This window comes from Ixodes scapularis, unplaced genomic scaffold (genome assembly GCF_016920785.2).
Source record: "Ixodes scapularis isolate PalLabHiFi unplaced genomic scaffold, ASM1692078v2 PGA_scaffold2__306_contigs__length_199485367, whole genome shotgun sequence".
NCBI classification, from domain to species: Eukaryota; Metazoa; Arthropoda; class Arachnida; order Ixodida; family Ixodidae; genus Ixodes; species Ixodes scapularis.
In genome coordinates, this window is record NW_024609857.1 from 64,044,752 (window position 1) to 64,116,840 (window position 72,089).

At 44.2% G+C, this 72,089-nt stretch overlaps 1 protein-coding gene across 1 annotated transcript; it reads right to left on the bottom strand.

Moving 5' to 3' along the window:
- Nucleotides 1–7,290: 7,290 nt before the first annotated feature.
- LOC115320319 (ovochymase-2-like) lies at nt 7,291–58,566 on the bottom strand. Its single transcript, XM_042291269.1, has 13 exons — nt 58,528–58,566; nt 54,893–54,920; nt 49,647–49,774; nt 47,988–48,121; nt 44,520–44,745; nt 37,339–37,469; nt 35,441–35,565; nt 28,814–28,864; nt 27,709–27,794; nt 26,915–27,006; nt 24,256–24,500; nt 13,943–14,076; nt 7,291–7,479 (listed from the first exon to the last, which is right to left on the bottom strand). Exons 1-13 carry the CDS (start codon nt 58,564–58,566, stop codon nt 7,291–7,293), a joined length of 1,608 nt encoding a protein of 535 aa, XP_042147203.1.
- Between the last annotated feature and the right edge of the window lie 13,523 nt (nt 58,567–72,089).

Sequence of the window (72,089 nt, forward strand, 5' to 3'; positions counted from 1 at the left end):
AATGAAACATTTTAGAATAATATGCGATAAGTTTTGTGCCATACAAGGACGTAACTTTTTTTAAAAAATGGACTTCTTCCAAAACCGACGCGCCCCATCGCGGCGAAATACCACGCAGTGCACTCTGGGAACTAGTTGGCCACTCAGTTTCGGTTTCGACTGAGCAGCTTCATCTCATGCTATCACGCCGCGACCGAACGCGCTGCTTGCGTTTTCGACTATCTGACTTTTCACGATTGTACAATACACTCATTCTCGAGCGAGATGAAAACGAAGACCGGGGCACTTTCCTTGGTTCCCGAAACACCGGATATTGTGCGTGCTTATGCAAGCGTAGTAAGACGTGGCTTAGTCACCTCACCCCACGAGTGCATCTTTGAGCTCGTGTCAGTAATCCCGTCTAGTACCAGTGAACTACAACTGAAATTTGGTCACCTTCAGCCCTACACGTATTTTGTTTGCCAAACGTCCGCTTCTTGTTACTTCATTGGGCGAAAAGCAAGCCGCATCCTCACAGGAGTATCAAAGTTGAGCCAGCGTTGGCAACGCAATAAATTTGACCTCACTACTGCACAAAAGTTACTATGATGTCTTCCTCGTGTCATCACATATCTCACACTCAAATTTTATGCTGATATAAGATTAAGTTTTCGCAAACGCTGAGATCGGCTTGCTACGACGGAGGCCCTAACAAGCGTCCCCTACTCCTCGCTAAGCCTTTTTGGACGACCTTTTACTGACGCCCAAGATATGTGCCTGAACGGCGTGTCTGAAATTATCTCGGCACACTCAGTGAGGAAGAAAGCAAACACATAACAGATATTATTGCCATCAGCAACCGTCAAATGCGCTTTGAATAATTTCGTTCGTTTGGCGCACCGGGGTTCATGCCCGTCCGACGCACTTCCGCCAAATGGTGCGACATTCTTCACACAAGTGCTCGACTTTTGGTTTCTTAAGATGGTTTGTATGTGCGAATGTGCCTATATGATTGCAGGATAACTTTATGCGTATATGCGATGTTGAATATTAGTGAAATGCAAGCGGGTGGGTACTTCACGAATTCGTGCAGTGCTGCGGGGCAGTACAGATAAGCGATGAGAAGTGTGTTCAAATGGAGCTTTTCAATAGCGCCTCCAAGTTTTACCTCGCGTACTCAGGCATATTAAGAAAAAACAGTAATTGCAAAAAGTTATATTTCGTCTATGGACGCACGAAACAAACAAACTTCCTGATTGCGCAATAACACTAATGTAAAGGCGCGAGCTCGATTTGTGCATACTTACTAGTGTCTTGTCAGTTCGTACACAAGCAAGATCCCCGAGCTTCGCAGCGTCGAGATTCCCAGCACTCGCTAGTCCACATACCTCGAAACGCTAACAGAAAGGCTCGAATAGAAAAATACAACAAGCATATGCGTTAAGACAAGCTATACGTCTCGGGCTTGTGTTAAAGCTTCGAGATCTGGCCATTTAGGTCAGTTTAGAGACCACAAATGACGCTCTCGGGACCAGAAAACATAAAACAACGGCCGTTTACAGTGCACGCTCTCTGTATAACCTCTTGTCGACGTGTCGATCGAATTCGAAACCATGGCACTCTCCTCCCTGGCCAACTAGTTCCCAGAGTGCAACGCGCGCCGTGTTGCATGCAGGGCTTTATGGAAGTAGTCTATTGCCTGAGCGGCATCATGCAGCAGACGACACGGCGACGTCACACCATTCACGTGACCCGCTCCGGCCAACCCGAAAAGCCCATCTCCGCTGCGAGCAAAAATCGTCTGCTTCAAACGCCATTGCCTTGGAAATTGCCTTCTCAAAATTTGCACACGCATCCGATATTATTAAAACTTTGATAAAGTGTTTAGCACTTTACTAACTTCACGACAGGCTAGTTTTGAAAAATGTGAACTCGCCTTTAGTTTTTTAATCAGCCGTGTTATGTCGATCTCCATGTATTCTCCCATAGGGCGGGCCGCCTCCTGGAAGCCTGAGTACCACGTGACTCGCGCCGAGCCGCTCTGTCGGCCATGTTGTCGGCAAAACACGGGGTTCAAAGGATTGCGCTACTCTGCTCCGTAGGAGCTATATAGTGCTCTAGGCGGCCCTGGCGACTTCCGCGGCGCGCGTCGGTGGGCCGCCAGCGCGGCGCATGCGCAGAATCTGGCTACGAGGCAGACGCGTTTCCTGCGAGAGTGCGCCATTTCCGGTTTCTTTTCGTTTCGAATAGCAGACGAGAATGGACCCACTGATCTCTATGACAATTGCTGGATCGCGCTTCCCCGCTTGTTCGCTGCAGCGCAAGTGAAGCCACCGGGCTTCACTCGCTTGGGATACGATTTGCCGTTTTTGCTAGCCTTTGCTGCGGTTTTCCAGCGTGCTGACGACACGTTTTCTACTCGTTCGTCGTCATTCGCCGAAGAAGTTTTTTGAAGACTCTGTGTATTGTTGAGACTTTCCGTTGTGAACACGTGGAAAATTTTACGAAAGTGCAGTGTCGCAGGAAAAAGGCACAACGCGTCGAAAGGAAGGGCTGGCGGCGTGTTCAAAGCATCCTTGGCACGCCGAAGTGCCGTGTCTCTGTGCCTTCGCACGCTTGGATACCGACCGAGAACCGACGCCGTGTGTATGTGTTCAGCGAGTGCAATGTGCGTGAAGCTGTTCGTGCCTCTGGATCAGCGTCTTTTCCCCTCGCGGTTTAGGAACGAGCTTAATCCAGCGTCCACTAGCGACGGAGGATGGGGAGAAGGTACGTCTTTTTTTCGTCCTTAGACGATTTACACTATACCGTGCACAACAGCTCCTCATCACTGATCAGTGCTGGCTTATTATCAACCTACGCGACTCGCCTAATTGTAATTGGTCAACAGATTGCACACGACCATATCGGCCGCGTTTCAAAGATTTTCATTCTCGCAGTCTTGTACTTTTGCTTTCGAAAACCCCCCTGGCTCCACGTACAACGTTGCCCTATTCGTGCTCCCACGGAATCTATTAGAGTAGATTTGGGACATAGCCATGGTTAATATAGAACATAAGAATACGTACAGATCTCCCCCTTTTATTGATAGCAACTCACCGGAACAGCTGGACGATCCAGAACTCCGTGGCCGATATATATAAATGATCTAAAGGCATCTACGCGCGACACACGTTCAGAACTTTGGCGCGGCGTCAATTCTTGACCGGTATCCAAGCGTGCGAAGGCACAAAGATGCATCACTCAGCGTGCCAAGGAAGCTTTGATCACGCCGCGACACCGGCGACACGTTTTCGACGAGTTGTACCTTTTGATACGGCTTCACGCACATTGCACTCGCTAAACACATTCACACGGCGTCGGTTCTTGGTCGGTATCCAAGCGCGCGAAGGCACAGAGACACGGCACTTCGGCGTGCCAAGGATGCTTTGAACACGCCGCCAGCCCTTCCTTTCGACGCGTTGTGCCTTTTTCCTGCGACACTGCACTTTCGTAAAATTTTCCACGTGTTCACAACGGAAAGTCTCAACAATACAGAGAGTCTTCAAAAAACTTCTTCGGCGAATGACGACGAACGAGTAGAAAACGTGTCGTCAGCACGCTGGAAAACCGCAGCAAAGGCTAGCAAAAACGGCAAATCGTATCCCAAGCGAGTGACGCCCGGTGGCTTCACTTGCGGGAGCGGCAAGCGCGATCCAGCAATTGTCATTGAGATCAGTGAATGGACCTTTTCCGAGAAGCGTCCTGCGCACGCGCGAGCGCCCGATGCCAAGCGGTGGAAGTCGGCACGAAAAAATCGAGGAAATTCGGAATGAGGCTGTAAATCGACGAGTAGAACACGTAATTGCAGCATATATATAATTGTGTTACACAAAAAAAGAAAGTGGACGGAAAGAAAAACACGACGTTTGGGTGGACGCTACGGATTTCCTTCTTTAAAGTCGCGCTAGGCCTACCTCGTTGCGTTGGGCACGCGACGCTGCTCAGAGAGCGAAGCAACTGGTAACGTAGCTCCCATTATTGATTGGTAGCGCAGGTCACTTCCTCGATTTTTTAGTTCGCGCAGCCACCGCCTGGTGCCGTCGGTATATGGAAAAGGTCCATTCTCGCGCTTCTTGAGCGCCGAGTTCGAGCGATGGCGTGGACGTACCTTGCACGACGAAAACTCGCGCTTGTTCTGTTGGTGCACCGCCTGCGCCGCAAGCGTACATCTTTGACAAGCGCACGGTCTACGGTACTCAAGCTTCCTCGTGTCGTAGACACACGGGTGAGGACGAATTCCCTCGATGAGCTTCTCCACGACCGAGTCGGATTCTTCGAACATGGCGCCACACGCAGTAGTGCTCCCGTCGTCTGCTATTGCTCGTATTCGCCGCGCTGCCCGCGCGAGGGCTGCCGGGAGCCAGCGCGTGATGCATCCTGGTCCGGCGTCTCCGGCGCGGCCGGCGCGGAATACGGCATGCTCCATTTTGGCGTCGAGGCGATCAGGCTGCGTCGAACGCCGCCGGTCGCGTCGGTTACGCCACGACGCCGGAGTATAGAGCGTCGGGTTTTCACCGACGTGACGTCGCTGTGACGCGCTCCCGCGCGCGCACGCGTTACGTCGGAGTATAACAGAGCCTTTACTATACCCTATCTCACAAACATAAAAAAAAAAGCACAGGCGCGTGAGCCTAGCTCAGCAGAATACTTTTGTTTGTACGCGTGCGTAGGAGGCCCTTTCCAAAGCCACGCGCTCGTGCCCATGTCTTTGTCTGCACAGCAGGCGTTTGGGAGATGGAGTACACACTCCTTTTTACACTAAGTCCGTACGCAGGCGAAGCTGCTATCCGCTGAAGTTAATCGATCGCAGCGCCAAAAGTGCATCGTCACGGTCTTTTTGCGTTTGTTATCGGCGGCTAAAATGACCTCGTACAACGAACGCGCCGTGATCCTGCGTTCCTTTCCGTGCGCCTGAGTGGTCCGACCGGCGGCAGCAAACGCAGAAAGACAACGAGCGTCTAACGAAGCACATCTGGCGCCGCTTTATGCGGAGCGCAAGTTCGTCTGCTTCTTTTGCGGGGGTTGTAATGACGTCAGAACACCAAGCTCTGATTGGCTTTGATTAAAGGATAGTGGGTAGACTTTAAGGCAGCTTGCTTTGAGGTCTACCCACTATCCTTCAATCAGAGCTAATCGGAGCTCGGCGTTCTGACGTCACCACGCCCCCTGCAAAAAAAGCAGACGAACTTGCGCTCCTCAATGGCTTCGTAAGATTTCAGCGTCGGCTGCGCCAGCATCTCCTGGATAAGAAAACATTAGTGCTGCATTTTCCTGTGTCACTAAAGAAGGCCGCCGTAGGGCACGGATGGGACGCGAGCGATGTATCAGCGTTCGGTTATGGTCCCTATAGAAAGACTGGCTGCACCCGTTTTCACCTCGAGAAAAAAAAAGTTTTGCGCGTTGTTCATACGTGACACAAAGTAGTTCTTACGAGATTTGGTTGTCAGAGGAAAAAGCGATGCTTTTGGTGTTTGGAACTTGTACGTTTTGATAACATATACATAATCTAAAATTCACTTTCATATATTTTAATATTCGCATAAAGAGAGAAATTAGTAATGCTCCGCGAGGGGCCGGACTTGTTTTACTACGGTTTTTGAGGTGAAACGGGAATAGTCTTCCGTCCACTGCCCCCGTCGGCGACTGCTCCGGTATGAAAGAGCGTGGCGGCGCTGCGAGCAATCGGCGCCAGAATTTGGCAGTTACCAAGCCACAAAAGAAATCCAGAGAAAATACGATAGACACAAGCAAATGAGCACTTCCTTGATGAATTATTTGTAGCTCCTGGCCTTAAAAAGCCTTAGCCGTTCTTGCCTTACTGCCCTCTCGTTCTTCATTGCTTTAGTGCAGTGGTCGGCAACCAGCGGCCCGCGTGTCGGATCCGGCCCGCGAGGTAGTAGCATACGGCCCTCAGCCTCCCGGTAACCCCCCCCCCCCCCCCCTCCCCCCCTACGCGGTCAGCTAAAGAAAAAAAAAATAAAGTTGACTAATTCGCTGCCCGTCTGAGCAGACTTTTTCACGAATGAAGTGCATAAAATTCAACTTCCGCTCACGAATGACTGACGAGAACCTCCACAACGTTTTGCGACTCGCAGTTAGCAGCTTGAGTGTGGATGTCCGTAGTTTGGCGAGCGCAGTTCAACACCAAAAGTCTCACTGAGAGGAGTCTCTAGGTTTTCGTGGAAATGTCGTATCTCATGTTGTTTGTCGTGAAATAAAGAAACTGTTCATTTTCGATTTATTTACGTCAATGTAAGTTCGCGCAAGTGCTTTTTTTTTAATTTTAACTCCCCCCCCCCCCCCCCCCCCCCCCCCTGCTGCTTGCCGTCCGGCCCGTTCCGCCTTGTTTTCGCGGCGACTCGGCCCGCTTCGCCAGAAGGTTGCCGACCACTGCTTTAGTGTAAAGGCGGAAAAGGAGGAGGATGAAGAACCTGAGTATGCCTGTTATCGGCACAGCATGCACCTCACAGCCTAACAAACGTAAATCTGTCCTTGCTAAGAAGGCAGAGAAGTCAGCAATGCTTTTTCTATTAAGCTTGCTGAGACTGAAGAAAGTAGTGAGTGAGGAAGTTAGCAGATACAACAGCACGCGGATTGCGAGCAGCTCCCCTGGAATTCACGGCGCTGCCACCTCTCTGCTTGGAGATAGGCGGATCTAAAAAGTGACGACTAGCCAGTCTTTCTAAGAACCATAGTTCGGTGCTCGTGTTCCATCGGCCAGAACGCAAGTTGCCAACACTACCTAGAATAAGGAAAGCCCGTACGCTCTCACATCGACGTCATTCCAGTGAGGTCGAGCGCGGACACAGAATAGACTCGTGTGCCGCGTCAGCGGTCGGCTGTGTCCTCGTGTCCAGTCAATGCGTCAAAAAACGCTCGGTGTCAGGCTCGGACACAAATGCTGAGTTGGCGCCATCCGAGTGCGATGACGTTGCGGGGAGATAGAGGAAGCTGTTCACAGGCTTCAGTTATTTTTGGTTGTGTTTGCTACACCCGGACTTATAATGTGAGACATTACCATCATAGAAATTTACAGTTAATAATTAACCGCTAAATTACCGAAACTCGGGGTCCTTGCTGAACGCACTCACAGATACGTCTCATTTCGCTTTGGCATCATCGATGCGACAATGACTAGAACATCATAAGTAACATTCAACAACTAAATTATCGAGACACGAAGTCGTAACTTAAATAATGATGACTGCGATTAGTGCTTGGGGATGTCGAGCAATGTAGCGCCTTCGGTGTGGTGCCGTTGTTGGGATCTCATCGATTGTTGACAGTGCACCAGGGCTCCTTGGTCACGTTGTAGACGAAGTCGTGGTACTTCTGCACGAAGGTGTAGACGCCTGGAAAGCCCTCGCGGCCGCACCCGATCCCCGTGGACACGAGCCCCAGCTGCACGTACTTCCCTTGCACGTGCGATCGAGACACCAGGGGGCCCCCGCTGTCGCCCTGTGGGAAAAAAAGTTGGTTATCCAAGCGGTTTAATATGGTGTCAAGACACTACCCCATCAATATTTTGCGGCAGAGTCGCGAAGCTTTTTAATAAAGCAAAAAACTCAACTGCTTCGAAACAGAAACCGAAGATGAACACAGAGACACATGGCCGACTAGCAGACCGAGGAGAGGGTGGAAATGTGGAAAAGGAGAGAGTTGCCGGAAGTCACGTGGCTATCGCTCCCTACGAAAATTACTAGATTACCTCAGTTTTGAAACTCCCGTAAAGGGGGGGGGGGGGTGTATACCCCCACGGGAGTTTGAAATGACGGGAGGCGGACCAGAGGGGGTGAGGAGGGGGGGGGGGCCCTCACCTTCTCTAGTCCGCCTCCCGTCATTTGAAGCGCCATCCAGATTTTTGTTTCAAAACTGTGCATTTCATAAAGTACAATGAAACCCCATCTAGACGATGTGCTTCAAAACATGTATTCCATAAAATTCACCGAAGTTACAATAGGTGACCGGCGTTTGGCAGCAGCCGCAAAGCACTCTGGGTATTCTTCACTTCCGGTTCGTAGCTAGCAGCCGACGCAGCCCCAGGACGGCTATGGAAGCGTGTGCGGGTGTTGAAACCCGATCAATCCGGGCCACCTTCCTCTGCTGCCGGGTGACTTACGCACTTCTGAACGTCTCAACTTACGTCTACGGATATGTTAAGTAGTAGTCGGTACGCAGAAGTATCGAGAACGGCCACGAAAGCGCAGAGCGAGTGCGGCCGGCAGCAAGCTGCACTCGCACCGCGCTTTCCGGGTCTTCGCATGAAAACTCAGGTTAGATGTTTCGTTTTCCTTTTGAGCCAGCGTTTTTTATTTGGGTACTGTTTATTTTTGATGGTTGCGTTAGATCACATCACGACTGAAATAGGAGCGAATGTAAGCCGTAGGACGCGGCCAGCTGAAATGCCCGATCGGAGGTCTGGCGTACTTTTCTGATTCTGTTAGAACACCTGAGACTGGGTAAGAAAATCTTGAAGCAATCAAAAGTTGAAGACAGGGAAAGAAGTCGGTCAGACGGCGTTTACAACTCAGGTAATATGTTTTCTCGCGCGATTGAAACGCCACTTCCGTACACAAGTTAGTTTCGATGACATCTGACTACGTGACAATCCTTGCTTTTTAACACTAAAAATTGGTTTGCTCTGTATGTTTATACAGCCATGATGGAGATGCGCCTCAACGGGTAATCGGTCTCTTAGCAGTAGATGACAAATTTAGCCAGTGCAGTACAACCGCTAACCTGGGGTTTTTAACATGCATCACGCAGTAGTGATCACACGGACCCGTGCCGGTACGAAACTCATCCAGATCGAAACGGGCGACGGCGGTGGGGAACCGAGCCCAGGAGGTTCCCAGCGCAAGCTTTCGCTCCACGCTCCGAGCTGAGACGCGTTAGCCCACTCGGCCACTTCCTCCCCTGCTTTTGAACACTCACGCGTTTTTGGTACTTCGACTAGGTTGTCCCCCGTAAACTACCATATCCCCCACCCCCTCTCACGTTTTTTTTTTTTTTTTTTTTTTTTAATGATGTCGAGTAAGAAAGCATGCATGAACGAGCACCGATTGTGATATGAGCTACGCAGGGTCGTACTACCGCTTTATTATCGGTCAATATGAAGGTGCTGCCATTGCTTTTACTGCTTTATATTACAGCAAGCTGACCTGTTCTTTTGTTTATTTATATTATAGTAAGCCACCCATTCACCGCCGCTTCGCGGGAACAGTCTGCGGCGGCTCATTACAGAAAAAGTTAATCCGAGCTGTCGATATAAGAATTAAACGGCCTGGCGATGGCACTTTATGTCGACGAAACGTCATGCTATGAACTGATTGCCTGCGAGATGGCATCTCGCGTTCTCGCGGATGCCTTGTACAACAAGCAGTGCTCACCCATTCGCGGCTTAATCGAGACCTTTTTGGTGGGTGCCAAAAGAATGTTAGAGATCGTTATTTCCCGCGGCCCCTACCTGAAGACAGAACACGTTCTACTGGCCTGTAACAATATTGGCCACGCATAAACGGTCACCGACGTTTGTCTGTCACAGGTCACTTCACTCGCTTAACAGCGACGACCCATCGTTGCTTCCATGCCTTGTTTCACGGGAATTGGAACATCGTATGCCCTCTATGGCTTGCGTTAGAGCAACGTACCGCGGAACTGCGAACCATTTTCACCGCGAAAACAGCACGGCTACCACGCCTAGAAGGGCTCTTGATGCAGCTGGACGCGCCACGACCGGCACCGGACGAACCGGAACCGTGAAGTCACGTGGTGCCTCGCTTCAGATGACGAAACTTCCGGCTCGGACGACGGGAGGCTAAAGCGCTGAACATCCTGACTTATCCAAGTATACCGTCATCGTCTGATCGGGTCGCGGGCGCTCCTATTGGATGCCCGCGACGCGTCGCCATTTACGGCTCATGACGCATCCCACATCCGGGCGCGCACGCTCCTCTTATACTTCGTTTCAGCTTCGGTCCGAGCGCGGCCGATGTTATGAGCCGAAGGGCCAATCAAACAGCGAAAGAGGCATGACGTCATGGCGTGCTCTCTGCAGTTGATAGGACCAGCCGGTATTCGCCGTCTCTCTCTGCGTGCCCCTCAGCCGGCTAGTCCTATCAAACGCAAAAAGCACGCCATGACGTTGTGCCTCTTTCGCTGTTCGATTGGCCCTTCGGCTCATAACATCGGCCGCGCTCGGACCGAAGCTGAAACGAAGTATAGTTTGCTGTGGTTGCCGGTGATACACCGCCGTTTGCAAGAACGCTCCGATTGGTCTATTGGTGCCGGCGCCGCGCCTCCGCGACAAACTAGAGTGGAGGTGACGCTCCACCATTTTTGGCTCAAGTGCGTCCCAGCATGCACCAGCTTAGCGGTACTCGTTTCTAAAATCAATCCAGTGCTTTACGGGAGGCGAGCCGTAGGATGAGATAAGGGAGGGGGGAGGGGGGGTACTGCCTGTGCAAGCAGGGTCTGTGGGCGGTTCCGTAAATGATCTAATTTATTCTGTACTTCGTTTCAGCTTAGGTCCGAGCGCGGCCTATGTTATGAGCCAAAGGGCCAATCATACAGCGCAAAAAGCGCAGCGTCATGGCGTGCTCTCTGCGCTTTATAGAACTAGCAGGCAGAGGGGCACGCAGAGACAAACGGCGAATACCGGCTCGTCCTATCAACTGCAGAAAGCACGCCATGACGTTGTGCCTCTTTCGCTGTTTGACTGGCCCTTCGGCTCATAACATCGGCCGCGCTCGGACCTAAGCTGAAACGAAGTATAGTAACATTGTCCCTACCCCACCGCGAGTTCGTCTTCGTCCAAATCATCGGCTTGGTGCTCGGGCGTGCCATACGGAATAAATCTTCCTTCCTTTGATCGCTTAAACATTTATATCGAAGCGAAACAGATTGGCAGGTACCGCGAACGACAGTTCCGAAGTAGCAGTCCTACGTCCGTCCCGCATCGCCTATGCGTCCTCCAGGCCCCGATACCTCGCCATATTGCTGATGACGTACTATATGTACTTCCGGTAATCTTTGCAATTTTTATTTTTAAGGCCTATATGTTCCATTGCGCGAAAAGGCGGCGTCTGCGTTGTGCCAGAAATATGGTTATAAAAATGCGTCATCAAGCACACGTCGCTCAAGGACAACACATCTTTCAACTTTCAACAAACAAAATGTGTTTGTTGAAAGTTGAAAGATGTGTTGTCCCGTCCCCTGTCTTTACGTATATAACTCTTTCTAAACCTACATCATTACCAACGCGCTCACTAACAACTGAACTTCCACAATATTAGTGTGTTGGTTTGTATACAACCGCTGGTCCCACGTATCTCTCTTATCTCGCAGAAACCATAGCTTTCATAAAACATTGAGTGCTGATCGGAATTGTGGTTTGATTAGAAAGTTAACACGACTGATCGCTACCCTTTAATAGACTAATTAATCGATAAATCTGCTAGTCGATTTTTCGCCGGTCATATTGCATGAAAGACGTTAAAACTACACATGTGTTTACTATTTTTACTATGTCATAAATGGCATATTGAATTCTCATTTTAAACTTCCCGCTGCGACTCCTCCAGAAATATGAACTTTTAAACTTAAGTCATTTTTAAGTTACTATTTAAACAGTACTATCACCCTTAGTGACAGTCAGCACGCTGAAGTAGTTTACCGTGCAAGCCTGTGTCATAAAAGAAATAAAGACGTCATAAATATTAAAGCAGAATTTTTTTACTTTTTGGTGAATTTCTCCAGCACAATATTCCAATTAAACGAAAAAAAAACATAAAAATTTCAATTAAGGCATAACTTTAATAATCTGTAATTTTAATCGATGAACTGCCTATTCCCGATATATATACCTTAGGTTAGGGCGGAGGATGATCAGAATTAAAATCTCGTGAAGGTCGCCAACGCTTATCAGTAAAAGAGTGTCGCGGCGGCCAGTGCGGTCTGTGTCGTGGTGCGGGTCGTTTGTTGGAGCTGCAGAGTCTACTGTGTTTGAATAGAAGATTGCTTTGCCAGAAATCCATAATATTAGCCTCTTGATCTCCGTGGCCCTCAACAAGACGATTGAAGCGGGTGAACACACACTACCAAGAAGAGCATCTAATAACACCAACGTTGCTGCGTAGCTCGGTTACACTCATTTATTACACTCGCGGACGATATATTAGAACAGTTTTGTTTCACTTGTTTCAGTCGTCCTGCCAACATGCAGTTTGTGGATCGTAACTAGAAGAGGCACTCTCTCCTCATCGTAAGGTACTAAAATTGTTCCGACTCCGAAAAACTTATCCACACCATGGCACAGTAAAGGGAAACATTGGCCAGAGAGGAACTCAATAGCACGGTAATTTCCGATACAACAGTAACTTTTTTTCTAGCTAAATATATATGTCATTGTAAAAGCTAAAAGGAAATAAAAATGCATTGAACCTGCGATTTTACAGCTCACAGTACCAGTATTGTGTTATCAGGTTTGGAATTCATTGTTACGTTGAATTCCCACGCTGGTGAACCGATACATACATTTCAAAAGAAACAAATATTTAACAAATAGTGCAGTTCACCCGGAGACAAGTATCCGTCGTGGCGATCCATGCTTCCCAACATCTGCCTAGAGCAGACGACGCATCCACACGAGCAATTATTTAAATTTAGGCCGTACGCTGGTAACACGATTCGATCTTCACTGAAGTATTAACACGTACCGCACCATTTCCCGCTAGAATTCTTTTTCCACCGATACTATCCGACAAAATACACACAAGAATCTACGCCTTCTTGCGCGCGAACGTGGAGAGCATAGGGGGCGGCCGTGCTTTTATCCCCGCTTTAAAGATGATGATACCGCGACAGTAGCGCCACCTCTAGGTCGGTCTCGAGGCCATACACGTAAGCAGTCTTAAGTTTCTTCGGAGTATTTTAAGTTTTCTTTTAATCAATGTATTAGCAGTTTTTTTTTCATAAGCCACACAAAAGAGTTTGATAGATATATATATACATATTTTTTTTTAAATATTGAGTGCGTGTTTTAGATGATCTACGACTTTGATGATATTTGATACGCTATAGTTTGAACGGAGCGTTACCATAAAAAATAGAGTGAGTGCACCTCCAACCGGCTAATGGTTTTCGGGGGGCAGAGAAAACACGAATTTTGAGCCGCAAATCGTATTTCTATAAATAAACTGTCATAAACAATGATAACAAACACACACATACACACTTTAGCGAGCATAACTACCCTGCCGTGTCCCTTTAATCAGTTTTGTTGATATATATTTTTGTAAACTGTTTCGCGCTTGTTATGGCGGGTGCCCCCGTATACACAACTTTTCTTTTTGCCGCAAAAACGAAGTGCGCACGGCTCAACGCTCAGCCTCCGCCTAAATGTAGCACTGGTGATCGAGACCAGATGCCAAAATTTCAGAGCTCGCCGTTATCTTATGAAAATAAGAATTGATTTTCTGAAATCATTCAGTTGTATATGGCGACCGACCAAATCCACGATTGCATGGAGACGAACCAACACCTCCTAGACAAGAAGGCCTAAGTGTTGCATTTTTTGCGTCACTAACGAAGGCCACCATAGGCCACAAATTGGGCACGACTACGGCGTCACTGTTCGGCTGGGATTTGGGTGCTCTCTGATTGGACACGTGCTCCGGCCGAACGCTAACGCTGCGCTCGTGTCCGATCTGTGGCCCAGGATGGGCGTCTTTAGTAACGAGAGAAAATTAAGCATTTACGCTTACTTATCTACGAGGTGGTGGACGAACGGCGTGAACTACAGGGAATGTACCCCTTTTTAGAAAGCAGCTCTTAGGCGCCCGTTTTCGGGTTGAGCGGCGTCGGCGTCGGCGTCGGCGTAGCCGCACGTTGCATTATGGGACTTTTTCCGTAATGAGCTCACCTGGCAAGTGTCTTCCTTGAGTCCTCCCGCGCAGATGTTGGTGTCCAAGATGAGGCTGCCAAACTTGCTGACGCACTCTGCGTTGGAGACGAAGGGCACCTCAGCGTCCTTGGGCGTGTCCCTGTCCCTGCCTCCTGCAAGCCCAACAGCTTCGTCAACTATACGTTGGGGTCCGTGTTTTCGGTGATTATCGATAAAAAACAGAAAATGAATCCCGAATTTTATTTTCACAAAATCGGTACCCCCCCCCCCCCCAAAAAAAAAAAAAAGAAAAAAAAAAGAAAAAACAACAGCAACAAAAAAAACATTAACAAAGTTTTGGGGAAAGAACTTTAAAACTATATATTTATTTTGTATTGATCCTGAACAGTGCTGTTTCTTTCTTCGGAAATCATGCCCATTAGAAAGTTTCAGTAGATTTAGTAGATAGTTCCGATACCCCACTAACGGTGCCCGATAACGATACGACACATGCAAAAAGGCGTAGGCGGAGTGTTGGATATCGTTATGGGATGTCCTTTTTCTTCCCTTATCGGTACGGGAACGTTGTTTTCAAGTATTCAGGTCACACACGTATTCCCTGGAATTCGGAAAATCCCCTGTCCTATTTTCTACAACATAAACTCCGAGAAACACCGACTTTTTTTTCTTAAACTGAATGCAAAGATTAATTGACACCGAAAAACCCCGTATTTGTGAAAACAAATGAAATAAAAAAAAAAAAAAAAGCTCGAAGCACTGAGTAAGTTATAGAATTTAGAGCAATGAGACTTCAGTCACATGCATATTGCTTAAAATAATTATTGTCCGTCTTGAAAAGCGCTTTCAATAGTAGCTGCTGCGCCAATTATCCGAGTACGCCATTGCTTGGGCATGTATACTCTGACCAGGGTCGCGTCGGCGTTCGGCGAGGGCTCAGATCCAATCACGGGCTTCATGTCCAAGAAATGGAGACCGTCAATGTTGCTTGGTGGGGCTTTGAAAAGAATTCTATTCTAGGGAACGCTTTTCCGTCCACCAAAAATGTTAAAACAGCCCGCGAAAGGGGGCAACAATGGCTACTGAATTCTCGTCTTCGTTTCTGAAGCTCAGGAAGTCGCACTCTCGAATCGCAACCACCGCCGATATACCTTTTGGCAAAAGTTTACCCAAGCCTGGGAGTGTAGGTGTACACGGGCTGTACACGCTCGCCTTATCAGTATAAGAGATTCGAAGTAAATAATCGAAACAAGGCGTTGACGAAAGTACGTGCAATTTGCCTTCTGTTTTAGATGTTTGCTTCGGAATAGTTGCTGCTGCAAAAGCCAGCACGCGCAGCAGCGTGACTACGCGTGCTCCTTGGTGCTTGGGTAATTTGGACAAAAAGGTCTATTGCATCTGCTTGCACTTGGCAACAAAATGGCGGCGTCTGCAAGACAATCGGGAAATGGAGTGCGAAGACTCTAAGCGTAGCAAATTGCCGTGTCTAGTCGAAAAACAAACAAATGAAGGCGCCGCCCTCGAAGGCATTGTGCCTTTTGCCTTCTGGCGTGCATCAAATATGTCGCTCTCCGTTTTTTTTTTCTTGACCACTACTACCACTACCCACTGAAAAGAAATATATGAATTTATTTCTTATATGTTTATTGGACACTCATCAGAACTTATTGGGTATTTTATATCGGTTTCATATGTCACATAAGTTTCAGCTAGGCTAGGTGACGCTAGGTACCGCCCAATTCATGTGCTACAAAATAATCTTATGTGCTCACGCCACGACCACACTTCAATCCACTTGGGCAAGTATGCACACATGTAGATACACTACGCAAACCACAAGCATTGGCTGAACCCATACACAAACACGGCACAACAAACATGAATACAACAGCACACCCGATAACTACTGAGCTCTGCGTTTCCGCCTTTAATACAGGTCGTTTTGAGGGTACGTATTTTCTCAGTGACCGTTTAAGCAATAAAAAATATTCCCATCATGTTGATTTTTTTTAGTAATGTCATACCTCTGAGAGTGTTTCGAACGGCTCAGGGGATGGATCTCTAAATAAAAAGTAAACGCTCATGCCGTAATTATTTGAAAGCCAATAAATCAAGGCGCTCCACTGCGGCTCCAAGCCACGTGTTTGCTTTCCCGCGCGGCACGTCGTATACTGAAAAAAAAAATGTTATGAATTTATTTCTGAGATGTTTATTGAACACATTTTCACATCCGTTGGCATATGTTGCCTATCAGTTCTCATATGTCGCATATTAATTTTTGGGTATTTCATATCAGTTTCATATATGGCGTATCAATTTTTGAAGATTTGATATCAGTTTCACATGTCGCATATCAGTTTTTGGATATTTCATATCAGTCCTTATATAGATTCATATATTTTTTCAGTATGGTACTGCACTACTACTACTACTACTACTACCACTATTACTACTACTACTAATAATAATTTGATCTGATTATTTGCACTAGGTATCACGTACATGATACTGGAAATGTGTGGAAAACGCTGTCACAAGTTCTCACGAATATTGGTAATAGAAACAACAACAACAATAATAATAATAATAATAATAATAATATTTTTTTATTGAAGTACACAAAAATAACAACTGTGGTGTCTTGATTGGTGAAACTATAAGTAAGAAACAAAAAGAAAAAAATAACAAGAATAACACAAAACACAAAATTAAAGTTAGTAAAATGCGAATTACTGAACAAGTGGCGGAATACAAGGTCAATACACAGATCATCTATATTCGGAGTGGTGACACCGTTTCGAAGCGACTGGAACTGCGCTTTTGTGTGCTTCCTGAGCACTGAAGATTGACACAGACCCGCGTTTTAACGCTGCGTGTAATCGTTCTGTCTGGCTTTAGATATTTCAAAAGTTATATCGCTCTCCTGCTAAGGCACTCCAACGATTTCGGTTCTGACCATAAAGATAACACAATAAATATACAGAAAAAAAAAAAGGTTTGCAATCCGTCCATGCATTTCGGCCGCCTAAGAATGGCGAGGTATATAGAGCCTACCATAAAGGGTCCAATGAGACCAGATTAATGGCGGCAGTTCAATAAATACGAGCAGCTTGCAAGGTCATTACAGTTAATTGTTTAGCTTTGTTTTGCGATATCGACGGCGGGCGATCGAATCCACGAAAATTAAAACGGACAAGCAATTAAACAAGTTAATGCGTCGCTGCAAATCTAGCGCTTCTGACCTTAGAAGGGCCAGAACTGCTCGATTTCTCTACTCTTTTTTTTTTCTTTGCTTTTGTGGTTTCGTATACAATTTCTATTCGTAATTTCCCACCCTCCAATCCTCTCTCTTCTCTCCTTTCCCCGTTATCTTATTTAATCATACGGCTTTTAAAGTTAAAATGCAACTACCGGAAACACATCTACATATTAAGGATAAAGTCGACATCATCCGTCTAACGGTATGCTTATCTATAAATCGTACAAGAACGCGATGCTTATCCTAATCCTTGAATTAATAATAAATATAAGTAAAGCATACGCAGTTCATCTCACCTCATCCCGTAAACGTGGACATTTCGTTTGGACTTTCCGACGTCCAAATTAACATTAAGACTTTTGTTTCCTCGTTTTTTTGTTTTTTTTTATTGACGCCGTTTAACTGTGTACAGGTGTAACTTAGTTCAGGTTGACTAACTTTGACATATGGTAGTGGTTTCCTTATTTGACAGCAATAGTACAAAGTAGAGATATATTCATGCGGCAAAGCAGTTCACTTTCGGAAACTTGCTAGTCTGTGTAAATAAAATGTTCGTAGCAAATAAAGGCTGCGCCATTTTTTCTCAAGGTAAGAATTTTGCTCCTTTGTTTATATATTTTGGTTGTAAAATTCGCACAAAGTGGCTGATTTAATTTACACGTCATAAATCGCTCTCAAACTCATTCTACGAATGTATACTCTGTTGGGATTCGTCAGGCCGCGGAAAGCATAACGCTACTTAAGGAGACGACTACAAGTTCGCTTCTCATCTTAAAGTGTTTGACAAACAACGGCGGCGCCATCACGCTTCCGCGAGCCACATAGGACGCCCATCGCTGCAATGAACGTAATGAATAGTGCGTACAAGGAGGCCCTCAACACATCCCGATGTAAAAATTATAACCGTGCTCGAAAGCGAGGCCACTGTCCTTGCGCAGATGATACATTCAAAAGCCCACATTATTGCGCCTTGTTTTTCGTCCGACTCCTTCAGTAGGTGTCGCTGATTGGCGGCCAGATTGCGGTGCGCGGATGTTGACGCATGGGTATCAATATAGAATAGACTCCTTTTCAAAATACCTTCAGGCAACAGTGGCGGCGGCCACCATACTCGCCGACGCAGCGCTATTTCTCGTAGCTGTTCACGCCGAAGGCCGACGCAGTCCTTGTCTCCGATACATGCTCAGAGTGCGTGCCCAAACAATGGCGGACGCGGATAGTTGGTACAGAGGGAGTTGGCCGGCTGCCAAGAGCGTTCGGGACAACGACAGCAATGCTCCGAGAAACTGCGGGAAAAAAAGAGACCAGGGCGCGGCCGGGAGAGCAGAACCCCGAGCTCTGCTTGGAATATTCGCGACTCCAATTCATTATGGGTGGTGCCACTCGTTTTCTAAAATGGCGGTTATAGTGAGGGTCGGAGATGCGCTCCGGTACACCAGTTGCTGAGCATGTCTACCGTGTTGGCTTCACAGAACGCCACAAATTATTCCTGCTTATAGACGCTTTACACACGCGCCAAAATACAGCCGCCATTGCTGACCTCTTCTTGTTTTACCGAGATACCAAGCCACTGAAATTGGTGTGGACGAGCCTCCACAAAAGCCAATGCTGGGGAGAAAGACAGAATAAAATCTAAGATGGCAATAACCTGGCCTGCTATGGTAATAATGAAGTGAAGTAAGCGTAATAAGCGGAAACAAAAACTGAAGGTCAGTTATGGCGGTGCACATGCACAGCTGCTGCGAAGCGTCAATACGAGGAAGCTAGGCTGTTATGAGCTCAGGACATCTCTTTATCCTCAAACCAAAGCTGCGTTTAGAGTAATATCTACACCAAGAGGCACGTTTTAATTTTGGAACAAAACTGAAACTAACCTCTATCTTTTGGTTTAATTTCTCGGAATAGCTGTTACTTTTAGGTTTTTCATACCTCAAGATGTGTCTCCCAGCGTAATTATTGAGCTAAAGAGGTTCGCGGAAACTTTATTTTGGGACATACGTGTTCGATCCAGCACTTAAAATATGTTGGACTGTTCAGTGTCCCTTTAAAGACAGGGTCTTTCATACACCTTAGAGGTAACATAAAATATTGTATTGCCCCCCCCTCCCCCCCCCCCCCAAAAAAAAAAAAAAAAAAGAATCGACCTTGATATTTGTGTGTCCTTGCTGCCTTTTCTCGCTCAGATAATTGTCGTGTGAAAAAATAATCTGCCTGCCTTTTAATGAATTTTTGTTTTGTATTAAGATGATTAATTGTTTTAGCATTATTTTCAGCACAAGAATACCAAATCAATTGAAATTTTACAAAATATAGCCGCGGGTGTTGAGTTTAGACTATGTTTACAAAACGTATAAATTATTTGTTTTGTTTAAGACGTATTTTAATGATTTTTCAACCACCTTGACCTTACTTCATTTTTTTGGGAAGAAGAGGGGTGAGAGATGGGGAATACGATGAGGTTGAAATGTTTAAAAATAGTGCCGGATACCGGCTTCTCGAATGAACTTAAGCAGAGAGTCCAGCACGATCTTCCTGTGCTGTTTGTCGCCCCTGGTCGCGTTCACTCTACGAAAGTTTGGGTCGATGACAAGCGGGGAGGTCGTATATGGTGGCCCCCCTTGAGCGTACAGTGCCTCTGCATTCCCAGAGAAGACGTATTATAGTTGCTGGACCCTCACTACAAGAACCCAAAGACAGAATCCGAGTCATAGAGGAGAAGTATATGTTCTTAAAGCAACGCGGGACGCATGGGACTTTATATTGCATCCAGTGTTTGTTTGTTTGTCTATCTTGATAACGATTTCAGAGGTTTTCCATATACGAAAAAGAAAACAAAACGAGACCTTTCTGGATAGACAATTACGGTTAAATGGCGTATTTTTGTGATCGTTTGGTTTATTGGGGGTCTACATTGCAGCCATTTGTATAAACAATAATAATACAATTAGATGTTTTAATACGTAGTTTTTCAAGCTCAAATATAATTTGCTGCTTATGATCGAAATTCAAAGGCGCGAACAAGTATGGCAATCAAAAGTGTGCAAATTATCACTGGTGCCAATTGCAGCTTTTTTTAATTAACAAGTTATAAAATAAAAATAGTCGAAAATCAAAGAAAACATTCTAGCTAATGTGAAAAATTCATATAAAATTACATTAGTTGAGGTTAAAGCATATAGTGCTATCAAAGTCGCGACTTTTGACTATAGGCAAAACTCCGATGTCGCGGTCAGTCCCTCCTGAACGAATGCCCCCCCCCTTACACACAATACACACACACGCACAAAATTAGTTCATTTTCTTTAAATTACCAACTTTTTTAGGACATTTAGTTCTTTAATTTTTACTCACCGTCATTTTGCCAATCTCAGCCTTTCCAGTTTGAAGGAACACCTACCTGCTTGCAGATTTCGTTGGCGTTGGAAACCGGTGAAACAGAAGTGAGTTTAAGTATTGAGTATACGAGAAAAATCACCGTGTCTTTGAATTAGCGCCGCGTGTTTCACACTGCGCGTGCGTGGAACCCAAAATTAGTCTTTGATTGGCTCATGGCGACGACACGCATGCGGAGCACGTAACTCTAACGCAAACGCACAGCGCTTGTGTTTGCTGCTATGCGCAATACTAAACCTCTCTAGTTAGGTGCGATTCCATACCGGCTGCAGCACTGCATTTGGACAGTGAAGAGTGCTGTTCGCACTCGGAAATGACTTTTCGCGAGTCATAATCGCGAGCAGTTCCGCCGCGCTTGCTGAGCAGGAGAACGGGGGACCCTCACTATGACGCTTCCCGTTTCCGCCGCGAGAGGGCGAGCAACGAGCTGGAGACGCGAATAGAGCCAACTGCCTTTGTCTCCGCTGCTTTCGTCGGACGCATCAGAACGCAGAACGCCGGCGTCCGGCGTTAGGCTCTGGCATTCGAACGCATTCGACGAGCGGAATGGAGACAACGGCAGCTAGATTTAGGTCTACCCACTAATCGCTTGAATCAGAGCTCGGCGTTCTGACATACGTCCTCGCACGCTCTTCTCTCCTCATTTCCCTCAGTTTCTCGGCGCGTAAAAAAGAAAACCCAAGAGGCGGGAGAAACAACGCCGAGACACAAGATACGCTACGATAAGAGTTCGCCGGCTGCAAAAAGGCAAAGGAATTACCAACAAGAAAAAACAAAGTCGTGGAGAAGGAGAACGTGGCGGCGATAAGAGAGGGCCGGAAGGTCAAGACTGGACATCGGTGTCTGCTGCGTTCCGTGCATAACGAAATGCTGCAGATGGGCGTTTGATTGATAAACAGAAAAACCACCTCTAAATACGTTTGGTGGAGCGCGCTTTTCAACATATGGGTTTGAGGTACCAGAAAAAGGCTACGAAGAATAAAATAACACTTGGCTTCAAACGGAAGATGAGCTCGGTACACGCTGATCTCGACGGGCAGACAAAGAGACGTTCAAATTCTGGACAACCGCTTCTTTTTGTAGTTTGTTACAACCATTTCTGACGCAGTAGACAAACGCTCACGTGAGGTTATTGCGCAGCTGGCTCGGAATGCGCATTATATTGTCTCGAATGACAGATGAGGCGACGAATGAAAGAAAGCTAAACGTGTAATTTGGCAAACTTGCACCGAAAAGAAGAATCCACAGATGTAGCGTCGCAGGCTTCAAAGGTTGCCGAAGTATCACGATCGAGCGCAAGAGCGAGACTGACTCTTACGGCGCGGAGCAGCTTCTTTTAAGTCTTCCCTTGGAGCCTAGAATATTCCGCCTCGATCCTTCTCGAACTATATATTCTGAATATGAATTGGCTAGGCGGTTTCCCCACCTTCTCGAATATTCCGCTTTCATAAAGAAAGACAAAACGTCACGCATTGCCAAGAATCGAACCCGAGCCACCGGCCTGTGAGCCAAACGCGCTGCCTACTTGGCTACGCAAGCTTGTTTGCGCCCTAACATTTTGTTCGTTACTACATCAGCACTTCACTGCATGTCAGAACAGGCCTTTAATCGGCAATTTCGGGTGGAAGGGAAGAAACAATATGAAAGTATTTCGTTTCTGACGGCGTGACGCGCCGAAGTCGGAATTGAGCCTCGATTTGAGTGGACCATAACTGTGGGTTTTAAGTTCAAAATGGAAGCAGTTTTAACTGCGCTCCAGATAGATTCGTTACTGGTTTCTCTTGACTTTTGTGATTTGGTCGGGATTTCCGTTCGCTGCTGCGGAACGTTCGGCTGCTTCTATGCCGATACCGAAAAGAAATATCACCGATATCACGTCCAAGTCACCACTTGTCGCGAAGGGGTAAGAAACAAGAGCGAACCGCCTAGATCGAATCTGCATATCTCGCGCCGCGCCCGCTCTCGTACACCGTAGATACCAATTCATAATACATCGCACCAGCCTTGGCACCACAGCCGCAGCCACTATCTGTTAGCAACGACTTTTACCGATGATACAGAAACAGCATAATTTAGAAGCGTAGAAAACTGGGCCAGTTGGAGATGCATCGGGATGAGAGTACGGCGGAAACAAACAACGGACCAGTAGAAGAGTAACACACAGATAAGGCGCTGACTTACAACTGAAATTTAACAGGAAAAACATCCAGGCCGCGAGAAAACCTGAGCAATCCACCACACCCACGTCACCACACACCACGTTCCCATTGGCCTAGATATTCTGTCTCTTTTTATTTCTACATAATTTATATTTCTATGACCGTCTCGGGATTTTAGCTTTATAACAATCTATCGGATATTACAGCGAAGCTGTTTATGGCTAGGTATCCGTGGATTTTTTATGTGCGTCAACAAGACCTCTACGCTCGCACGTGCCGCACGCGCACGCCTAACCCTCATAATAAATTAGAACTAAATTACCAAAATAAACCGCTGGCGAAAGCGCGTGCAAAATGCCATTTGTTTTAGGCTTTTGCTTTGGAACACTTACCGCTCATTCACATTAAGGGGGGGGGGGGGGGGGGTCTCTGTCCGCAAAGCGGTTGCAAACGCGGTTGTATAAAGGTCCAGTACAATCGCACGCGCACTTGATGTCATCAAGTGCGCGTGCAATTAATTGCACTGGATCTTTTCACAACCGTACCTTTCGTACCTTTCGTGCGTACCTTTCGTCATGATGGCCACCGATCAAGACAATAAATGTGTTCGTACCTTTGTTCAAAACTTTGTGTCACGTCTGTGTCGTGTGCTAAACAGCTTCGCCGATCATCCACCTTCACAGAGGGGAATGCATCGTGATTTTTCTGCAGCCTTACTTTAACATCCCGACTTATCCAAGTACCGCCGTCGTTTGATCGTGCCGCAGGCGTTCCTAATAAATGTCGGCGACGCGTCGACATTTTTGGCTCATGGCGCATCCCACATCCAGACGCGCACTCTCCTATTAGTCTGCTGTGGCTGCCGGTGACGCGCCGCCGTTTGCGAGCATGCTGCCATTGGTCTTCTGTACAGATGTCGGTGCCGCGCTGCCGCGCTGCCGCGCTGCCGCGACAAACTAGATTGGCGGCGACGCTCCACCATTTTCGGCTCAAGTGTGTCTCAGACTCCCAGCATGCTCCAGTTTGGCGGTACTTGTTCAAAAAAATCAAATTTATCCAGTGCTTTATGTGCTCTTCGAGCATCGCGTGCCTGTGTTTACCCTCCAGATGCGTACACGTGCTTTCCCCCTCCCCCCCCCCCCCCCCTCCCCGATCTCATTCAATGGCGGCGCGCGCTAGGTTGTTTCATCATCGCGCGTTCTCTCTGTCGCCTGTTGATTCCCCTCTTGCGTTCCGATGCGTGAAAGACGCTTTTTGGAACACTTGCTCTCTCTATAGTCCATAACAACTGAAGAAACTTTAGTCACAAGCTTGTTATGTTCCTGCTGTTTTCTTTTTTTTTTTTATCGAGTTAGTTTTTAACTTTTTTATTAGCTAATTTCGTAACTTCATTGTCTGAGGAGCAATAAAATTTGTGAACTCGCCACGGCCTACGTTTCTCAAGTTACGAGCAACTACAGTTAGTTAATTTTTTTATATGTCGTGAACGAATAAATATTTATAAAATATCTTGGAACACTTGCCGTAGGATTCCCTCCCCCAGCCGCCGATGACACCGCTCTTGCCCGTCGTGTCAACTTCTTCGACAGGGAGGCAGATGCGTCTGACAAAGTCGTTTAATCTAGCACTCTGTGCCAGTTCGATGACGGCGATGTCGTTTACGTAGTTCCTCCTTTTGTACCCGGGGTGGATCACGCATTGGCTCACTGGCCTGTAAAGCCCTTCCCTGAGGCTGTGGGCTCCCAATTTCACGTACAGCTTTTTCTGGCTATGGAAGGATGAGAAAAATGAGACATGGACATGTATTTAGAACGCGCACATCTCGAGTTGATTTACACTGTAAAAGCACGTTTTTCTTAATTGTTGTGAAAGCACTCTACATCTATACTTCGAAACGTCAAAATTAATGCAATAATACATTGTTTAACCATTGAACACTCTGAGGTCAACGTACATTTCGTGGCATCGGAACAAAGCGGGGGGGGGGGGGGGGGGGGTCGCTTTTTCGGACATTTAAGAACTTTCATGTAAACTTACCGGGGTTGAGGGAGGAAAATCTCGCTCGCTTCTCCTCCACCACCACCATCGTGGCCCCCCCTCCCCAAACACACACACAGACACATACGCACTAGGGAGCCTTCGCACAAGCACACACAGACAGACAGACACACGCGCGCACGCACACACACATACAAGCGCACACATCTCGCGAATAGTTCTGACCCCTCGCCTATTTTTAAGGTGTTAAAAGAATTTATGGTATATTCATTACTAACGTTACATACGCGCATCACTTGCTATAATTTTACATTGGATATAGCTTTGAGCTCTAAAGACACTTCATGATAGTATATCGTTTGTCGAAACAAGGCTTTTGTAATTTTTGTACTCGAACACATTCTAAAGCTTGAATTTTTCGACGCACATGTTCTTAGTTGTATTAATATGAAAATAACAAAATGTTTTCAATAAAAAAAACTATCATAGGCCACTGTTCTCAGGAAACTCCGCTGACAGTATATTTTTATTTTTATCCAGGAGAGTAAATTCAAAATTTTGAAAAAAAAAAACAAAAAAACTATTTACACGATGAGTGTTTGACTATTGAAAACGTTGTCACTGGGGAAACACTTCCTACGGTCCGGCCACTCTTGCTTCTCCCTCTTTACCAGTAAGTTTGTTAGGAATACTGCCAATACTGTAACACTTTTTTTAATGCCAAGAATTAAGTTATCAATGAGATTTTTTTTCAACTGCATCATCTTTGATTCAAGTGACTGAACAATCCGATAGACGTGGCTGTTAAAATTAAACTCACTACTCAGTATTATTTTCTTTTAGTGGCAAGAAAGGTAAATGTGTGACAAATGCCATGGCATATAAATATATCTACATTCTCCGTTATTCCTTGCGCGCGCACTGGGTGAAAAACGGAGGGGGGGGGGGGGGGGGAGAGTAAATAAGCGGGACAAACCTCTAAATTCCATATTCACGGAGTGACAAATACAGAACATGAGCATCGTACTTAATATTCGCTATTTTTCTCTATATTGAATTTTAATTTCAAGGTTAACACTCAAAGGGTAACTAAAATCATTTTCTCGATATTAGGGGTGCGACTGTTTTTAGTGAAAGAAGTGTCCCTGAATTACGAGCTGTCATTTTTTCTCAATAAATTGTGCAGTTGATTAAATATGTATATGAAAGTTTTGTTTCGTGTGTCTACGGCGAAACGGAAACTACCGGCTCGAGCATGATAGCAACCCTTGCGATCAGCTGCATGACCTTCGTGTGACGCGAAGTTAGTACCGCGGAACCGCTAAACGTACGCAGCTCCAACCAGTCCTGTAAGACGCTACAGTTGTTTCACTGCTTCGCTTCGTAGATATCAAACATCAGTAGGAAATATTAATACACATTCATAAATTTTGCGACCGAAAAGCGAGTTCGCCACGATGAACGCAGGCTCAGGGCAGTTTCAAAACAATCCTCCACTTACCTTCTGAAAAAAAAAGAAATTCAATCTTAATGGTGTACAATGCACGTTGCAGAAGCGTTGTGGAAGTTGATCTTAAGCTCGCGCTGAGCAGGAACGGACTAAACTATGGCTGCCAATCAATGCCACCTTCCGCACCACGACGCGCTTGTACAAGTAACGAGGCAATAATATTCGTGCGCGATCACTGAGGAGCCCTTGCAAAGTGCGGCAGCTAAAACATCACGTAACAAGCAAAAAACGTCCTCTGGGACGGTTGAAAAAGCAGCAGGAAAACACGGTGAAAGGAGTGACAGTACGAACAAGTAACCTCCCTGAGTACGAACATAACGTCAGGGCACAAGGTCGCTTTACAAAAAGCGAACCCACTGAATGCCAGATGAGAAGCTGGTGTTCGAATTTTTTAATTTGGTTTTAGAGTGTATCGCGGTGTTCCATTGGTGTAATATTTTGGAAATGCTCATACTTTGACTCCGTAAATCGAAATCTGGCATTTTTTTTGGTTCAACCTTTGACCGGAGATGCCCTTTAACAACAGTCACAGCTCTCATTTAATAAAATTGTGGAGAAACAAAATCGATCTCCCCGGAATTACAGGGAACTTTATTAAACTATAGAGAAGAACAATGTCTGGGATTATCAAGACTGAGTCGTGGGAAGGCCGATGCTCTTAGAAGTGTACTTACTCTTCGCAGCAATGAGCTGCGGTTAAGACAAATCTTGGGCTGATGAGGCTTCCCGAGCAAATATACGTATAGAAATCATCGAAAATTGGAACCTGTGAAGAAATAGTTCCTAATGTTAAGAACATGTCTAAAGGTCCCCCGTCGCATACGACACTAAATCTTTTAAAATCAAGAACTTAGTACAACCTGAAATATAAACATTAATTTCCATGATTGAAAAAAGTTGTGTATTCGACTGGCGACTAAGGTTTGAAAGTGTCCCGGAGGTTTTACGTTTGCATAACAACGTTTTTAGGCGGAATATCTGTGATGACACTTTGTAAAAGTTACTTTCTTTTTATAAGTCAGAAATGAGCGACCTACTTCAGAATTAACGTGGACATTTAAAGGTTGAATTTACAAATTGGAAATTATATTTTTCTCTCAAGAACTTAGCACTACCGCACGTTATAAATGTATTATTAACAACGTTTGTTCGTTCATTCGTAAAATTATAAATGGTAGCTTTCAGTGTTTTCTCTCTTGCCATTACGATTTAACACCGCGTGATGCAAGCTTAGCCACATGCTTCGACGACCGCGTAACCAATAATCTATGCTCATAAAGCGACCTCAGTGCCATTTTTATGCATTGTTTTCCAGACTCCGAGTTCCTCGTGACCTCACGGAATTTAGCACTTCAGAATTGTTTATGTTAAAAGGAAGTAGGATTAGACATATCTATGCATTTAGGAAATTAATTTATATTAAATTTAATATAATATTCGTTTCTCTCAACAAAGCAATTTCACTCACCAGCCAAGGATATTTGTGCGGCCGAAACACTGACCCACCGACAATCCTTGCAGTCTCATCGTGCGCCTTTCCACAATCTACCCGACCTAAAAGGCAAAAGATGACACATAAACGTAACTAAGCCGAAGTGGCATAGAGGTCACGCATCCTTCTGCAGGTTCTTTACGTCATGTGTAAGGTTGTGAATGGATGACGTTCAGTGCATATGCGTCAGTAGCATCATAAGTTTCAGTAAATTACAGCAGATAACATTACGATATAAAATGTTACATTTATACGGGCAAGCGATTAAGCAATTGTTCATATCTAGGAAATACTATAATTCTTCGGGGTTGCACGACAGTGATGGGTACAAGGATTGAACATAATTTTAGTGTCTGTTTCTTGCAGCTGAAACAGATTTTGCTAAGTGATAACTAGTTAAGTACGAGTTAGTTTGGCACCTTAATCTATGCAGCATCAGAACTACATTGTACTATTTTAGATTGTATGCATAATATGAGAATGTGAACGCGTTTTAAGTAACACGCTGGCAGATATCACAAAACGGCAATCCAAAGTATGCGTTGCTGCAATTTTTTTTTTGAATTCCAAAAATGGGCAAAAACAAGATGAAGTAGATTTGCTGACTCTACGACTTTGGCAGATAACGTTAATAAACCGTGCTTATCAAAAGGTTCGTTATCTATAGGTTGTGCGCAAATCACTTCTAAATTTCGATAATTGAGCGCAATTCGCAACTGATGTGCGCACAATCTAGATGCATGAACGTTTTTGATAGGGAGGGGGTACCAACGTCCTTTCCCAACGTATATAGCCGAAAGGCGAGAAAATCAACTTCGTCTTTTTAAAGAAACAGTTCACTTTTTTTAAAAAGATATATAAAGGCCTTACAGAATTTAGGGTCTAGTTGGCCGGGTTATCGGGAGAAATTTGGACACACTTTCAAGGAAGGACACTTCCAAATCAAGAAGACATTTCGGAAAGAAATGTAGATGGGTTAAAAGCAGGCTGGATGCGTATTGAAACTTAAAAACGGAAAAGAAAGCTTAGTGTGTGGAAGTGTGGGTTTTGCAATATGAATAAATAATTATTTCGATCTTACTACATGATTGTGGAATGTATGGTATCGTCGATGGAGCCATGGGGACATTGTCTGAAAACGAAAAAATAAACAGTACAGCATTTCAACACTGAGCACACTTAATAAACTGCGCCGATCAAACGAGTATATTGACTCATTAGGCTATATCTGACTATCTTCATGACGAGTAGCAAGAGATGTCCTTATGATAATCACAACTGAGCAGAGTGCATTCCAAACAGGGGAATAGACTGGGAGCTAATTACGGCTTTGAGAACGCAGAATTATTTTTTTAGCAGTTTAGCTCATTCGATGTTCCATCGGACCAGTGACAATAGACAGTAATACTTAAATAATCGATCACGAAAAAGCACTGATTTTAAATAATATTATCTCCCACAAAAGATTGGGAAGCCCACTGGATTTACGACAGCTTGGTGCATCATGCTCCAACTTTAAAACAGAATGCCTTCGAAATTTAAGGCATATATTTTTATTAGTTCTAACTTGCGAGACATTTTTTTGAACATGATTAATCTAAGTAAGTTGAAACAAATAAGTGTTATAATAGATTAAACTTCCATTTAAATTACCTTGTCGAGGTAATCTCTACACTCTTTTAAAAAGATGGTACAAGAGGTCGTCAGAACACCACTGTTTTCCTGATACCTTAGCATAAATATATGATTCTCAGTGAAACGACGGCTTACATTCAAAGACTTCTCAAAAGATTAGGTATAAATATGTGCTCATCAACTCCTTTTACCTTCGTGCTTTTTGATAAAAATGTTTTGGAGATGTGGTATCGATGGAAGGTGTCTTGAAATATTTGTACTGTGTGAACTATACTTAGGAGGCGTAATTATTGCGACTCTTGCATTTTGAATAAACTTTTAGTCAAATTGGGAGGTTAATAATAAAATGAAGACATATCAATAGAAGGGAGGCTCTGGACGTAGAACGAAGGACATTAAAGCACAACATGCTTGTACGGCGTACGCGGCTCTTATGTTTGGGGTCGTCTTTTTCTTGTCATAAGCATTCTAAGAATCTCATTTCAAAGATCCCAGAAGGAGCATAATTTACTAGGACTGGGAAATGGATCGACTAACCTACCGATAAATCGATTAATGTTTTAATAGCGATTAAGTTCACTAACCTGTTAATCGGTAAACCTTTGACGAAACAAACGAGAATAAAAATAAATGGTTTCAGCAAGCAGACATGGACGAGTAAACCTTTATGGAAAACAAATTTTAGATGAAATTTTAACACAAAGTAAATTGTAGGGGCGAGATTTCTAACTCCTGTCAAGTGCAGAAGGTTGCACGCCTCCTAGCCACCCCAGGGCCGTGCGAGTGTCCGTTTAGCGCAGTAGAGACTAGTGTGAACAACTGAAAGGAGGTCGCTCTTGCAGGAGAATCTTAACGGACTTCTTTCCCTCATGCAGTGTCTTCGAACTGTCCTCAACTACACATCGAGGCTGATTTCTAACCAAACTTGTATATAGCACTGTTTAAAACGTTTATTCCTAACTAAAAAAAATCGTCTTAAATATATTATGCATAGAAACGAGCGATACCAATTAATCAGGCAATTAATCGAGCAAAGGTAGCGATTAATGGTGTTAAAATGTTTAATCGACGCCCAGCCCTTCATTGTACTGCTTCTTTTAACGAAGGCGGCGCTGGTGGAAGCGTTTTATCTTATTTACTTTTTTGTAGTTGGGGAAAAAGAAAACAAAATTTGTCTTGTTTACTAAGTGAGGATCTCTCTTCCCTGAAATCTGTACAGCTCATGTAAGTTTTGTTGCCCAGAAAGCAATCGTCATGCTTACCACACATGGAAATTAAGCCGGACATTGAAAACAAAAGCTGATCTGAGTGGAAAGATCTAATATTTTTATTTCAGTTATTTAACTTGTTAAACGGAATTATCAATGTTGAGTCCTTGTAAAAACGTCCACTCCATCTAATCACAGCCAAGGCAAGTTTATGGGTGCCACCACCTATTACTTTCCCACATGTTCCTCAACATCTGTGAAGTTGAGGAACAAAAATAATGGGTGCAAAGGGGCAAAAATAAATTTTATATCTTCGAAATAGAACAAAAAAGTATTCTAAGGGAATTAAAGAAACAGCGGCCGTAAACAGTGCAGGCCAATGTAGCTTTTTCGTTGCAGCTGTAAGGGCTGCGTTCTCAAACGAGTGAAGCATTACGAGGCATGCAATTTTTGTGGATTGACCACTCCAATTACTTCAAAACGTACTGTTATTTCCAAGTTATGAATTTATTATCAGTACAAACATAAGACATTAATATGAATTGAACGGAAGTGTTGGAGCCACCGGGATTTATGATGGCTGTTTTCGAGAACGTTCAATGGCTCTCAGATGGCTAGACATTTAATATTTAATTAATATTTATCTACGTGGTTTATTGAACAAAAATAGCTCATTCGTTTAAGTCGGTGCCACAGGTTCGAAAGACAATTGCTATGCAAAAAGTCTAGCGAATAGCAGATACGCAATTGCTGGATGCAAAAGTGCACCACCTGAAGCACGCTGGAATTCAACCATTGTCGAGTTGAGAGACATAATGATTCCTTTTGAACATACCTCTGCATTTCTTGAAACTTAGAAAAGCTCAGCTACTTCTCGTGCGTTTTTTATACGCTCGTATAAAAACAATGTCGACTGTACTATGTAATCTGACCGATTTTACGCTGTTGCTGATCACATGAAAAATCCTTATCTTAACCCAAATGTTTGCTACATTTGCAAGGCGAACGAATAAAGTTGATCTTATTTGTCTTTTCGCTTATGGTTTTGCTGCAGCTTGGTAAGTTTCTGAAAGGTCGTATTTATTTTTAATGCGATAGAATTCTTTAGCTAGCCCTTCCCCATATTTCGTGGACCTTTCTGGCCCTTTTCTGCTCAGTTTCTCCGCTAAATTTTGCGAACGAATTGACGTCACATGGCCTACAAACCGATTCAGTTTCACCAGCGGGAAAATTTACATCACATGACCTATGTACCGATTTCGTTTCCGCGATAAATTCAGGAGGAAATTTTATATCACGTGACCTGATGTCATGGGACCTACAAACCATTTTAGTTTCCGCGCTAAATTTAGCAGTAAAATAGACGTCACATCAGTTATACGCCAATTCAGTTTCACCGCTACATTTAGCAGGAAATTTCATGTCACGTGACCTGACGTCACAAAACGTACTGTCCAGTTAAGTTTCCCCGCTAAACTTAGCGAAACAAATGACGTCACGTGATCCCACATGTCCCAGAGGTCGTCCTTGACGTCGTCTATGGCTTGGTAACAAAAGGAACATGACGAATGGTGTCACAATTTAGAGATAACCAACAACAGAGGTTTCGCAGCCAATGTTTTTTTTTTACTTCATCGACTGAAATCTAAAACTACCTCCGTAGAATTGTTCAGCTTTCGTTACAAGCAAGAAAGTTAGCAAGCCACGAAATGTTATAATTTCATTGAAAAACCCTTTCGGCGGGTAGTTATATGGTATGAATTGCTTGTCAATGTGATATTTCAACGTAAGAACAGAGTTTACATCCAAGATAGCCAAGAAAATGCATGTTATCAGAAGTATGAGTTACAAAAATTTGAAGGAAAAAAGGGGCGCATATGTTTCATTGGAATTGACGTCAGCCGCCAAAGCGGGCGTCGGTAGCGAGTGATCCTGTGCCGACCTAAGTCACGTGTTTGTAGAAAAGGCACGCCACATGTTGCCGTCTCATCGACGATACTCCGGCGTTTTCTTCATAGTCCCCGATTTGCATGAAAATTTTCTGAATATACCAACAAACATCGCTGAAATATTACCCCAAATATTCGGCCAAACTTTTTTTTCACGAGGTTATTAATTTACAATTTAGGTCCTCATCATGTTTTTCAATGTGCAAATGTCTAGTGGCCGCAGTGAGAAAGTGACGTCAGGGGAAGGCAGGGGTTCACTCTTTGGACTGTAAACGTTGTTCCTAGCTGATTACAAGCGGTTTCATGGTGTCAAGTGAATGCTATGGAAGCTCGCTTCTGTACCCGCGCAGCAGCACGGAACAAATGATTGGCATAGTTCATGTTTAGACTGCCCGCTCGACCTGCAAGCTTGACGTCCCCTGACATGACGGCATTGAAAAGCGAGGGTATATTTGAATTTTGGTTTCGGCGTGCTTTTCACTTGCCGATTTCACAATTACTAGTCAGAGTTTAGCGATATTGAAGAGCATACAGGAAAAGGGTATATGCTGGCGATTCTGAAAATTCAGTTAGTTGGGGTAGATAAAAAAATCGCCGGAGTAAGAGGTACTCCGGCGATTTCTTCATGTTCTCCGATTTGCCTGAAAATTTTCTAAACACACCAAAAACATCGCTGAAGTAGTATCCCAAATATTAAGTAAAAATAATTTTTGCGACATTATTGAATTTACAGTTTTGCTCCTCACAGTGTTCAAACGGAAAGCCTGTACTGGCAAAAAAACAAACAAAAAAACAAAACAAAGTGACGCGAGCGGAAGGCAAGGGTTCAGTCTACAGAGTACAGAATTTGTTCCCCATTGATTTCAAGCAAGTTCGTGGTATCAAATGAGTGCTTTGGTAGCTCGCTCCACTACCCGCGCACCACCATGGAGCAAATGCTTGGCATAGTCTATTGTTTGGACTGTTTTCTCCACTGGTAAACCTGCCTCCACTGACATCATTGCACTGGAAAGTGCGGGCAAATTTGAATGTTGATTTTTTCAACATTTTCATTTGCCGACTTCATGATGACTATTACGAATTTCGCGATACTTAATAGCATCCTAGAAAGAATAAAAGCTGGGAATTCAAAAAATATTGTTAATTGGGGCAGCTAAAAAAATCTCTGGAGTACCCTTTTAAACGCGTAAGTTTCGACGATTTGTTTTTTGGTATATCGGATTTTAGAGAGGCTAACTTTGCCAGAGAATAGCACGGAAAGATTTACTTGTCTAAATTTAAAAACTTTGAAAAATTTTCAGACGGGCTGACATTTTAGAATAGGTACATGCCAGCTAAGGCGACCATTTCGAAAAGTTAACTTGAGGTTAGGTGATTAGTTGGCTCATTATCACTTTACACTCTTCACCGGACGTCTACCGCGGTCGCTGACGCTATCACAAAGGAATGAATTCTTTATTTTAAATGCGCTTTTTATGCTTTCTCGGTCGTTGCTGAGACATTCCATATGGTAGGCCATATCCTGTACATTTGATCACGTAAGTTAGAAAAGTTTCATCAATGTTTTAGAATGGGCGCAGGCCGCAGTTTGTTTACGATCGTTAATGGAGAGGGTAGTCTCATACTCTAGAAATCACTTTTTTGATAAATACTCATATTTTCCCCCGTTACTTCGATTTCTGTTTAGGTCCCTTACCCTCCTAGTGTATATTAACGGGTGTTTAAAAAAAAATCAGCTGAGAATAATCCTGAAAAAGACTCGAATGCCACCTATAACGTGAGTATTCATAGTGAATAAGTTTAAAAAAGGGCACTTGGAAAAAACAAAATCGTCGGAGTAAGGGAATCTGCCGTGGGATCGTCAGGACTTTAATGTGTCATGGCAGCTCTCGTACGAATTGGACAAAATTGAATAAATAACATTTGAATTATTAGTGTTTGCTGAGACAGATCTTTTAGTTTATTTGAAGTCAGTCCTCAAGATAGGCCATAGTAGTTGTTCTGTAACCAAAAACACATTGAAGACACTGAAGGCTGCTTACGTGTAGGAATGCGAAAGCATTATATTCCGGCGGTGACATCACGCTCCCTTACTATGCAGGCGCGGCACTGGCTTCACGGATTCCGTGACGAAGCATCTGCGTTGCTGCGCTTTTCTTCGTGTTTCATTTCTGAGGCGCGTCCGCTTTGACCTTCAGTGGCGCATTCTTGATGACGTATTTTTATGACCATTATTCGGGGACAACGCCGACGCCTTTTCGCGTAATGAAACATATAAAGCTTTATTTCGCGGGTTTTTTCAGTTACAGACGCCGCCAGCTCCGCTCCATGGGATACTTAATGGTTTCGCATAAAAAAGAAAAGAAAATCAGGACGTTGTGTGCTTTTCTTTTTTTTTGCTGGCGTTTGTTTTTAGCATTCATTTTACGCCATCAAACTTCGTGTAACCCGCCGGGAAAGAAGATTTACTGACTTCCCACACATTAAACAATTTGACGTCACGTTTTCAGTGTTGTCGCTAAATCCCCTAATCCTCAGTCAAAATTTGAACATTCAACACATTCGCGCAAGTCATATTTTGTTGTTATATTTTGAGTCATTAGTTCAGATGTGTCTATTAATATTAAGCCAAGCCGTGCTTTTCCTAAGTCGTCCGTTTCCGTGGAGCGCGGCATGTTAGCTCACAAATTGAAAGTAATTATATGCGCCGCGACCTTTATATTTCACGACGGAAGATGAGCTCCCAGTGCCCAAGCTTCTAACCTGTTGACCCCACCTACAGCGGAGGACGCATGTGATATGTCGCTAATGTTGGAAATTTCGGTGCGCCATACAGATCAAGCGCTAGACTGAGTCAAGCGATGCAGTGCTGGCCCTTATCCGCGTTTATGCATAAAGTATGTGTCCAGTACTCACATGCACTTATTAAGTCAAAGCGCACCTTGAAACCGCGTCCATCTTCGATGCAGTCCGAGACAAATTTCAGTTCCAGCTTATTCGTCTTTGATATGATGCTTCTTGGACGTGTTTGACCGCAGTATCTGATCCAAGGTTGTAAATGAAGAGTAATAAAGTCTGGTGTGGGGAATGTTGGGGATAACGGCAGTATTAATCATTGCCAGCTTAGAAAATCCAGGGCGTGCAGGGCTTATAATTTTCAGGCTTCTTGCCTCCCAGATTTGTTCTTCGGTTTTCCTATCGGCTAATGAACAAAAACGTATTGGCTCCTGAGCAATGGTAATATTCTAAAAACTCGCATCGCCCTGCGTTTTTTAAGCATTTGCTTAAAAATTATGTGTGTGGGTGGCAAGTGTACGACAGATTGTGAATAAAAAAAGTTATGAAAACTTTGCAAATTATGAATGAGGCCACCGCTGCTGTCTCGCCGGGATATGGTTAAGCAGCACGGCGTAGCACTGGCGTCTCCGTTGGCTTATCCAGTGCAAGGTAGTGTGAGATGGATTTGCAGCCGTGCTGAAGTAGATTTTCACATAAATTTGTCGTACACAGATATTTTTCCGGTTCCGCACGTGGCTGCTGCTGGTCTTCGGAGCCACGCCGTGCCTTATTTTTATTAAAAAAGAAAATATCCCACAATAAGACACGCACACACATACATTAAAGAGAAAACCTAAAACACACACGCGCACATTAAAAAAAGAAAGCATACAACACACACGCACACACGCGCGCACACACACACGCACGCGCACACGCGCGTGCACACAGACGACCACACGCACACGCGCGCAGACACGCGCGCGCACACACGCGCGCGCACACACACACACGCGCGCACACACACAGACACACACAGTTCGGAGACGCACTTGGCCAGCTCCCGCTCACATGCTCTTGCGCTAGGGTTCGTCGACCCGAGCAGCTTGCCAGAAGTTAGTGATAAATTTCAACATTTTTTAAAGAAATAAAAAAAACGTGTGTAAGGGCACGCATATGTTGAGCATATAAGCGAGATAAAAGCGAGAAGCCAGCTTCAACATAAAGCAACGGAAGCGGCTTTCAACAAGCAGACTGGACGATACAGTCTGAGTAGTAAAGTAATAAATAATTTGGGGAGGCGGGGGGGGGGGGGGGGTTCTTTGCTGACACATTTGTTATTTCTATATTTCATAGTGAGATATTTAGAAACTGGCCAGTCCTAGATAATGTCTGAGGTAGGTGAGTCGAGCCTGGGTTGCAGCTCGGCGTGTTCCATCCGAGGTTGTGCCGCGTGTCCGCCGCTCGTGGTGCGTGGCTCCTGCCTCATTCGGTGTGCGGGCGTTGGCGCACGTTGCTCTGTCGCGTAGATGATGTCACCCGCTTGTTTGCTACAGTCTAATCATTAATGCGCAAAGACATTCCTTAAAAGGCTGGCATAATTGTTGTGTCTACTCTTTTTCACACCTCATTTATTCTCTTTTACAAAAATTGAGGAGCAACCAGAAATAAATTATATATATATATATATATATAAACGTAGCGCAGGATGACGAAAAGTATATACGGAAGAAAACGCACCTGGGACGGTTGTTGGAGTTTTTAAAACATAGTATTGGTAAAGTTGGTCGACGTTTCGGCCTGAACTAGGCTTTACCAATACTATAGTTTAAACACTCCAACATCCGTCTCAGGTGCGTTTTCTTTCACACATATATATATATATATATTCTCATGCTTTTTAAACTGACCGCATGCATCGTCTGTACTTACATCTAACTTTATAAGTTTTATTTTAATATTGCAAATTAGTTTTTTTAAGCTTTGTAAAAAGCTGAGGCGCTTTTTGCGAGTTACCGTAGATAGGTGTCACTAACCTTTTGGTATCCGTGGAGAAATTTCCCGTGCGACTGACAGCCAGATAGTCCATGAGGCACGTTTGGTCGTCTTCGCTTCGAATGTCAAAGTAGCTCGTGAACTCTAACTTGATGAGCATATTGCGTGGAGCCTTGAAACAGGAAAGTGAGACATGTTGCTTTTCCGCACTTAAATAAAGAGCGACATATAATCCACACATTACAAGTCTTCTGCCATTATAAGATTGTTTGACACTGTAGTAGCGCTAAATATTTTGCTGATCGTCTATTGCGATCTTAGAATTAATATTATCACGAGAATAATAATATGTCTTAAAGTATGTTGAGGATGAATTATGTTCCGCACATATTTAAGGTGGGGGAGGTTTCTCAGCCCAAATGCACGTCTGGTGCCTTCGCTATAGATGAGAAATTTAACCAGTGCAGTACGACTGCTAGCCTGGTTCTTCAACTTGTATCACGCAGAAGTGATGCACGACCATACGCCGGTGTACGATGCTCATCTCGATCGAAACTGGCAGGGACGGGAATTGGGCCCAGGACCTCGTGTTCTGCATTGCAAACGTCTGCTCCATGTGCTCCGAGAAGCGTTGCGTTAACGCAATCAGTCGCCGATAGACCCCTAATATGATCCCGTTTAAGTACAGACCCCGACGTAAGGTTAAGCGTATACAAGATTGGGATAAGTTTGCTCGTGCAAAGGGTACAAATTTCCATAACCACTGTAGGGACCACCACAAACCGGTGGCTTCCAGAGGCATGCAAAAAATTGGTGTGTCTCTTTATCAAGCCAGAAAACAGGCGAGTGAGCCATGCCCTAAGCACTGGCGTATTCCGAACGTCCCCACAATTTTAGTGGGGTGTTTATGCCAGGGTTGGGCAGAAATACTCAAAAATGTATTTGGAAATACAAATACTGGGATACATTGAAATAGTAGCTAAAATACTGATACTAAGATACATCTGTAAAAATGTATCGCGATACGTATCGGAAATACATTTTAAATAGAGGCAAAACATATTTGGAAATACAAATACAGGAATACATTTTAGGGAGGGCAGAAATACAAATACAGAAATACTAATACTGCAATACATTTTCTAAATTTTTTGAGACGCCAACTGAGATGAAGCTTGAAGTTTGAAGCGGAAATTTTTTGATCCCGAAATTACTTTCCTGTTGGCTTGGCACTTTGCCTTGAAGGTAGTGTTTTCGGACGACAAGGAGTCTTCAATGGGCCCAAAAAAACGCTCCATCAAGGGCTGACCGCGGTCCCATCCATGACATCCTGTCTGTCTGACGAGGGAATCCTGTCAACATTGATCACATTATGTCACGGCGGAATGAACTAGAATTCTTTATCTGTAGGTGTGGCCTTGAACATGAAACTTTACCACGCTGCTGTATGCGCACTTTCGTTGTAGGCTACCTAGCTGAAGATCATGCATGCAATGTCATTTGGAATCTTTGAGAATAGTGGACCACCTGAAGAATCTTGGAATACATGTCTTATCTTCTGTTTTACAGTTGAAAAAACGATACGCTAGCATCCCTGTTCTTAAGGTCCTTACTACCCACCCTCTGCCACCGACGCACGGATTGTAGTCCTCAAGTTTTGCCTAGCATTATCCAAAAAGAGACCTCGTGGATTACGAGCTGATATTGCCGGCACAGGTGCGAGCTGTCCAAGAAACGGCGGTCTCGAGACTAGTCGCGGGAGTACGTAGTCTGGGATGGCACAGCGATGCCACTTCTGGCCTCCTTCTGGGTTTCGGATCACCAGACCAGCGGGTCACGTTCACGTCGGCTGATGACGTATCCTTGAGCCGTGCAATATTACGGGCGCAGCCGCAGATGCATTCGGATATGTGTTGAACTTCACAGCATGAGTCTTCCTACTATTTCAAGTGAGTCACCGCCTGGCTCGTGCTGCCACGGAATGTGACTCAGCTTTGCCGGCCGGGTGTACTCTGTACGCTAAGGCAAGAGAGACGGTTAGCAGCGGGCATTCGATGCCAGGAAACAATCACCCAAGAAATCCCTACCTAAAGACCTGCGGCAGAAGATGCTCTGACTCCACTTCTGGCACGCCACCTGGTTCGAGTTTCCCACTACGCAACACTTCTCAGAAGAGAGAAGAGGATTAATAGAAAAATAGTTTGCAGGATCAAAAGGAACTAATTGGTCAGCACAGTAACAATACCCCAGCATCTCCTTGACTCTAATGCCCTTAGAAGTAAAAAAAAAAAAATGCGTTCAAACCTGTTTTTTTTTTTATTTTTTTTTTATTTTTTTTTGGGGGGGGGGGGAGTATTTCTCAAGAAATGTAACGAAATACACTTCAACGTGATTGTATCGCGATACAAAGAAACGTCCAAAAATGTATTTCGATACAGGAATACAGATACTGGTGAAAAAATGTATCGCGATACAGAAATACAGATACGAAATGTATTTCCGAAATACTATCGCGATACATTTGTATCGCGATACTGCCCAACCCTGGTTTATGCTATTGATTCTTTATTTAAGCATGCTGCCAGCTATTATTTGTTAACGAAGGCAGTGACGAGCACACAAGAATGCAACAGAAAAAAAAGCTAGAAGTAAGAAGCACTGAAGTTGTGTATACTTGTTGTTTGGCACTTTACAAGGTCTGTATATCAATTAACATTTCAACACAAAAAGAAAAAATTCTGCGAGTGAAATCGTTCGGCGTTTATTCTTTCGTAATATCTGCATGCACCATGCGTTGGAGACCGCATGGCGTGATGCATATAGCAAATTAAAACGCAGGGTGTTTAACTTTAATTCTTACAAATAAAGTAAACAAGGGGGGGGGGGGGGGGGTGAGGTGTGTACCAGGCACGGCGGTCATTAGATCAGAGGATTACCGTCATAGTAAGTTGGCTAATCAACTAAAATAAGTTAACTCACCAACTACGGGTTTCCGGGGTCATATTGCTATTCTAGTATTTACGGCAATTACTGACAGAAACCAGAGCAATTTAAAGGATTTTAAAAAAATGTAATAGTTTGTTTTAGATATTAATCGATCAATGTTTGCGTCCTTTTAGCTCGATATATTTGTTGCGCTAAAAAAGAGCGCCGCAAGCCCTTCCCACAATGGCACTTGGAAGAGAGACGCAGTCGTAACAGTCACGTCGTCATTATCTCGCCAGCCTGTTTTTGGTGGGTGCGCCGAGGACACAAGGGACGACGTGACTGAAACGACTATACGCCACTCCCCTAAGCGTGATTGTTTTCAGGGCTTGTGGGCTCTATTTTCGCAAAACTTTTAAAATGAGTGAAAAAAAAGTCCGAAAATTCTTCAAATAGAATCTTAAAAACGATTGCATTTGTGCTGATATTTAACTGGTCTAGCTTCCTATAGCAATCGCTTTAAATACTGAAGTTGCATCAATAACTTTAAAACCAATTATTAAAAAATAAATTAACACATTTTGTTAATTGGCCAACTTACCATACGATCATCTCCTCCTCTAATATCCGCCGAGCCTAATAAATACATGGTAAAGACGACACTATCGTCTAACTCTCAACCTTTTTTTCTAATCTGTTCTAATTAACAGGAAACACCCTGTATATTAACATATTAAATATTAAAATTGTAGATTCGCGTATACGATTTCAATAGTGAACGCCCGTAACATGTAATCACAAGGAATAATGGAAAAGAACCTTTATTATTATGTGATCTTGAAAATCTGATTTTGAAATATGCATCCGGCAACATATTCTTCGCCTATCTATTTTAATGTGTGAGAAGTTGACGTGGTGATAAACAAATAATATATAACTTTGCGAGAATCACATCTGCGATGCCTTTTTGTTTTAGAGAATCTTGACACCTCGGCGGCTGTCCCCAGATCACTTCCGAAGAAGAATATGATTTTTCGTAAATTCCCACCATAGCCGTGTTTATTTTAATAATGTGGTCTATTAAAAATATTATTATTTTTTCAAAGTCTAGGGGCGATATAAGGGAGCTATTTGAGCCGCTTGACGTCTCTTAAAAAAGTCAAATTTTGAATCAATATGCTTTGCACCAAGGTATAGCAATGTTCTTTACATATTAGCTATACTTCGTAAGTGGCATGGACCAATCAAACGGCACTCGTCATGAATTATGTCTTATTTCTTTTTTCAAGCCTGCTAAAAGTCATTCTGCAATGGGGCACGCATCGAGTGATTACTCCTCTCAATATATTAAATATAAAACAACACGCACTGAAACGGCCAAGAAATTTTCAATCCCTACCCCTGCCCGTTTCGACCTGGATGAGCACCGTACCGGCGTGCGGTCGTGTATCACTTTTTAGTGGACCGTCCGCTATAGCTTTGTGTACGCAAGGAAATTGCGGGTCGTGAGTGCGCATGCGCAGAACGCAATAGAAGGGCTACGTATTGCGTACCACACGCAACGCTGGGGATGTTGCGTTGCGGGCTTGGCGGGAAGCTCTCGATAGATCTCGGGCCTAACGAGAGCTCCAGTTTCAAGATGGCGGTTACTTCGACTGGCGCAGCAAAGGCGCCGTGGTGTTCTCGAAGTTCTGTGTTACGTGAACGGTGAAATAACGTGGTGTTCCGCGCGGCAATTCTTTCCGGGACGCACCGCGGTCGAATCGGATCGGCGTGCAGCTGAAGAGAGAGAGGGAGAGAGAAGTGTTGAAAAGAAAGGAACTGCAGCTGAAGGAGTGCACAGGGAAAGTGTTCACCGCTTGCAATGCGCGTAAACGCTGCGATCTGCTAAACGCTAGGCCTATTCGCTCAGTTCATCGCTGACGGACGAACGAATCTTCAAGAAATCGCCGAAGTTCTCGCTATGCACTAGACATCAGTAGGTCATGGATTTCATTCCGTGATATCATTGATGAAAGGAGCCGTTTTGACGGGACGAGTGACGGAGGCTCCGTGATCGAATTTGGCTACGCACTCGTACTCGTAGCCTCTGTATCCCGCAGAAAAGCGCGCTGGACAAGGCAGCTGCGGCTTGGTTTAACTTGAAATAAAGTGATTGGACACGTTTTCATTTTTAATATTTATTTTCAGCAGCATGGTGGCGCTATAAGCACGCGGCATTCTACGGCTCTGGCAAATATAACCAAGATCATGCGAGGTGTCCGCTCAAAAACGTAACGCACAACTAAAATCGGTCCGAGCGGGTCGTTTTTAGCGTACGCCATACTATTGCGTATTGCGTACGTAAGATCCAGCAACGCTATACCAAAATTGTCTACTACTGCGTGATGCACGTTAAAGACCCCAGGCTAGCGGTTGTACTGCACTGACTGAATTGCTCACCTACAGCGAGTGACTCGTCGCAACTTTGAAATGGCTGACCAACTAACTACACGCTGTATGAATATCCACCCAACCCCAATTACCAACTGCTAGGACGACGTCTAGGACGACTTCTAGGACGGCCTCGAGGACGACGTCTAGGACAACTTCTAGGATAACCTCGAGGACAACTTCTAGGACGACGTCTAGGACGATCTCAAGGGCGACTTCTAGGACGACGCCTAGGACGATCTGAAGAGCGATTTCTAGGACGACGCCTAGAGGACGACCTCAAGGACGACCTCAAGGACGACTTCTAGGATGACCTCGAGGAAGACTTCTAGGGTGACCTCGAGGACAACGTCTAGGATCCCCTCAAGGACGACCAAGAGGACTACGCCTAGAGGACGACGCCTGGGACGACATCTCGGACGACCTCAAGGGCGGCTTTTAGGACGACCTCGAGGACGATGCCTAGAAATGATAAGGGACTTCACTGTCTAGTAACGCCAAGGAAGTCTGACTCACGCTGGTTTTTTGTTTTTTGTTTTTATTCATACTCGACCCCTCTTTTCGTTTTTATTTATTCATACTCGCCACGACCAAAGGGAAGTTTTCTGTCGACATTTGAAGACGCATTTTTCCCAGATCCCAGCGTTAACAGCTTCGCTGCAAAAAGGGGGTAATAAATCCTGTGTGCAGAACATGCACCACAGGAGCATTATTGTCTAGGACATACGCTAGGACTGCAGGGGACTGTAGTGGACTTCAGACAAGATGCGTGGAATCCGCTATCGAGCGAAATGATATCGATAAAGGTGGAGGACTGGGCCCACCCCAAGGGACACGCACAGCACAGGAAACAAATCCTGGATCCCCTCGTACGTTTTAAAAAGGCTTCGTGGCCCGAAATTTCGAATAACGAATTTTTAATAATATCCTTGCTCGAGTTTCTTTTACCTGAGGCGAGCCATAGGCAGGCGAACGTTCTCATTGAATAAAAGCATGTTTTTAATAAATGCATAAATAAATAAATAAATTTAACATGCAACTTACAGGCAAGGTGTTTTGATATTTTAATGCGGAGAGCCAAGTCTTCATCTTCTTGCACAGGAGTTGCGTTGACGTCAGAACGACGCCGAGTTCTTATCGACTTTGATTGGCAGGATAGTGGGTAGGCCTCAATGCTAGAGGCCTCGAGGTCTGCCCACTATTTCGTTTTCAATCAGCCAGTAAGAGCTCGGCGTTTTGACATTATCGCAGCCACTGTGCAAGAAGCAGACTAACTTACGCTCCGAATATAGTTATTTTGAGATGGAACTTTCTTACTCCCTAAAGAAGGCAGCTGCCATTGTTTCCCTTCTAAAGAAATAAGGGCGCGCCTTGAGGGCACGCTAACATCGTAGGCCGGGGTGTTTAATACACTCTTACAACTGCTGGCGTTTTGGCTGCTGATAAATTCTTCGATAAACCTTGTCAATAGTGAACGTGAGCAATAGCGTTTTTTTTTTTAAAGTTAATAATATTTTAGGGCCAGAAGGGGTCCTGACGCTTAAGATGTTGCATAACACCGACGGTCCCCTTCATTGGCCGCGCTCGTCAAGAGACAATCCACAATTAGAGTTTCGATTATAACAAGAACAGTATGCTTCCGTTACTGACTGAATTTAATCATTATTATTGATTTAGATTAATTGAAGATGTCTTTATTGAAAGAGGTGGTGAAGATTCCTATGGTTCTTGACAGACACCATCTATTGCGGGCACTCTGATTTAGATTGACCTAATCAGGTGCTGCCCTAAAATATGTGGCTCCTGGAAACCAGCAAAGACAGCGGCTATTATGTAGCTTCATAAAATAGTCTTTAGTTGTTACCTCTATTCTCCATATGCAGAGGCTGTCGGCGGTGTAGGCGTAGGGGTGATGGGGACTCATAATGATGCCCGACCCTTGCCTCTGGAAGATGCCGCCACATGGAGACTGGAACAGCTTCACTCTGATCCGAAATCCCCGGTCTTCGACGGTTTCGTCCGTGAACATGCGCATTCGTATGTGACTGTCTTGCATCAGGAAATTCCTGCCACCCTGCGGACCACAGTATCTGAAAGGAAGTGTATATAATGATACGCCATTAGATTAAATCAACTTTCAAAAGGATGCATGCTGACATGTCAGAGTAGGCGGCTTTATTTGAACAAGCAACAATAGAGAGGCATAGCACTGCAAACACCTGTATAAGGACCAGTACTGCAGGCGCAGGGGATCAAATGTAGGTGGGGTCCTACGCTTATAATGAAATATAAAAGGACGGATATTTCAATTTAAAAAAAGAAATAACAGGTTATTCTTCGTTTTTTTGCAATTTGGTTATTGATTTTGGCGCAAAATGCGCCTTCAAAATGAATTCTTTCGACAAAGCTAGAGGTTTAATTTGGTTACATCCGGATGTTTAACATGAGGATCTTCATTAAACGTGCTAAATCCATAAAATCTGGTCTCATCCGACCTCCAAGCAGGGTAAATTTCCAGAGCTATAATATTTGGATGAGCAGAAATAAAACGTGAGCATGCTGCAATCACTTTCTTGCTTTACTTGCTAATAATATAAGTATCAATAGATAATTGTATGATATATTTAATGTTTACTAAATATTTATATTAATTCGTGCGATCCCTCATTGGAAGATCTGGCAGGACTGACAAACAACAAGTGAACAAGGTAACTTTTCAGAAAGTTACAGCGTGAACAAATAGGAACTGAAGGGTCTGAACGTATGCAATTGAGAAATACAGCATAATATTACAAAAATATCAAAAAGAAAAAGACTGGTGTATCGTAGAGGTCTTTATATGAGTCGTAACTAATCAAAAGTAGATTACACGTTTTGAACGATCTCGACTCTTGTTTACAAGAGATACACTGTACTTAGAAACGCTTCCACGAGTGCAGTGGTATGTCTTTGGGGCATCTTATAAACCACCATTGACATACTGAGTTTCAGCAGTCTTCGCAGAAAGGAACATTCAAATATGTTAATGTATCACCATGAAACTGACATTTCGAAAGTTAATATTGAGTCAGTGTGTTCTCGTAAAACATAAGTATGATAAACACATTGTAAATGAACACCTTAATCAAAGTAGTTGATTTTTAGTCCGTTGAATAAGAAGATTCTTAATGTATCAGCAATTAGGAACTGCTAAGAGCTCTTCAAGTTTCACAAACGCTGGGTATATTCCTGCCAAACGTTTGATACATTGCAAATTTTAGCATCCCACACACACACACAGACACACACACATACACACACACACATATATATATATATATATATATATATATATATATATATATATATATATATATATATAAAGCATGATTTTGTGCAAATGCAAGTCTATCTTGTAATTTTTGAGGCGCATTTTACGCATGAAAATCCCATGTACATGATAAATAATAAAAATATATTATATTTACAGTGATTCAGGGGATAAGTCTTTATGTCATGAATTTTTTTGAACGGCTGAATGATCCCAGTTCTTGTAGTGGGTAAAAGTCTTGATACCGTTGTGTGCACTTTGTATGCACATGAAAAATGCGCAGGACGGTTTCAAAATCAGCTTCAGTTTGTGACAGAATGGTGTGATTGTCAACAGGCTATATTTTGAAAATATATTCCACAATTAGTAATAGTAAGTCTTGATTTATTGCGTACAAGTTTTGATGCGTCTTTCTCCGAGGAAATAGTATAATACGAAACAAATTTTGTTTAGTGCAATATTACAATAAATGTCTTATAATAAGCAAATTTTGTTTAGTCTAATCACAAACTGCTCTTCGAAATTCCTTCCAACTATCGAGATGTTTGTTGTTGAAGCGATATGGGAGAAATGCCTTTGAAGCATTTTAAGGGAGTAGTTGGAAGGTATCTCGTTAAAATGAATTACAATGTAGTCCTGTGCGATAAATAAAAATAGCCATATCCAGAAGAAACCTGTATTATTAGCGTTCCGCTTACATATCACCGATGACAACTAGTCTCTTCCTCAAACTGTTGTATTCACCAAGTCAACTCTGTTGCGAGACGCCGCGGCGGTGGCGCGTCGGGCGCTCTTCCGGTCTGGGTCTGGGGCTTTGGGCGGAAGTTGCCATGCGAGACGGGGATTCCTGTGTAGTTTTAGAAGAAGCATGACCAAAACCTGCCTTTTTGAGAAGACGCCGCGACTGGGGCTGCTGCGAAAAAGCCGGGAAAGGTTGGAAGATCAGTATTCATGTGTTTTCTGCCTGCTATGTTCGTCGGAGAACGCAAATAGGTGCCGTGAAAACGGAATCCGGACACCGCCAGACCACGAATGCTTGTACGGGAAGAGCTTTGGGTTGAATTCGCGGATACTTGTAGTTGTCAGGTTTATTTGTTTTGTTTCAAAATGATCGCGGGAAAATCATCGAGTTGTCCGGACCACCACCCGACAACGTTCAGTGCGTCTTCACGTTCAAACGGCCGTCTGATTGTTCAAATTGTCATCTGCAGGCCTCTAAAGACTTTTAAATTTGAAGGTTGTTTGGGGTAAGTAAGCTCGGTGTAAACACTAGATACAAGGTGATGTTTATCATTGTTACCACTGGCCATCACTGACTTGTTATGCTTGATTCACTCGGTCCGATTCTGCTTGCGATTTTCAGTATTGACGTCGAGCATCGCAGCTCCCGTCCACGCTTTTGCAGCTCGAGCGACGTCGCGACTGAAAATAGCGAGCAAAATCTCATCATGTGAATCAGGCTTTAGTGTCCATTCTGCGGCATTCACTCGGCATGAATCACCGCACACTACATTATTAACACGAAATTATTCGGTGTAACGAGCCCTGTTAACTTCGCTCACGCCACTTAACTAGTAAGACATCGCCATGACGACGTAAAATCGACAATTGAAACGCGAAAAACCGCACGGGGACTTACACACCGGCGCCGACAACATTAGATTCCAATGGTTTGTCGATGCGGGATGCGGGGCATCTTGCCGACACCCCATCGCGCATGCGCGGCGCCGCTGGCGTGCCGCCAGGGGCGCTCCGATCTTTTTGTAAGCATGAGTTAGGGTATAGGTTCGCACACGAAAGCCGAATTTAGATATGTAATGGTTGCATAGCATAAACACGATTGTTCCCTCTATTATAGTTATGTATTTTGAGTGTTATGTCTTATCATTTTCTTGCTGCTTGTGTATTGACTTGCACGAAAAATATAATGTTGCTATTGATTTAGTCGCCATTGATCAGAGCAATACGGGTCAAAAATGAGTGTAAATAAATACTAAGTTGCGACAAAAATATTTTTCATACGCTCTGACTTCTCCCGTTCTGTCAACAATGTCAAATCCGTCCTTGTGGCAAAAGTAACTCTTCTCCATGAGAAAGACCTCAAAGGTAACCTGGATCCGTGCAGACTCTTCCATCAGCCTGTCCCCAAGGTGAACCTGCAACCAGTGGAATAAGAATCGGTTACTTGCATTCATATGTTTCAGATTTTGAGCACTGAAGTAAGGCCAATTTAGTATAACATAAACCTGAAAATTGTGACCATTTTAAAATATAAATGAATTTACCCAGGAAACAAATGAAAAAAATCAAGAATTTTATTGTATATGTCTGGTATTTAGTCGAAATACTTCTGACTCTGGAACCCTCGGTTGATGAGATTCTCATTATCGGGAACAACACGGGCGACAGTAATACTAAAAAGATTTGGCCTCATAAAATATTGTTTCAAACATTCTCTTTGCGAATGTTGTTGCCGATTCCTCCAACATAAAGTAATGCCTTAAAAAAATTATGCCTTTTCGTCTAAAGCAATTATACTTTCGGTAGGAAGCGCAACGGAATAATCATGCAACAAAAGCATGTTGGATGGATCATCAACTTTTGTCACTTTATCCACCCCTCTATTTTTTTATAATTAGACTGTGTGCCGCTAATGCTTTAGCTTCAACAATGTAGCTAAGATTGCCGAGTTGCGGTGGAACTGATGTTGGAACGTTTGTGAATTTCTTAGCGTCATGCATCCTCACGAAAGCGTTACACAAAATTTGTTCAGGAGTATGCAAGAAACATTTCCTGTGGGTTCTTGAGCTACATTGTGGAAGGTGTAACCCTGTAGAAAGCTTGGAGGTTTTAATGAATAAACAGCTGTTTAAGGTCCTAGCTTGGTTTTGATATTGATGCCAATCGTGGTGAGATTTACTTTTTGTATTCTGGATCTTATTTATCAAATGAAGCGCCAGTCCGTTGACCGAACTTTCTTGAAAGCTTAGTTTTCCCCGTTTGTAAGAAATCTTCTGTTTGATACGGTAGGTATAAATTTATATAGATAAAAAATGCAGAAAAATCAAAAGTGGAAAAAAGTTTTTTTTAATTTATCAATTAATCAATCTATCAATACATAAGTTTATTTATCTCCGTTTGGGAGGCGAAGTCAGGAAAAAAGCTTCGCTTGCATCTATCATAAAAGTATATCGCGCCACTCAAGGTTCCAAACCTCCACCTGAGATAACTTTTTCGGTTACGATTGCACAAGCTATTCTTCCTGCTACGAATGGAAATGCTAAACTTTTACGCGAGTTTAGACAATGCTGGACAGGAACAAAGCTCCCATTTAGTATTGATGGGGTATGACATTGTTCACCCCAAAATGTGCTGCTTCACAAGACACAATCACTTTTAACTTTAAAGTAATGCAATGCTCTTAAACTCAACCATCTCACCACCATCATTTTTTGTTCCCAAGGGGTCTTGATATTTCAAAAAGGATTCACTTATATAAAAAGCAAATAATATAGTTTGTTTTGACATAAAGAAATTTTATAGCGGAATGAATTAAGACGGAGCAGGTTTCTAGTAACGTTTAATCAGCCTTAAAAGGTGAGTTATAAACTAACTTAAAAAAGCTAATAAAATATATTCAAGGTTTCAAATGCCTGAAAGCTTCCATTTCATTATGCTTACCTTGACGTCAAACTGTTGTTGCGTGTCCTTCGGATACAACGCGTCGGGGAATCCCGGGCTCTCAATGTATGCCACGTCTTGTTGTGCGGTCAGCAAAATCACTCTTGAGGGAAGCACTACTGCATGAGCTTCACATAATTCAAAGAATCTTTCAGTGCCATAATATAAAGATAGGATGATCTAACGAAAGATTCAAAGCCGTGAAATCAAAGCTGCGCGTCACGTTGTAAAGAAAGACGCATATATTGCATAGAACAGAAATGATTATTAACTTAATACGCCAGTTAATAGAATGGACAACTCCTGGATTGTCGAGAATGCATACGGGTCTAAAACCCATGCAGCGCAACACCTAGGTGGCACATGCAACAGCCGTTTTTCTTTTTTAGTCACAGATCTAAGAGGCACTAATCGGAGCCAGCAGCGTGGTGAATTTGCACTAGCTTTTGGCAGGGAAAGTGCGCTGTTAGACGCAGGCTCGGATTGCCACAAAACGCCGATACCGTCGGTGTTATAATTCTGTAGCGGAGGCCACCCGTTTTTAAACACTCTCACAGTAGATGAACACGCACGAGCCCATGACCGAACCGTGTATATTATATGAGCATTGGGAAATTACATGCACAACCACAAATTACACACACTCATAGGTGGAGAGGTAAGGGTAACTAACATGCGAGACGTAAACAAGCACAACAAGACATATTGCCACGCGCGTCACCTAGCGACCGCATGCGTGGCCGAATGGTTACCGCGCTTAACTCTCCCGCGGAGGATCTAGGTTTGATTCCAGTCAGCGGAATGTTCTTTTATTTATGATTTCAACGTTGCGTTCTCGTATGTTTGAGAACATTGTCGTCTGATCAAGTTCCGAATGTTCTACGCGCCGAAAGTTCTACGCCGGATGTTCCAGAAACCCACGCGGGTACATAAGAGACTCCGCATGGCGAGCGGAGTCAGTTTCGCCCCAGCGTTCGATCCTGCTGTTTCGCCGCCATCGACGCCCGCGAAGCTCTTCCTTATCTTTCTTTTGTTTTGGACACAAGTTCGCCTCATTAAACGTTTAGTTTACTTCAGTTTCGTCGCCTCATCAATTGCCGTTCTTGACAATACTTTATGTTACGGCCCTAAAGGTATATGAGTCTTTGCGCATTTTTTGTACTCGTTTACACATATGTAAATCCTCGTTCGGACTCATTTGCGCCTATTTTCACTTACAATGAATTTATGATTTATTGATTACGGATGGTATGAGCGAGCCCATAACTTCTTATATTTTTATAGAGGTTAAGTAGATGCACCAAACAATAATAAAAAAAAAAATTGTGAGCTATTTGCCTCATTATTTTTACTATTCAAATAGGGCTTATTTTGACTCTCTGCCTACCCGAGAAAGTACTAAAGTACGCATTTATAAATAATTTGTGATTACAACAAATATAACCGCAACTTAAAGTACAATTGAAATTTATCAGAAAAAAATCGAAGCATACTTGGTTCAGATTGCACTTTAATATGTTCTTCCACTCACACATAAATTAGTATGCGTGTCTCCTAAAATGGCTAGAAACTTACGTCCCCGTTCAAATAGCAGAAAACGAGTGACCATTTGATCGTAACTTTGCAAGGTTTGAGCTGAAGATGGCGGGACATGCTATGCAGCTTTAAGGTATTTCAAATCATACGTCAACAGTGCATGTTAAAATATTTTGACCACCCGAGCTAGTTATCTATTAATGTATTCTACATTACTGCGAAGCAGTGTTGGCGGTAACGCGTTCCAAGTAACGCCATTGCCGGTAACGCGTTACTACTTTCAGTAACGTAGTAACGTACTCGTTACTTTTTTCAGAACAGAAACGGGTAACCTATTTACTTAGCTCCTTTCTAGTAACGTGTAATGCAGCTACATTAATCGTTACTTCTTCTTTCCAAAACCATAAAAAGTACACTTAGCTTTTTTTTTTCTGTTTCCATACTTCGTTTCATCTTAAGTCCAGACGCAGCCGACACTACCAGTTGATGTTACGAATCAGACAGCGTTAAAAGGACACAATCATCGTGTTCGGCGTGTTTTCTATACTTATTTTATCATTGCTGAGCTAATCATAAACAAAAAAGCTCAGTAAGTTCCGCTTTTTAAGCTGCTTGATTAGTCTAATAATCTCATAGCGTCGACTACCTCTGGACTTAAGTTGAAACGAAGTATAGACGTCAAGTCATTAATTATTGCACTCATACCATGTACCCTCAAAGTTTTGAATGTATTTTTCTCACGCAGAAAGCACCCACTTTCAAATAAGACTTTGCCCCAGTTAAAAAAAAACAAAAAAAAAACGGTGTCGCAAAAAAAAAAAAAAAAACACACACACACACACGGAAAAACTTATTGTTACCGTTAGTTTATAAATAAAAGTAAAGCAAAACAAACGTGCGTTACTTTAAATCAGTAACCGTAACGCGTTTTGTTTTTCTTTTGAGGTAACGCAGGTCGGTAACGCGTTACTTTATTTTGCAAGTAACGAGTGACGTATTTCGTTACTTTTTTCGGTGACGCTTACAACACTGCTGCAGAGCCTGTTGAGAACCCGCCAAAAGTTATAGAATAGAATAAATAAATAAAAAAACGAGAACAAGACAATCTTGCTTTTATTGTATCCAGTGTAACCTTACTTTGTAAAATTATTAATGCGTAATGTTTGTGCTTATTAACCTTTTTCGCGCGGTGAGCAATTACATTTTATTATAGTTCTGGGAAAAAAATAATTCTTAAAACATTTCTAGTACTCAGGATAAAAAATGTGGGGCTGGCATTTTACGCTGAATATCTTTGGGCACATAAGACTCTAATTAGTATTCTTATATGCATAAGGGACGTAGGCATACTCGATGACCGCCGTGTAGGTGCTTGTAATACAATTGTTTAGATTCATTTGCACACAAGGCTTTATAGTCGGAAGAGGCAGTGCCAATTTTCGCCTTAGTGGTCATGAAGTTATGTGTGCATTAGAAAAGACATTCACACCATGTGCAATCCACTTTAAGAATTTTATTATGGCTACATCTAGGTATTAGCCTCATATGATTTTTGACATTTATTGCCGTTTATTGTATAAAAAATATATCATTATCGTTTTTATTTGTACCTCAAAGCAACGCACTTTAATTACCTATATCTGACTGTATTTGCCAGATCTAGACACAGGAAAATATTTTCTGTTGTCTCTTTTCGTGAACTAGCTCGTCATTACTGTACACATTCCAATATCTGGTACATTAAATGTAAACATTTCGGCGGAACTCCGCCTGGTTAGGTAAGTAATAAGAAAAAGTACAACGTAGACTCTAACCAATTTCTTCAATGTGCCCGACGTTTCGAAGCCAGCTCGGCTCCTTGTTCACGGGTGACTGTATATGGGCCCAAGGGTAGCAACCTGTCGTCGTTTTCTTCTCTTCTCTCTTAGCTTTGTTTTCTTCTTCTGTTCCTGTGTGTGGCGCATTCGACTCGCGGTGTCTGTTGTCAGAACGGCACTCAAGGCCGACACGACTCTACCTGAAAGAACACACCTCTCGGTGAATGAGATATGTCGGCTACTAGAGCTGTGCCTGACAAATACCTACTTTTCTTTCGCTGGTCGCTACTACAAGCAAAGCAGTGGCACAGCCATGGGTGCCGCGGTGTCCGTCACTGTCGCCAACCTCACAATGGAAGCCATCGAGCAAAAAGCCTTAAGCACATTTTCTCCCACACCGACTCTGTTTCTACGTTACGTGGATGATTGCTTCTGTGTTGCCAAGTCCAGCGAAGTCGATCGCTTTCACAAACATCTCAATTCCATCCATCCAGACATTCGATTCACGGTTGAACAAGAGTCTAACGGGTGCCTTCCATTTCTGGATGTGGCAGTGGAAAAAACAGGGAACCATTTATCCTTCCAAGTATACAGGAAAGCAACGCACACCGGTCGCTACCTAAACTTCTCGTCAGACCACCCTACGGCTCACAAATCCTCTGTAGTGTCGACGCTCTTTCGACGCGCCCTCACGGTCTGCTCAACGAAGAAGTCACTTAAGATGGAAGTCGATATTATAAAGCGAGACCTTCGGAAAAACAACTACCCTACGAGATTTGTCAACAAAATATACAAACAACTTCGTCACCCTCCTACATCCAAGAACAAAAACACCTCCAGCCGCATGTGTGTCCCGTACCTCCATGGCACGAGCGAGGTCCTTGCCCGCGTTTTGAGACCGTACGGCATTGCAGTTACGCATAAACCTGTCTCAACTCTGGGCCATTTTCTTCCTCTTCCAAAGGATCGTCCACCAAAAGAAAAAGCTCAAGGCCTGATTTACCAAATTCCTTGTGCCGAATGCGACGCCTCTTATGTGGGGGAAACGAAGAACTTTCCCGAACGTCTGCGTAGACATAAGTATGATGTTAAGAAGAATGACATCCAAGGCAGCGCGCTGGCGGAACATGCTCAGAAGACCGGCCACGCCATTGGCTTTGACAGCAGCTCCATCCTCGACACAGAAAGAAACTGGAGAAAGCGGCTCTTAATAGAATCTTGGCACATACAAAATACAAGTAACAACCTGAACCGATCCACCGGAACGCTTCCAAGCAGCTATATACACGGGCTAAAATGCGCCACACACAGGAACAGAAGAAGAAAACAAAGCTAAGAGAGAAGAGAAGAAAACGACGACAGGTTGCTACCCTTGGGCCCATATACAGTCACCCGTGAACAAGGAGCCGAGCTGGCTTCGAAACGTCGGGCACATTGAAGAAATTGGTTAGAGTCTACGTTGTACTTTTTCTTAATATCTGGTACAGATTTCGGTGATCTGCACCTCATCGACCATTAACTCCGTGATCTACAACGTCAACAATACTTCAGATGGAAGTGATAAAACAAATCAGTTTTATAACTCCCTAGGGAACAATTCACGAAACTGATAGGAGACCCGAAGATCGCTGGCTGAAGATGAGCCTAGTAGAAGAGTATAACCGTTTGGTCAATACAATTGTTCATGTTTCATCAAAGCCAATTGTTTCACATTGACACAACAGTTTGTTCAACATCGCCATATGAGGTAAGTTACATTAGAGTTTTGTATTTTTTTAACTTTTTTTATTGTTTAATGCATTTATTGTATGAGCCGAACTAAAAATGGCAGTTTCTTGTATAATGTAGGTTGTTTTTATTTTTAGCAATATGATAACAATATAATAAACTTACTTGGAGTCCTCAAAACATTGTACAGCATCTGAAACAAAATAGACGAGTTCAAATTAAAGTTTTTAATAAATTTATTTACCTAGTGCCATGGTTATTCATGACTCTCTTAATACTGTGAGGCTCTGGGTCAGTAAATTCAGTGTTTTATTTTATCGGATAATTTTTTTTAAATCTGTCATGTATCCGCTTGTGGCCAAGAGATGGCGTCACCGGGCACACGCGCTTATCCCGCGCTTTTCAAGAGCACGGACCTGGGGCACGGGACGGGTGCTCGGGCATTGCAATTCCAGGCGCCATTAAAAGCACATCTGGACGCTCCTCGGTGTCGTGGCTTGAGCTTCACCCGGGATACATTACATTTTGGCGACGAGTCGGTCAACATACAAGAACTACAGCGGGAACAATGACCACCCAAGGCAAGCTGGAAGAATTCAACCTGACAGCTTGGACATCCTGGGCCGATCGTTTTGGCTTCTACTGCGAGGCAAACGACATAGCTGAGCCTTCAAAGAAGAGGGCTCTACTGCTTACGCTTTGCGGAGCACAGACATACGAAGTAGTGCGAGCACTCGTTGCACCGAGGACACCAGGAAGCGTCCCTTTCGACGAACTCATGGCGATGCTGCAGAAGCACTTCGACCCCCGGCCGTCAGAGCTCTTCAGCAGAACGAAGTTCCAGCGGAGAGACCAGCAGCCCGGGGAGTCCATTGCAACCTACGCGGCAGCTCTAAAGAAGTTAGCCGCTGACTGCAATTTCGGGATACTGGCGACACAGACGGCTGCGCCATCGCTCAGCTCCATCGGCGTTGCTTCGGCCGCTACTGGAACGACCGCCCACCCCGCCAGCGCGGACGCCCCTGGAACTGCGGTCACCGTGAGTCCACCAGTACCCAACCCTACCATGCTGCCTCTGGACGTAATGCTCAGGTATCGGTTCGTGTGTGGCATAATGGATGAGCACCTACAGCAACGTCTCTTTGCGGAAACCAACCTAACGTTTAAAAGAGCATACGACATGGCTGTGAGGACAGAAGGTGCGGCACAACATGAAAGGGACATGAAAGCCCAAAAATCGGAAATTTACGCAGTTAAAAAAACACAATTACCTCCTGCGCACCTGGAACAGAAGGAGAAAAGACAGTCAGAACCACTGACATGTTACCGATGCCTAGAACAGCATTCGGCCTTCTCGTGCCAGTCCCGAAATGCACGATGTAACTTCTGCCACAAGAAGGGGCATGTCGAAAAGGCTTGTTTCAAGAAGTCAAGGGTGCATCACCAATCGCAGACGACACACCACGTGGAACAACACGAGGAAACTCTGCAATCTGATGATGATCTTTCGGACACGTCATGGAACCTGCACGACCTGAATGCAGTACGAGCATCCAGCACGCTGCCAAAGTTCATGCTCACCCTGAAGATCAACAACCGCGAGCTGGAATTGGAGGTCGACTCGGGAGCTGCTTGCTTAATCATTAGCGAAGCCACGTATCGTCGGTTGTGGCCCAAGAACCCTCCAACATTGAACCAGGACGGGCTGACCCTTCATACTTGGTCAGGCGAGGGTTTACAAGTCCTTGGAACGGCGAACGTGCATGTCAGACATAAATCTAAAGACTACATCTTGCCATTGGACGTCACCCGCGGAACAGGCTGCAGTCTTCTGGGAAGGAACTGGTTTCAAGACCTCAAGATTCGGGTCAGTGGAATTCACCATCTAGGAACAAAGGACAGCGTTGCGAATATTTTGAAGGCTCTTGAGGATGTTTTTGACGCCAACATCAGGGGGCATAGTGGTCCACCAGTAAACCTGGAACTAAAAGAGGGCGCTACTCCTCATTTCCTCAAATCACGACCCGTGCCGTTTGCACTACGTCCGGCGGTAGAGGCCGAGTTGGAAAGTCTCGAGAGCCAAGGTATTTTAGAACCAACACAGCATTCCGAGTGGGCTACACCTGTGGTGGTGGTCCGGAAGAAAGACGGGACCATTCGACTATGCGGTGACTATCGAAGTACAGTAAACAAGGAGGCGAAAACAACCGTGTATCCTATGCCAACAATTCCAGAAATCCTAACCAATTTGCAAGGAGGATTGGTATTTTCTACTCTAGACCTCACGCAAGCGTATCAGCAGCTACGGTTGACAAGAGATACAGCTGATCTGTTAACCATTAACACTATAAAAGGCCTATTCAGAGTCAAGAGGATGCCGTTTGGGATCGCCGCGGCACCAGCGATTTTCCAGCGATTCATGGAAACAGTACTTGCTGGAATTCCGGGGATCGGGGTATACCTAGATGACTTGATCATCAGCGGTGCGACCGCAGCCGAACACCTGACTCGACTGGACACAGTACTGACGCGACTCGCTCAGGCAGGACTTCGACTCAAGAGATGTAAGTGTCGTTTTGCAGTTGAACGAGTAGAATACCTCGGCCACACCATTGATGCTGCTGGAATACACTCGACAGATGAAAAACTGAAAGCCATCAAGAAAATGCCCGAGCCAACATGCAGAACAACGCTACAATCGTTTCTGGGACTTTTAGCCTTTTATGAACCGGTTTTTGGCAAACCGGGCAACAATTGCAAAGGACCTCTATGCACTGCTGGAGAAGGATGTCTCTTGGACATGGCAAGAAAAGCATCGGCAAGCTTTTCGACAGTTAAAGCATGCCATCGCATAGCGAACTGTTCTCGCGCATTACGACGAGAACAAAAGCCTGATTGTGTCATGTGACGCATCACCCTATGGTGTGGGAGCGGTATTAGCTCAGCTCGATGACGATGGCAACGAAGCTCCAATCGTTTTCACCTCGAGAACGCTCGGCAAAGCCGAAAAGAATTACTCACAGTTGGATCGTGAGGGGCTGGCAATTGTTTTCGCCATGGACCGTTTTCATCGCTACGTCACGGGACGTCACGTGACGATTACAACAGACCATCAGCCGCTGGTGGGGGTCATGGGCCAAAAATCTCCAGTACCAACTGTGCTTTCGCCACGGATGACACGCTGGTGTGTTAAGTTGACAGCTTACGATTATAATATGATCTACAGGGCAGGAGAACAGAATCAAAACGCCGATGCCTTAAAGGGATACTGAACCGAAATCTGGATTTCGCAAAGTAAGGCTGCAGAAGTGTTGAACGTGACGCTACGAACCCCAAAACATCACTCGTACATCGATATCTCAAACGGATGGCCGTACTTTTGGAAAAGAAGGGCGCGATCAAGCGAGTTCTTTGACGTAACTGTCCTCCGGGAGAATTTGAGAATGAGGAGAAGCGGCCTCGCTTCTCTCCTCCTCGCTTCGGTTCACCAGCTTGACGGGACGTAGCGAGGAGGAGAGAGAATGGGAATCGTGACGTGCCTTGGCTCGTCGGCCTCGTCGTCCGGGTTCAATCGCGCACATTTTTTCCGAAAAATACGGCGATCCGTTAGATGTATCGCCGTATGAGTGATATTTTTTTGGTTTTGCAGCTTCCCGCCTATCCGCCCAGCCTTGTTTAGTGAGCTCGAAATTTCGGTTCAGTATCCCTTTAAGCAGACTGCCATTGCCGGAAACTGACGACGAGCAACATCCTCCAGGCGATGTCTTGATGTTGGAAGCGCTCACAAAACCTCCCATGACTGCAACAGAACTGGCGGACAACACAGCAAAGGATTCCATACTTGCTAAGGTGTTCCAAGCGGTCAAACATGGCGAAGTGAGAAAGCTAGACGGTGATCGCTTCGTCGCATACAAGCTCAAGGCAGCAGAATTGTCAATTCACCGTGGTTGTCTCATCTGGAGATCGCGCGTGGTAATTCCCGCGTCAATGAGATCCGAGGCCATAGCACTTCTACATGCGGGGCACCGGGGCATCGTTGTCATGAAAGCATACGCTCGGAGCTACTTGTGGTGGCCCGGGATCGACAAAGTGATTGAACTCTGTGTAGCTCAATGTGACACGTGCCAATTGAACCAGAGAGCAGTACCAAAGGCCGAAAACCTAACCTGGGAAATACCTACGGCACCATGGGACACCATCCATCTAGATTTTGCCGGGCCGATCGAGGGGCAGGTCTACCTTATAATTGTTGCCGCGTATTCCAAAGGGCTAGAAGTTCGCGCAGTTCGGAATATGGCGTCGTCTACGGTTATTTCAGAACTGCGCAGCGTGTTTGCAACCTTTGGCATACCACGGAAAGTAATGTCCGACAACGGGACCGCCTTTGTATCGGAAGAAATTAAGAGCTTTTACTCCTCCAACGGCATCGCAGCGGTCACCAGTGCCCCTTATCACCCTGCAACTAACGGCCAAGCTGAACGAATGGTCCAGCAGTTAAAGAAGGCGTTGGCGAAGGGCGGAAAGGACACGTTGGACTGTACGTTGGCACGCTTTTTATAGAAGCAACACACTACCGTACACACAGCGACGGGAAAAACTCCCGCGTGGATGCTGCTTGGCCGAGAGTTGCCGTCTCCGCTCGAGAGACTCCTCCACGGACCCAACTATGAACCCACGAGTTCGACAGTCCCGGAAGCATTTTTGGTGGGACAAGCAGTGTGGATTCGCAAGTTTCCAAGTGGACGCACATGGATGGCGGGTACCATCACTAGACGCCTGGGCCCTCGGTCGTGGATGATCGACACCGATCAGGGACAGACACGGCGACATATGGAACATATACGACCTAGAAGTTCCACGCCACCGCGCAGAACGACTACTACACCTTCACCTGTGTGGGACTTGGCCATGGAGCCTTGCGAGGTGTCAATCACCCCTCAAGGGCCGGCTACTGCTCCTACACAACCTACAGGACCTTCATGTTCCACCCAGCCGATCATACGCACCAGCACTCGCGTGCGACGGCCGCCAGAAAGGTTCGGGTTCTCAGCCAAGTGAGGGGGAAGTGTCATGTATCCGCTGGTGGCCAAGAGATGGCGTCACCGGGCACACGCGCTTATCCCGCGCTTTTCAAGAGCACGGACCTGGGGCACGGGACGGGTGCTCGGGCATTGCAATTCCAGGCGCCATTAAAAGCACATCTGGACGCTCCTCGGTGTCGTGGCTTGAGCTTCGCCCGGGATACATTACAAAATCCGAGAAAGTTACACAAATGCAGTATGCGCAAGTGAGTTCTACGGTCAGGCGGACATTATGTTCAAGAGATAATGCAACTAATAGATGACTAATTAACGAAAGTTTCCTAGTTACGTTTTTAATTATATGTTTCAGGGCATATGTTTATAACGAAGAAACGGGGCAATTAATGTTGGAGGTAAGTCCAGTTTTTAAAAATCCTGGATATAGCATTTAGTTCGAATAAGTAATTGTCAAATTTTGTTCTGGAAATCTCTCGATACCGAAACGAAACGCGCGATGCCCGCCGGAAGGAAAACCCTAGTTTGACGTCAGCGGGTCACGTGTTTATTACAAACTTTGCCTCACTTTTCCGTCACAACGCGTCGAAGCATTCACTTTTTGTTAAGTAATTTAGGTTCAGTTCTATTTTTTTTTTTAACTTGACTGGCCCTCATGATTAACACGTTTCTCAGTGATATCGCGCAGCAAAGCAACGAAACTTGTCGCGGCGGATAAGGTGGCTTATCGCTTATATTCGCCAGCCTTGGAGCACCGACCGTATTCAGCTCTTGCGCGCTGTGACGCAAAACACCGACGCAAATTTCGTTATTAACACGTGACCATCCGGCGTCAAAGGAGTGTTGTTGTTTCGACGGGCATCGCGCGTTTGGTTTCGGTAGCGACAGAATTCCAGAACAAAATTCGACAACAAATAACTAAAACTTCGTGATAAAAAAAACAACAAAAAAACTGGCATTTAATATTGATTGCGTTCATCGCATTCTGCATTCTCACTCGATCATAATGTCCCCCTGGCCGTATAACTCGCTTGCATGGGCCGGATTTGTGTAGCTTTTAAAGCTTTTCTTTAGATAAATATCTATTCGAGAAAAACAAAAAAAACACCCTGTATATGAAGCTCAGTGAGTCAAGATCAGCTATGATAATGAGACTAATATGACAGTTCGAACTAGCTTCTACCGCACTAGACCTCAAGGCAGCTTGCTTTGAGGTTTACCCCAACCAGAGCCAATCAGAGCTCGGCGTTCTGACGTCACCACAACCCCTGCAAAAGGAGCAGACGAACTTTCGCTCCGCATAGCCAAGATGCTTAAGCCGGAGCCCATCTGAGCGGGCATTAGCTGCATGAGCAGCTTTTGTCGAGCTGCCCGTGGATGTCAGAGTTAGGCATTGCGCACATTTCGTACCACCTTTAACTCGTGTAGAACCGCAAGCCCTTTCAGTGATTTGCGCAAACAATTGTTAGGTTCGTTGACTATGACGGCATTGTGCTTCTCGTCGGAGTCACCGCGCGTAAAAGTCAAACACGTCTTGCTTCTCCATTTTTTTTTGTCGCAAGAAAAAAAGAAAGAAAGAAAAGGAGAAAAGCTGAAAGCTCTTGGTTTCTAAGAATTTATAAATTCTTGATCGAAAGTAATGTTCTTATACGACATCTTCTTTCCTTATTGACGGCCACTCTTTTAGTCACTCGGGTTGGAATTCTGGGAGTGCGAGAGCCAAGAATTAATGATTCCAGAACTATTCAAACCGACGAACACTTAGAATTGCCACTGCCATTAGGATATACTTTACGTACAACGTTTTGCGGCTATCACAAAGAATAAATTTTACGTTACACTGGTTACACCGCACAATTAGGTCGTGCATCACGCAGTAGCGATAAGGCAACCGCACGCTCCTGACGCTCCAGATTTCTTAGAGTGCATACTCTGTCTGTCACGTGAGCTAGAAATACTTACTTATGATTTACTTTCCTTTCCATAAGATATTCATCGGGAGTAAAAGTGTTTAGCGTGAAGGGTACGTTATCACAGGCCGTATGTTATTACATCAGCTGCCCGAGCATGCACTTGAACAGTACAACTTAGTTGTGAATGTGGTACTTGCACTCAGCCATGTATCCTAGACAAGTGAATTTCAGTCTTCGCAGGCTCACACGATTATATTAATTCCAAAAATGATACCTATAGTTACCACCACCGTGGCGGAAAATTGCCAGCGATATTTGTTTCCCTCCGGAACGTTTATTGTACACCCTGGCAGAAATTTAATATGTGAAACGAGTAGAGACTACACGAAATGTGACCTCTACTCGTTTCAGGGACTCTATCGTACCTCGTGAACGTTGCGAAACTTAAACAAATGAATTTTTTTTACGACAAGCGTATGAATGAATGACTGAGCGGACCCAGTGCTTATCAACCTCCAAGACAGGATAGCTTAGAAAACTATTTGAGAAGTTGGACGAGACAGTTGGAGGTGGAGTAGGTACCTCTTTGCCTTAATCTACCTAAACGTATATTGTCGGTACCAAGGTTGCGGAGCTGCCACTCCGGAAGTGAAATGATTCCGGAATCATTCCGCACTCCCGCGATCCCGGAAGGGCATGGGAATGAAATGGGCTCGATTCTTATGGCAAGCTGTGCTGATATTCACTTAGGGCCTACGAGTTAATGCCGCGATTCGTTAGGGCAGGGTAAGTGGCTCTTGTTGTCATTGTTTTGGAGGTGTCTGCATGATGTAGAATACATTGTTGGGCTAGTTGGTTTTGGAGCTTGGAATATATTTTAGCGCTCAAAAATAAGGACAAAAAGACGAGAATCAGACACCACAGTGCGCTACTAACAACTGATTTTATTACATGACGCGTCCCTTATAAACCATCCGAGTCTCTGATATCGTCCCATCACTAGCCAACCCAATGCCAGGCCACGTCATTGAGGAACGAGGAATTGTCAAGTAGATCAATTGGGGCCACGCTGACACATGCTGCCCCACCCTTCTTAATCCATCTGCCTCGACTATCTCCCTCCCTCACGGATTTTTCCTTGTGCTCGCCTGAATCTTGATCTCGGAAAACAACGGCACACACTTTCAGCTTTGACAATGATCAGACAGATGACCGTCCCGATAATTTCCTATTCTAAGTTTGTGTTCCCTTAGCCTATCATTAACACACCTACCGGTCTGACCTATATACTTGTTTCCGCATGATAAGGGGATCTGATACACTACTTCCTCCACACATTCAACAAAGGGATTCCTGTGTTTCACCGCACAGCCAGGAGCCTTACGAAAAGGATCTGTCATCCTACATAACCTACTAAGTTTGTTTGTTGCGAAAAACACTACCTTTACGTTCGATCTATTGGCCACCTTTTTTAGGCCATGCGTCGTTTTCTGAATGTACGGTATCCCCGCGACCTTTTGTTTATATCTGAGAACCGTTGAGTGAGAGCAATCTTCACTACGCAATCTTTTTAATACGATGTCTACAACTGACACCACTACATTCTTCAGGAAGCCAGCTGCCAACAACCGCCTATACTGCGTGCACAGGCCTTCTGACATCACATGGTGGCATGATTTTTTGAGAGCGTTCAATACGCAGATATTGGCCATACTCTTTTTTACCGATTTCCAATGAGCTGAATTGTACGGCAACCGGGGCTTTTTCGGCTCTAGAGTGGTACATCCAACACACATGTTCAGAAAAGGTGAGTCTGGTATCAAGGAACTGCAACACACCATCTACCGGTATATAGTTCCTGGGTTAGTATGAGGGGGTGTAAGACGTTTTTAAAAACAGTAAAGAGGTCATCCCCTCTCGGCTGGAATTCTGCAGGCCCATTGTTGAACAGAACAAAAAAGTCATCCACAAATCTAAAAACTGATTTTATTAAAATCGTTGCCTTAATTAAAGTGCTCAAAAAGAACTCTATCCTGATTGGCTAAACATATGTTACTGAGGCATGAGCCAAGCATGAGCCAATGCATACCCCTTGTTTTTGTATATGTATCCCGGGGTCTACATGATTACAACAGCCGCTTTGTCGCGAGACGCGACAAAGCGGTTGTTGTAATCATGAGCGTTCATCATGCAGCTTTTAACCAGGGTGTCGAACCGAACCCGAACTCGAACCGAAAACCGGGGCAAAACTTATTTCTAACTGAACCAGAACAAAACTGTCACCGAAATCACGCATTCGATATTGAACCTAAACCGGAACAGAACCGAAATTTCATGTGGCGTTTACCAGTTCATTGGCAACATTTCAGCGCAGTTAGATGTGAGCCGCGCCTTCTTGCGGGTGGCTGCGCGAAGTCAATTAAATATTTGCTATGGTGGCGTCAGCGGCTCAGTTTTGACTAAACAAACGGCAGCGACGACATGGAGACAGCTCAAGAATAATGCAACACTTAAGCATATTGCACGTCTTTTTACAGGACGAATTGGAGTCGGCAAATCGGTGTAGGGGCGTGCACTTGTATACTTTGTTTCACCTTACGATGAACGGCAAAGGACGCTACAAGCCATCGGAGCCAATTCATAGCTGCTCGGAGGGTGTCACGTGCCTTCCCGGTTGGGCGGAGCAACGCAGATAGCGCCAGGTCTCGAGACAAGCTACGAACTACAGATTGGCTTGTGTAGATCGTAGCGTCCGTCGCGGTGCATCGTAAGGAGAGAAACGAAGTATATCTGACTACGCCAAGAGCACAGTGGCCCAGAGGCTAAAGAAGTATTCTTTGTGTGTGTGCGTGCGCGCGGGGGTGTGTGAGTCTGTGCGTGTTTTTTTTTTCTTGCTGCTAAGCAATATTCTTGAAGAAAGGAAAAAGAAAACATAAACGTGAAAATTAAAACAAAAAGTTGACGGCTGTCGGCGCGTTTGTTCCGCGGTGGCCAAATATGTAAGCGAAAAGATGCTAAGCCGTGACGTGAGCGACGCTGCGGTGCCAGTCGCCGGGACGCCTGTCTCCCAGAGCCCTGGACGCTGCTTAAAGTAATTTTGTGAGTGTGTGTGCGTTTTCTAGATCAAGTTGCCCGATGTATCTTTTGTCTTGATTTCTTTTGTTTTAATTGCCTTTCGATGGGCCTTCGCTGTCTTTCTCCTCTTCAACTCAGTCGTTCGAGCAAGTCATCGGGGCGTGCGTTGTGCGTAGTTTGCCATTTCGATCTGGATGAGCATCGTACCGGTGTGCGGTTCTACATGTATCAGTACTGCATGATATTTGTTAAAAACTCTACGCTAGCAGTCGTACCGCACTGGAAACTTTTCTTATCTACCATGTGTAACAATGTCACCATACTCTCGCAGACTAAACTCCTGATGTCTAAACAACTAAGGACTAATTCACCTTTTCTGTAGTTTACGAGTACGGTGCGTGCTACCGTTACGCTGTCATTGTGCGTGCTGGCTGATTGACTTCACATGTGAGTACTGTACCTTGTTATTGTATTCAACCGCCTGTATAACGACGTAAAGTTTATTGTACAGTGTTCGCGTTAAAAGTTCAAGATCAGGAAACGAACTTATGCATGCATTTGTTTTGCTGTCCCCGTTTCCGCAGCACGGCTTCTAACGACCTTTTATTTTTCTTTTTAATGCAGAAAATGTCTGCATTTTAATGCAGACATTTTCTTCTTTGTGATAATTGGGAGTTTAGGTTTTTTTGTTTTTTTTTAACATCCGGTTGAAGCTGATTTGCGCTTTATGGAAAGGGTAACCGAACTGTTATTTCAAGCGCGGCATTGAAGCAGAACCGAACCGGAACAAAACGCGGTGCTACTGAACTCGAACCGAACCGGAATAAGAACCAGTTCGACTCCCTGCTTTTAACCCACGTTTACGTTTACGTTTATGTTTTAAGACAGGTTTTCATAAAATGCTGCTACACTCTCTTGTGCTGGCGCTGTATATGATTGCACTTTGTTTGAGGTTTTCTGTTCTTGCCGCAGTACGTGGAGATTTGGGGCAGGTATACGCGGCGTCGCTTCTAACAGCGCACCAGCGGTGCTGTTGTGCAAGTATTCCAAGAAGAGCGCGAGGTAGCTTCTTCTTGCGCCACGCACGAACTATGGCCCGTGGCAACTCAAGAAGATAGGGCGAGGGAAAGGATGTCCGGAGAGGAGGAAGCAGGCGGAACGCTGGAAAGGGGAGGAGGTTTCCCCCTCTTCTGTCCAGCGTTCCGTCTGCTTTCTCCTCACCGACCTTCCTTTCCGTCGCCCTACCTTCTTGAGTTGCAACGGACTATAGACATCTTTAAGGCCTTATCAAACAAACAACACGTTAACCATGCATATGTTGAGGGTATACGCGGTCCGTCTGTGAAGAAAATGGCTTTAACTGTTCGCCTTTGTTCCGACTCGCAAGCCTTTTACGCTTGATTGCGAGATCGATCTCTGCAATGACACAAAGTATCACGAAGCGCTTTTTGCGACAACCCTTCGGCTTAGTAAAATGAACGAGTTTAATCTTTTGCATGCTATTTCAGTCGTCTCCGCGTTTGATAACGTCAGCAGCTTTATGCTGCTTAATAATAATAATTGGGATTGTGCGGATATTTATGCAGCGTGTAGTTGGTCAGCCATTTCAAAGTTGCGACGAGTCACTCGCTGTAGATGAGCAATTGGGTCAGTGCAGTACAACTGCTAGCCTGGGGTCTTTAACGTGCATCACGCAGTAGTGATACATTATGCTGCTTCTTTCAGGCGACACAGTGTGGCTGCCAATGGCCATTTTTTTACGTATAGTAATTAAAGGAATGGAATTGTAGAGTTCTGCCATTCCAGGAGAGGGAATGGGCTCAATGCTGTCATTCCGAGGAGTTGAAATGAATGGAATTGTAGGAGGCTCTAACTCCTCGGAATATAATTGGAATGGAATGGGGGTGCCCATTCCGCAACACTGGTCGGTACACATTCCGAACCTCTTACCGACAACAAATTTGGAGCGGCTTTCGTTTTGGCAATTCTCTGTCCTTTCTGACGCTTTTGTAAACGCGTCAACAAATCAGCGGAGAATCATCAAAAACTTCGGCACTGATAGCTAAAAAGCCCCCCCCCCCCCCCCCTTCCACACACACACACACAAACACACGCACATGGACGCACTCACACTTCCGTTCGCATGCGTGCCTTGAGGAACGTGCTTCTAGCAACGCATGCTTCGAGGAAGCCTGGTACTTCTGTCGTATTTTGTTTCTATGTATCAGCATTAAACAATCCAGGAATGTGAAGGCATAACAAAATATATAGAGGAAAATAAAATATTATAGTATTTTTTTTAAATTTAATACCTATGTGTTACGGTCTCGACATTGAAGACGGGGGGGCCGAGAGAAGGTTAGGAAAGGACGTTTAATATACGTCAGGCAGGTATGGCTACCAAGAAAAGAACTCAAAGTCACGCGGATCGTGGAGCGCTCTTGGGGTACTCTTCGTCGTCTTCGAGGACGGCGCTAACATATGTTTGAAATACAATATCAGGACACCGCTATGATCTAAGTCTGACCTTATCCCACGTGCAACTCGTAGCTTCAAGATTGACCAGGATCGCTAAATTACAACGCTCGGCGATTGCTTTACGGATCCAGGGGTCACTGCAGTCACATAAAGGTGGGCGCAAAACTGAAAGCGTGAGATTAAGACGGGGAAAATAAAGGGGAAAGGAAACAAGTGACGTTTCACACGTACGGCCTTACTCAGACTATGGACCATGGTTAAACTAAGGAAAGCGAAGGAGAAGAACGCGACCAGCCCTTGCTTTCTTCTTGGCTTTCCCCTAGTTCTCACAGTCTGTCGAAGGTCGTGCGGCCGAAACGTCGCTTGTTTCCTTTCCCCTTCCTTTTGCTTATCTCTCACGCTTTCAATTTTGTGCCCAGCTTTACAAGTTTGTAGCATCACATGCTGTCAGCGTCGCCAGGTCAGAAACGCTAAAAAAGAAGTAATAAATTATGACTTGCATGCTGTTCTGGACTTTCCAAATGTGCTAACCTGGATGTGTACAGCATACCCGCCAAAAATGGTTTCAGGGGTTTTTCACTAAAAACTAACTACGCATCGCTGAACGCTCGTTCTGTTCCCAAATGAAAAACTAGCGGTCCGAACCACATGCCAAAGTCTTAGAACTAACCGTTATCTTATTCAAACGTTATTATTGCTTTTCCCAAAATTTCAATGGCAAAACGGCAGCCCACGCAGCCCTCGAACACATGGGGATGAACGGCGTCAGCTACCAAGAACGGGTCCCATTTTTTCATTGAAAATATCACAAATTCACCTGTTTTTGGATGAGATAAGGGTTAGTTCTGAAACTTTGGCCTTTTGTTTGAGACACAAGCGCTGCAGTTGGCGAACAATAATCGTTGATGGACCTATACCTGCTGACTAGACGAGCGGGATTTCGTTGCAAAGACATAGATCTTATGATTTTGAGTAGCTACCAGACCATTCCAGATACAGTATACAGGCGAACAGAAAGATACCCGGCGCGGTAATTGCGGAAGCGAGGCACGAGGTTTGTGAATCAATTAATTTCTTCTGTATCCTTATTTCTCGACTCGTTGAGGAAAGCTGAGTTTTATTTAGGAAGAAACTTTCAACAAAGTATTTGCGAGAAGACGTTTAACAATAAATGTTTCGAACAACAGGAAACGGGCAAAAAATACAGTGACGTTTTTTGGCTATTCAAGGTAACTACTCAATGATCCAGAGTAAGAGTGTTTAATGCGCCAACATTACTAACCCGGATAAATATTTACTGCCATGAATTGAACGTGGTGCAATATTTTACAGCTATTTCATTCTTAGTATATAAAAATATCAGTAGTAGTTAAGTGAGTGTCTTATACTATTACACATTTCGAGTAAATAAAAATGAAGGAGACTCTATGAACTATAAAAATAATTGCACCGAATGTCATAATAACAAATCGCGTTTGAAAAAAAATAAAACATGCGAAACAATAATGAATCTTGTAAATCAGTAAAAACCTTCTGTAGCAGCAATAACAAGTTAACAAAAACAATCCGAAATACAAATTACAACAAAAAAGCAACCGAGAAAACCAGAAAAACCATGAAGTGGATACTGAAAACCGCCTGGTGAACTAGATAGGTTTTTAAGCTATCCACTTAGGTTGTGGACAAAAGTCGTCTCACTCAGCGCGAAAATGAGATAAAATATTTTTAATCCTCTCATGATTTCTAAGCTCCTTTCTACTTGTCGTAAAGCATTTCAAGGCATTTTTTAGTTGCTTGAGAGCAATCATGACTAGTTAACCCTGCAGTGCTCGTCCTCAGCCTCTAGTACCAATAACTTCACAATGTTAAGTCATCAATGTGGTTTTGCACCGCTCTCGAGCAGCATCTTTAGTCCGTATGTTGTGCAAATAGAGATGTACAAGGCAAGATAAATATCCACTATCGCCAACCCAGCATTCATACTTTCGTCTCTTTCCCGAGTGTTCTTTCAGTGCTGAGTGACGTCTGTCCGCACTCATGAGCGAGCACGCCGCTGCAGGTTTCTGAAAAACGGCTGCCGTGATTGAGCACTTCTCTTGTTCGCACCATAAATTCCGTGAAATTTTTCAGACAAGCTGTCCCATGAGTCGTCACTTCTCTGCACATGTGACTTTGTAGGTCAAAATACTTTAGGCGACAAACCCCCCCCCCCCCCCCCCCCCCACCAAAAAAAAAAAGGTCCGGCAAAAAAAAAGTTAATCCATTTGGTGGAATTTTATTTTTGTATCTAGAGAAGATCTAACTTGGACGACGCTTTTTTTTTTTATAGAAATTAAAAAAAGCTGGAGTTTTTTTTATTGAATTGCAGTAATTTGCGAAATTTCATTGGAAACATTGATACCATATTATTTCCATTTATAATCGGCGTTGAGCTACCGAGTGATAGGAAAATATTAGGCTGACCTTGCGCGTTAAAGTTGTGCATGGGATTGTTTACATGACATATTTAATCATTCGTTTTCACTTCAACTTTGTTGGGGTTCAACTAAGCTCAAATCAATTACAACACTGTTTTTGCATGATTTTATGCCAAAACATTCCAGAAAATTCTATTCATCCAGGCTTTTTTTTTTCTTCCAGTTTGCCTGGGAGTGTCTCTTGGTGAGTCTAGTTATTGTTGTGACAGTCTCTTAATAGTTGGTGGTGTATATGCTCATGATATGAGCTCTTGGCCTTTTGCTTTGCACTTACAGTTAAATAACCTTCATTAAATATTGAATATGACAGTAAATAAAATATCCAGGTTAAAGCAAATTTGATAATACAACAAGTGGCTATGCTCGCAAACGATTTGTTAATATCACGTTCATGTCTGCATGGTTTACGCACATTGAAGAAACATTAAAACATTTGCCAATATCCTGCTTATCGAAGGACGTCACTGCAGTTGACGATTTGAAATTCATTTGCGCCCACTTAAAGATCTAGATAAAAGTTATTTCGCACGTAACTTGCATGATATATTTGCATGAGCTGTGCTCAGATCAACACTCATATTCACAATAAATATTACATTAAGAGATCCAGCATAAAACTTCATCGACAAAAATCCAGAACGCAGCACTACGCGGGGGAAATGATTACGTCACATGACATTAATGAGCGAACCGTGAGCTTTCGAAAGTACAATAACACTTCATGACCGTTATGGTCATCAAATGCCTTTTATCTGACTTTAATTTTATTTTCAGCAAAAGCAACCGATAAAAAATGGTGAGGAGGGTCATGATCTTTGCGCCTTTTTGCGTGGAGAAGTGCCGTGTGGAGCGTCACTTGCAATACTCTCGTCTGCTAGAGCTGTAAGAATAAGCAAACTCGCGAGAGAGACCTTCGTATCCTTCACGTAGCTTCTGTAAACTGCTTGAATTTACAATTGCACTTTGATAGAAATTAGCGCTTTGAATATGCGATACGAATACGTGTCATTAAAATAAAATTAATGATGCGCATTAGTGATGTGCGGACGAGCCAAATATCTTTTACCGGTCAGATAAATTATGCTTTGTTTATTTTCATTACTACTCTAAAAATACCACAAAGATCGATGGGGCTTGTTTTCTACCCGCAAGAAAAATGCTATCTGCCATTTTTTTTAAATTACACTTCATGGTCTTAGCCTCTACCTTTTTATATTTATATGAACTTGTTTCTTATTTTACTTTTAGCTACGCTTTCGCGGTCAACCAGATTTTGTGCACTGTCACTACTGGGAACTGACGTGTGCTCATTGAACCTCACATTCTCACACAATCACACAGTCGTGAAAACACCAATTTCAAAAGTTTTGACCCCAAAACCAAAAGCGTCCTGAAACTAAATTCTGCTCCGCGCTCTTGTCTAGGGAATCTAAGCCATAAAGGGAATGGGATAACGAAATTGGATTAAATAGAGTGTGGAAGACGCGCCCCGGAGCGACGCCAGCCTCTGCAGTTAGTGCGAGTAGCAAATCCAAGATAGTCACGGGGTCGTAGTAGCGAATCATCATCATCATCGCAAATCACGGGGTCGTAGCAAAGGCGCCATATTCTGCAGTCTCCATGATTGCGCAGCTTTAGCCGCGTTTTGTTGGCGCACTATGGCCTATGTTGCTGCTGCGCCAGGAAACTCAAAATTCATTCATTTAGCCGCGTTTTGCCCTTTAGTTTTGGTATGGTGAAATCTAGACAGCCTAACTTTGCCAGTGAATGGCACGGAGCAGGCTTTAGTCGTCTAAATTATAAAAACTATGGCATATTTTGCCGACACGCATCTAATCGGAATGGGTCAGCTAAGAGAAAATATATCCAGTGTTGGGCAAAGTGCACCTAAGAGGTGGTTGAAGTAGATTACAATGTAAATGAGAGGTTATGTACTTTAGGAGAATTAGTGAATACACTAGGCGAAATGTACTTGAAGTAAAGTACAATACGTATGTACAATGTACCTTCAAAGTAATGTACGAGTATTTTTAACACAATCTTTTATGATTTGCTTTTATTCCCCTATACAGTTTTTTTTAACTGGTATGCATTGCCTCAAGTGCAATTTGATACTCTACTTTGAAGTCGGGAGTTGTACTTCGCCCGGAAAGTACCAAACAAAATATTATAAGTGCATCTAATTACCGAGAGAATGTACTTCAAGTAAGGTATAAGTTTTCTAAACCTGCTTACAGCAGAAAATTAAATACAATGTACTTAAGTACATCTCAACACTAAATAAGGCAGAAGTCATTTGGCGGATTTTAGGTGATTAGATTGCTAATGATCACTTTACCCTCGTAACATGACGTCCGCTGCTGTCAATGATGTTGTTCTAAAG

Bases quoted from the DNA above. Each gene is read 5' to 3' on its own strand.
- LOC115320319 (XM_042291269.1), bottom strand. From the start codon at position 58,566: ATGGAATCCTTTGCTGTGTTGTCCGCCAGTTCTGTTGCA. The intron at 44,746-47,987 runs GTATGAAAAATA...ACTTCCTTTCAG, and splicing joins AGAACGGGAGAAGTCAGAGC to ATACTGTGGTCCGCAGGGTG. The intron at 35,566-37,338 runs GTTAGTGACACC...ACCTTGGATCAG, and splicing joins TTCTCCACGGATACCAAAAG to ATACTGCGGTCAAACACGTC.